This window comes from Coloeus monedula (assembly GCF_965178545.1).
Source record: "Coloeus monedula genome assembly, chromosome: Z".
Classification (NCBI taxonomy): Eukaryota; Metazoa; Chordata; class Aves; order Passeriformes; family Corvidae; genus Coloeus; species Coloeus monedula.
The window spans coordinates 52,334,299-52,406,088 of record NC_138822.1 but is presented as its reverse complement, the minus strand read 5'-3'; the positions used below and the strand labels follow the sequence as shown (position 1 = coordinate 52,406,088).

At 43.0% G+C, this 71,790-nt stretch overlaps 3 protein-coding genes across 4 annotated transcripts in view; 1 reads left to right on the top strand and 2 right to left on the bottom strand.

Annotated features, from left to right (window-relative positions):
* The window catches only part of KCMF1 (potassium channel modulatory factor 1), a 47,459-nt gene extending 41,118 nt beyond the window's left edge, over window positions 1–6,341 (bottom strand). The window contains exon 1 of one of the 2 annotated variants that reach the window (XM_082301081.1): window positions 5,982–6,341. In XM_082301081.1, coding sequence (XP_082157207.1) covers window positions 5,982–5,997 — 16 coding nt within the window. In that variant the 5' untranslated portion in view covers window positions 5,998–6,341. The remainder of the gene's footprint in view (window positions 1–5,981) is intronic. The other variant, XM_082301082.1, reaches the window with a different exon arrangement.
* An 11,271-nt stretch (window positions 6,342–17,612) lies between these two features.
* FNTA (farnesyltransferase, CAAX box, subunit alpha) lies at window positions 17,613–26,464 on the bottom strand. The gene is made up of 9 exons (XM_082301375.1): window positions 26,310–26,464; window positions 25,547–25,632; window positions 24,877–24,991; window positions 23,919–24,023; window positions 23,132–23,258; window positions 22,635–22,783; window positions 20,474–20,536; window positions 19,796–19,967; window positions 17,613–18,315 (listed from the first exon to the last, which is right to left on the bottom strand). Exons 1-9 carry the CDS (start codon window positions 26,450–26,452, stop codon window positions 18,184–18,186), a joined length of 1,092 nt encoding a protein of 363 aa, XP_082157501.1. The 5' UTR covers window positions 26,453–26,464; the 3' UTR covers window positions 17,613–18,183.
* A 16,181-nt stretch (window positions 26,465–42,645) lies between these two features.
* Window positions 42,646–51,247, top strand: FUT10 (fucosyltransferase 10; the record flags this gene model as incomplete). Its single annotated transcript, XM_082301558.1, has 4 exons — window positions 42,646–42,726; window positions 43,409–43,694; window positions 48,941–49,776; window positions 51,023–51,247. 4 exons carry the CDS (start codon window positions 42,646–42,648, stop codon window positions 51,245–51,247), a joined length of 1,428 nt encoding a protein of 475 aa, XP_082157684.1.
* Window positions 51,248–71,790: the final 20,543 nt, after the last annotated feature.

The following is a 71,790-nucleotide window of genomic DNA, read 5'->3' as shown; positions in this document are numbered from 1 at the left end:
AGCAAGATCTCCCTTCTCCTGAAATAAAGGGAAACCACAGCACGTAAAGAATAAAACTCCTAAGTCTGCTGAACTCAGTCACCCAATCTGAGATGCCAAAGGATGGAATTTTAAGAATCCTCGATTTTATACAGTTAAGTGTTTTTTCAAAGCTCACTGCTCAGTTAATACAGTTGGAGGTGTAAATGCTCAGGTCTCAAAATGCCAAACCAGGTCTTCATAAGGAACAAACGGCTACCAGCTACCTGTGAATTCTTGACAAAATAACTTACCTAGTAGTTCACATGAACTCTGCAACAGAAGACAGAACAGTTGATCCAGCTTTCCACAACAAAGCTCCACTGTCAACACCTTGACCATCCTTTTTTTCTATAATGTCTCTATCTGCTCATTTGCTGTGCACTCCCAAACACTGAGCAGTGGTCTAACATAGAGAACCCTCCTGCACACCCTAAAGAATGCAGGGTGGTATGGAGTAGATAATATGCAGCTGTGTACAAAATAAAGATACTCAAATGAGGTTGAATTATTGCTGTCTCTGGAATCTGTCTCTGGCACATCCCAACTCCTGAGCAACATTCTTCAAATATGCTGCTGTATCCAGCAGCTTCTTGAATGTATTAGCACTTTTTGTATTAGTCACTGCTTTGGTTTTGTATTTAACAATAACGGAAGTAACATAACAATGAAGATACAACAATGAACAGTGACACTAACAACTCTCCCTCAAATGTTATCAGTAATGTAAACATGCAGAAGTATTTGAAAAGCTTTATTCTTGTTATTTAACATGTACGAATTTTATTTGACCAGTACCACTCAAGCAATTTTCATGGCTCTATAAATTTCCCCTGAATCCCTTCTTGTTTAAATCAGCATTTGGAACAGAGCTTTTTCACCGTTTGTCTTCTCTCTTCACCCCCACACAATAATGTTAAAAGTATCACAGTTCTGTTCCAGTTTTCCTGCTTAAAATATAGGCTACAAGTCTTTCAACATTGATAACTTAAATCTAATCCTTTTCTCCCTTTTCCCATGATGGTGTCATTACTTTTTATAAAGACTTGAGAGGAAAAACAGTCTCCTTTTACAAACATTTTTTGGAGGACCTTGTTCAGACTCTGCAGGAACAGCAGCAGTTGGTTCACACAGTTTCCTAAACCACAGCCAAAATCCTTTTTTAAAACCTAGCTTTCATAAAGCCAGTAAGTATCATGCCAGTTAAAATATGAATTATGTTTCCAGCTCTTTTTATTATTAAATGATGATTCAGTTTCCTACTGAAATCAAACAACAGTTTAATAAAAAAGCAAATTACTGTGTTCAAATATTTCCAATCACATTTGCAGCTGTTTATATTTAACATTAACATTTTTTTGTGTCTAAACACAGCTCTCACTAGTCAAATTGTCACACTAACTAATTTTCAGATACTGCACTACATCTGTAATTAGATGTATTAATATGCTACCATAGAGTAAAACTAAGAAGAGTATGAAACACTTTGCATATACAGTTAAAAAATGCTTTGGCAGACTCAAATACTAGTACAAATTCAAAAAAACTCACTGTTTTATGTTACATGTACAACTTAATCTGGACTTAATTTCTACAAAACAGATCTCAGTGTCAGCAACATATGAAAGAATTTGTTATTATTCTGTATTGTGAAATAGCAGACTCCTTTGAAGGAGATGCAAGCAAAGTATCGGAAGTTGTAACAGCAAGTTGTAACTGGTCTCACAGACACATTTCATTACTACATGCCACACTTCACCAACAGCGTATCTTGAGTACTTTGTACGGAAAATATGTAGTCCTGTTAAGTGAATTAAAAGTTTTCCATGCAAAAATATATTAATTCTGCATTTTGTGGCAACTTTATAACTGACACTATATGAAGCATTAAGTTACACATCAACTGGCTGAGCATTGACGTGACAGAAGTTTGTAGTACCCTTCTGCAGCTCAAGTATGACACAGCTATTGCATCATTACAAAGGGCAGAAATTACTCTTTCTTTTAATGTTTTCAAAAAGTTTGTTTCAGATTAAGTTTTATGTTTTGTATTGTAACCATACAGAATACATCATCAGCCCAGACTCCCAATCTTTTCACTGTACAGCTAGAGGACTGGAGCTAACATTACCCTTATACTAATAGTTTTACAGTGGTTTGTATATATTCAACTGTAACTATGATTTCTTGAATTTCAAAGACGAAGTTATATGCAGTTCTTTTTTAAGATTTACTTATTTACCCTTCTACTACAAATAACCACTTGATTTCATATCTCTATGCAACACATTTATGCATACACAGAAAGAGAAGGAGCAGAGAGACACTGGCTCCCTCAGGTAAAAGGATCTTAAAGCCAGAGAAGAGTATTTGGAAAGGCCATGTGGTCCTGACAGTCACTGCTCTCCCTTCCTAGCCATCCATTTACAATTTACTTCACATGAGACCAGGATTAACTGCAGACCTTTGCTGATTCATAAGAAATGCTGACAAATGGGGACCAGCAAAAAAACCCCACCACTTGAATTGCTGACAGCTCTTTGAAGCTTAAAGACTGTGTCCTTTAGTGAGAATAAGAAAAGGATGGAACTGGGTCTGAGAGTGGGGTGCAGAGCATGAGAGATACAGAACTAAGTGATGCAGGTGATAGGGAACAGGGAGCCCTCTGGAGATGCCAGCTGTAGGGAATCTTAAGCCAGGCCAGTAATACTGTTGCAACCTAGTTCCACAAAACAAGTTGCAAAAATGGTCTTGTAATGATATTCCTGGAAGTTGCAATTCTCAATTTTTCTGCTGTCCTGGGTGGTGTCTATTGCCGAGTAAGAGAACCATTGCAAGACACATGTCCACAAAGAGACAATCTGTAATAAGCAAAATACCTTCTGGTAAACTTTCCAGGATGTAAAAGAATATTACCTACCTGTTCCTTGTAGGCTGCCAAATATTACACCACCACATATTTCTCCACAGAGGGGCTAACCCAGAGAAACACAGCGTATTGCTCCTATAAAGGGAACAACATGAAATCCAAGACCAGGGAATGACCTCACGTTGCATTCTACAAAACCAAAGGCAAAGAACAGCCAGCCTCTTAACACCCAATCACAGAACAAAAATGGTTTTGAAAAATTAGAGGAGCCTAGCAATAGCAAGAGACAAATACTTAACTGTTGATAGCATTATCAAGGAAGTCCCTTGAACACTGAATAAACACATCAAAAAAAGCAACAGTAATTTAAATTCTAGTTGGTGTCCATTTTCCAGGATTTGGGAGAAACAGGAGTCTAGAGCTCATATGTGAAACGAGAGCACACTGAAAAGGCAGGCTGTGGTGAAACCTTTTGTGAAAGATAACAAAATCTCCCTTTTAAAAAAACAACAATAAAACCAACTAACCAAAAAATCCCAAACAATTGTTTTGTACAGATTATTACACCAAAGAAGTAGTCGAGAAACCCCAGAGGAAAGTAAGCATAAATCTCCATCAGATGCTTTACAGCCTTACTTAAGTCCCAAGCCTTTACAATTTTAACTTCTCCAGCATCTACACATCCAGATACATACTTTTCCACCATAAAACTGGTACAGCATCCAGATTCTGTCAAGAAATATCAGTAAAGCTTGTTTGTAACTTTGTGTATGGACCATTTTAAAGGAAATACACATAAAAAAGAAATGACATAAACATGATTAAAGCTTGCTTCCCCCCTATACTGCAGTCTTCCAAGACAGCCATTCCCAAACTCATCATACTGGATCAAAAACTGTCAGCTCTGAATAAACTTGCACAGATCTGAAGCAAGAATTACCTTTCTTTTTGAGTATATAGTTTCTATGGATTTCCAGAGTTCTACCAAAATCAAGCCCCCAAAACATCTTCTCCATAAAGTTGGAAAACCATGCCTCCCATACTAATATGTGTTATTTTATCCCTGTAACTAAAGTTGCCTAAAAGAACACACCTAAAGTGTGAAGTAAGAGGAGAATCATTGAGAAATTAAGAGACAGACTAGCTTTTTTAAAAAAAAAAATCACAAGGATACAGTGGTAGATGTAATTTTTAATCTCACAGTGTTCTCATGGTTTTAGGAATGCCTTGTTTATTCACACACACCTGAGAAGTCTACACCCAGGATCCAGAATTACCAAAACTCACATTCGCTTACCAAGTAGGTAATTAATTAGGCAATTATCTCCTTTTTTTCTAACTAGGTGTGTCTAAATAGAACAATCACTGATGAATCTGCTTTGCAAAGAGAATATTAAGCCTGGTTTCATTAACAGTCACTCCTTCTAAAAATACCAACAAATATCAAAGACAGGAAATATAATTTTTCCTGCTACAAAGAACCTAACAACTAAAAGGAAAATTCATGCTATAATCTCCATAAGAAACATAGAAGAAAATGTACTTTCAAATTCTATTTTAACAAAAAGACAGGGCTGGGATGTCTTTTTAACACACATCACCACCTCTTACAATAGCCCATGCACTGATCACTGAAAACCACTAAAGAACAACACACGATTAAGACTTATCACTATGATAAAACTTCCATAATTTTGACCTATTCAAGTTCGAAAAGCCTATATTCCACTACTGTACTTTAAAGAGAGTATTATGGATACATGCATCACAGCAAATACTTACAGACTGCATAAGCCTACTACACCACCACCAATAACTTTGTGATCAATAATCATTTTATTTCAGTTAAAACTGCATCTTTAACCATAAAGAAATCAATCCATCTCTACCCTCCTGGAAAACATGAAGTGGGGGCGGGGGGAGGGAGAAAAAGCAGCAGTCCTACTAAGCTTCAACTTTAGCAAGCAAACAACAAAAAAAAGCTAGTGGATTTAGGGAAGAAAATTCTTTGACAGAGATGCACACGTACTTGCACAAACAAGAAGTCTGCAAAATACTGCGACACACACCAAAAATCCGTCACATATACAATACTGCCTAAAATCGAGCTACTAACTAGAAGCCAGCAGTATGAGCCACAAATATCGAATTCTCCTATAACGTTTCTGTCAAAAGGTTTTAAGATTACACAGAACAGAGAAAAGATAAATTAGATAAAATGGAGACAATACTGAATTAAGTTCCTAACATGGCAGAAAGTTACCTTTTCAGATGACAATCCCTGGTTTTACAGAATACTATTCCAAACACTTTACCCGCTGGTAAACAAGCACAGAAAAACCGAGCAACTTTCTCTACTGGTTTCACACTCGCATGTTCTTCCTGCACGAATTCCTTTCTTAGCCTCCATCTCTTCCTCCACCCTGCTTCTTCTGACTAACTACCCACTAAACTCCTCCACGGCGATAAACACAACGGGATCAGAGGCAAGCAGCACACAGAACACGTTTCTCCGGCGGCCTCAAAACATGCCACTACTACACCAGCACCGGCCTCCTCGGCCGCAAGGCAAAACCGAGGGAAAACGGGCAGATCCCGGGGCCGCCAGCACACAAGCCACCCCTCGGCAGGGCCAGGCAGGCTGCCCGCACACTTCTGTCCCGGGCCCCGCTCCCCCGGCACTCAGCGGGGCCCCGGGGCTCGGAGCCCGGCCGGACCTGCCGCGGCGGCGGCCGACACGTCGGCAGGGCCGCCCCGCGCCACCGCCCACCCACGGCGGCCGGGCCCTCCGGGGGCGCCGCACCTCGCTCCGCCCGTCCTTCGGGCGGAGAAGCGGGGCGGCCCGGCTCCCCCGCCGGCCGTACCTGCGGCCCCGGCCCCGCCCGGCGGAGGCCGCGCCGCGAACGGGCCGTACCGGCCTCCCCCGCTATGACACTGCAGAGCGCGGCCCGCCCGACGGGGCCTCTCCTTCCTTCCGCCGCCGGGCCCCGGGCCCCGCTCCCGGCGGCGCCATGATGATGATCGGCCCCCAAGGCCGCCGGGCCGGGCCCTGCCGCCGCCGCCGGGAGCGGCCTGGGCGCCCCGCGCCGCTCACCTTCATGTCGGGACATCCTAGTCCGGAGACGGCGGCCCAGGCCCGTCCCGGGGCTTCCGCGGGCAGCTCGGGCGCCGCTGCGGCCTCTCCCCCCGCCGCCGCCCCGGTGCGAGAGGAGAGGGTCCGGGGCTGGGCCGGGAAGGGGGCGAAAACACAAGAGGCGGCGAGGAGCCGGCCTCCCTCCTCCTCCTCCTTCTCCTCCTCCTCCTGCCTCCTCGCTCGCCCTGCGGGGGGCGGATCCGGCGGCAACGGCTTCCCGGGCGCCGTGACACGGTGACTCCGGGCCCCAACGGCCGCTGGCTCCGCCTCCCGCGCCGCTCCGCCCCTGCCGCACCAGCGACGGCGGCGGCCGCGCTGGAGCGTTCCCGGCCTCGGCCCCTGCCCCTTCCCCTTCCTCCTCCCGCCCCGGCCGCGCTGCTGGAGGAAGAGGAAACTCCCTGGCAGGGCGGCGGCCCTCCCGCGCGGGCTGCCGGGCCAGGGCGGGCTCCGCCCGGAGGAAGGAAGCGGCCGAGGTAACGGGACCTAGCACCGGCCTGACCGAAAGGACACGCATTAATCAGCTTTTTTAATGTTAAAGGAGCGGGCAAAAAGCGGCAGAGAACAGCTGGACGCATGCCCTGAGCCAGCGCTCCGTCACTTATCGCGTTACTCGTTCTGACAGATTTGGGGAGCTGCGACTCCAGACACAGGGCTGAAGTCTTTCCTTCGTGTTTTTTTTTTTGGTTTTTTTTCTTCTCCGTTCCGCCTTTGTCAGGCCTGCAGAGGACTGCTAGAAGTGTCCTTCAGTTAAACTCTAGCTCTGTAAAGAGGATGCCCACGGAGTGCCGTGTGTTGTCCCGCTCGTCAAGTCAAAACTCCTGGCCCTGCACAGGACAGCCCCATGAGTGACACCATGTGCCTGAGAACGTGTTCCAGTGCTTCTTGAACTCTGTCGGGCTTGGTGCTGTGACCACTTCCCTGGAAAGCCTGTTCCAGTGCCCAACCACCCTCTCTCTAGTGTCCAATATAAACCTCCTCCTCCCTCATGCAGTTCCTTCGGGTTTTGTCACAAATCATCGCAGATAAAGAGATCAGTGCTTGCCCTTTCTGTTCCCCTCACGAGGAAGTTGGAACTACAGTGAGGTCTCCCCTCAGTCTCCTCCAGGCTGAAGAGACCCAGGGACCTCAGCCACTTCTTATACAGCTTCCCCTCAAGGCCCTGTACTCCAGACAAGTGTCTTGGTCTGTCCACACCATGAGGACTTTTCATCCCATCATTGATGGCTTCCTGCCACTTCATGGAAGCAGGCCAGGCTTGGAACGAGTGAAAGACCTGCAACATGTTCCTTCCCAGGTGCAGATTCACAGGGCACATACATCATGCATTTTGCTTCTGTGTTGCCTTTTTTACTGTGACTTCCTGGCCTTTCCCTAGATTGCATCCATGATAATAGCACCATCTTTCTCACCTTCTCCCGTCTGCCTTCGTTTTCCTCTACCGTGCTTATGGAATTCCTTCATCTTTTCCCTTTGCCAATCCAACACCTTCATCTTCTCCACTGTTTTACACCACAGCTCCCATAAGTCTGCCCCAGCCCCACAATTCTTACATGTTTAAGTTGGTGAAATACCTTCTCAGTCTATTTCAAGGGCCATGAGGGCCCACACCAGAGCAGCCTACGTATCAAGATGCTGGGAAAGGCGGGACTGAACCAGAACACGTTGAAAGGAGGAAGTGCCAACCTCATTCCTGGCACCACCTCCCTCCCATGGCATTTGTTTTATACAGCCTCTGCTTGACACCTTACATGCATGTGAACCCTTTGTTCCTGGTACAAGGGTGTTCCTGGTTTCTGATGACCTGGTTCACTTCCAGCTTTCCTTTAGCCACTTGCAGTTTCATAAACGGTGCCTACTGAGAAGATAACCTGGATCTAAAAGTCTAAAATTCCAGTGGTTTGTGGGCATTTTCAGTGGCAGCAGGCAATACCTGTGAATTGGATATGGTGTAGGGGAAACTGGGGATCATTTTGACTGATGGGAGCCAATGACTTCACTGCTTGTGAAAGCAGGCAAAGAGTCAATGACCATGCAAGGAGGTTGTAAGAAGTACACCACAGATGACAAGAAACTGAAGAGCAACTTGCAGCTGTCATAATACTCACATACCAAACTAGGAAGGCAGTGTCTCTGAGATAGTTCTGGTGACAAAGCTATACCTGTCTTGCTAGCATTTCACAGCAACAGTGCACAGACTGGAGCAGTGAGTAACATGTGTCTTACTACTCTATTTTGTCACCAACAATTTTAAATGCAAATTGGCAATTGTTTCACCCAGATGCAAAATACAGACCATCAGTTGCTCCCTGTCAGTCCCTAGAAGAACAAGCTAGCTTGCAAGCTGGTAACTCAGCTGGCAAGAGATATTTAATTTCTGTGAGAGACTGTGGCTCCTCCTGAAGAAAACTTGTGTCACTCTGAGAGCTATGATGCTGTGCTGGGCTGTGCTAGGTTTTATCCTGTTCCAGAAGAGTGACCTTCCAAAGGAGCTTCTCGCCATGAAATAAAGACTTCATGCCAGGTATTTCAGGAAGATTCTGTCTTTAGTCATGGAAGTCCTTTATTCTAATAATCTTCTTTCTCCACACTTCAGTTAAAAACAGTCCAATAAACTTTCCTCTAATAAGCATTACTCAGATGGATATCCCTTGAGTGCACATTGTGCCTCTTCTGTGGCCTCTTCTCCATCTTTGTAGGCTTGAAGTCCAAAATTAAAACTGTAATCTTGTTATTATTTCCTGTTTTCTTGCCTTAAGGCCAGTATCTATACCCAAGAACACAGTATAGATAAAAACCTTGGAATTACGTTAGAATATGCCTGCATGTGCAGCAGTATGTGAAAGACACCTGCATTATATCATTCAGTGGGAATTTTGCTGATTGTTTCCTCTGCAAATACAGCAAGTACTGCAAATGTAACATGACCAGGCTCTCAGTGACGAGGATGTGGCAACTCTGTCTCTGTGTGCAAAGAGGTACATAACAGAATTTGAATGTCCTTTACAAGGTCATGGCCACCAGTAGAAAATACTATTTTCTTAGAATTATCTTGGTAATTAATAACCTATACTATCCTGGTTTTGAACAATACTGTTTCTCAAACCCACATGCTGTTATTCCACAGGCAGAATGAGAAAGAAAGATTTTAGTTAGGCTTATAAAGTTCTGGTGTGGATGAATCTTTCTGTTTCTATGGACGGAGCCTACCATGATTGGGTTTCTTATTCTTTCTCTCCTGTACACCAGAAGAGTTCATAGGTGATACTTCCTTTAAAGCCACGAGGAAAAAAGTTCAACATTAGTATCTTCCTGATGGATAAAAGCAAGCTGAGAAATAGAAATTTTCTTACCCAAAAGTCATTCAAGGTCAGAGCCAGACAAGGGATTAGAGACCCAGTTCTCACAGCTAATTAGGCCATTGAATAAGCCTCAGTGATAGACAGAAAAATTGATGAATTTTCCCAACATATAATAATAATATGGTAAAATTTGTGTTTGAAAGTCATAAAATCCTCTGAAATAGGGAAGAGATGGTTGTGTGGCCTCGTGTGGTTCCTTTCCCTGCCATTGTAAAAACGGTGTCTGGAAAAGACCAGGAGAAGTTTGACCACTGAACAGTGGTCACTGAACACTGAATTGAACTGTGATATCCTAGAGCAGAACTCCTGAGTGTTAAAACTCAGAGTGTTACATTAGGGGACACTTTAGTCCATTAATCTCCTCAGAATTTTTTACCCTTTTGTAAGGTACTGAAAGCCCGCTTGAGACTGTGTTTTTAACTTGTTTCAGTGCTATTTCTAACAGGCTTCATCCATTTGAGGAATGCTTTACTTTGTTTGAATATGTCATTACCAAGGCTGGGCAAACCACTATGTGCCACACTAGCTCCTTGCAGGTTTGGTGGTTCAGGGTCACGCTTGGAAGTGAAACACCACAGCGGTACAAAACTTAAATATATCAGTTGTGTGGTCATCAGTGGACACATATGGAACTGTGATGCATACATACTCAAATATTAAATTTGTACACTGGTACATCTCAGGGCCTTCCACTACACTTTCTTTTTTCCTGTTTTTCTACCTCCTCTTGCTCAGTAGTGGTTCAACATGATACAGAGTTGCTTACCAGCTGTGTTCAGTATGATATGTAAATAAAGCATTTAAAAATCAAACAGAGAAAGTCAGTCTTGCCGCTTTCTACTTTATGAGGAAAGACCTAAAATACCTTAACTTCTTCTTACCTTCTTCTGTTCTATTTTACATTCTATGCCAAGGATGCCTGGTTTGCCACCATAATGGACCAGAAAATACAGGACTTTGGGATTCCCATGATCGGATTCTAGATAGGAAATGGTATTTCTACATAAATACTTCTTGTGAACTGAATTCTTTCATGTTCCCAGGCCTGATTACGGTGTCTCACAATCCAGCTTGAAATGGCCAAAGCACTGAGGAGCTGCACAAGTGGAACTGTAGGAATCAGGAACATCAGACGGCTTTGCTTGGTAAGTCCCATTTGGAGCTTTTGCAATGGAATACAAGCATCTCGCTGGATGAGAGTTGACTTGAATTTTTAGCAGATTTTTTTTCCTCACATGGAAACCATATTTGGCTTTAGAGCTATACTGGGCTAAGCACAACTAAATATACTATAAAATGCTCATTGTCAGTTTAAACTTTTATTAGTAATACTCCTTTTGAATGCTGGACACCACTAGGATGTACAATGGAAATGGTATGCTGCTATGCCGGTACTTTACTGGCAACCAGCAGTTGCAAAAGCTGTTTCATTTTTTCAGACATGCTGTCCAAGAGTAAATGTCACATTTGTCTTCTTTCCTGATTTGTGGCATCCCCATATTCACCTGCACATACCCTGAAATCACTGCCACTCCAAAACCCTCTGTAACAGGTTTTGCATGATCCCAGAATCTTTTTGCGAGTCAGACAGGTGGTGTTAAGAGGTTAAGCTGATGGGTACTCGTACACAGCCAGACAAATGTGTGCAGGCACCGCACAGAATTCTAATATACTGCTGCTCTTTTCCTTCTATCAGCAAATGTATCTGAGCTTCAGCAAAATGAGGAATTGCCTTGTTTATCTCCTCCTTTTTAGAGTGTGCATTCAGAGGTTACCCCAGATTGGTCCTTCACTACTGAGAGCTTTCATCTTCTCCGCAGTCAGTTTTTGATGCTGGTTAAGATACCAGATGTTGATATAAAGTTTAAGGTGACCCAGCTAACTCCTCTTCAACTTTCTGGCCAAACCTTTGTGAAGAACTTGAGCCAAAACAAACACTGAAAATTCATCAAATCATTCTGTCCTCTTAAAAAAATACTTTAAACTGACCACATACTCCTGTAATGGCATGGTTCCAGCAGGCACACCATTCTTACAGGACCTAAAGTCACAGCACACTAGGAAATAGAAACAGTTTTTAAAAATTCTCCAAATTCCAGCTCTGCTCTCTGTTAGAAGAGGACAAAAAAAAAGCATTTATCTTTTCTTGAAATTGTTTTTACTGTTCCTTTGGAGGTTAGCACTGAACAAAACAATAATCCTCTACTTGATAACCATGAATGTTGCCATTTTGACTCCAGTCCATGTGAATGAATCAGAAACACAGTGTTCCAAGCACTGTTCCCGCAAGGAGGAGATATCAGGGATGTATCCTGTGTACTTACAAAGCTTTTTCTCTGTGAACAGGAGGAAGCATTTAAAACATTATCTGTTCATCACCATAAAAACTCCTCTGCTGCCCAGATGTGTTTTTTGCACATGTTTCTCAGAGTCATCCTGCAATACTGGTTCAGGCTATGAGCTAAGTTTTCGTTACCCTCTGGGTTTTTTCTGGCCTTTTCTTCTCTTCCTATCCCCTCTCTCTTTCAGAACAACACCTGCACTTACTCATAAGGAATTCCCTTATTCAAAGGGAATTCACATAATTGAGTGGTCCTATTTGACCTTTTTGAGTGCAGCTCTCTGCCTGTTCTTACAGGCACTGGATACTGACATACAGGATACAAGCTACTCTTCGCAAAACTTGGTGGTTAATCTTTGGATATGTAGGCCTCTGTTTCAGTGTAATTCAAGATTGGTTCCTTATGCCTAGACTTCTCAACTCGCCTGCTGAAATCATATGATGGGTGGGATGCTATGATGAGGTGATACAATGTCAGTCTCCAAAATTGGCCTAAGACTTGAGGTTGCAAGGGGCCTTCATGGCTGGCTCCTTTTTCATGAGGACCCTTGTGAGCAAGAGGTGCTCTAGAAGTCACTGCAAAATCTCATCAACTCCAGGACTATCCAGGCTAAGTGCCTGGGGAAGTGTTTGTCTGCACTGCTTGTGTCTGTTTTGCAAGCACGGTGCTGAGGAACAGAAAGCATGTGAAACTCCCACAGTATTAAAGAGACTACTAGCACTTGTTGGAGTGAGGGGGCATCTCTATGTACACCAGGAGTTTTCAAACATAAGAGGACATGTAATTTCTGCTGTAAAAAGCCTGTACTATAAAGTGACAGCTGTAATCTGGCATAATGGGATACAAAACCCAGGTTTATGTGGCCCTTGTCTTGGCCATGGCTGCCGAGTAGCAATCCTGCAGTAAAATGGGTTCTATCTCATCTTTCTCTTCTCCTCTCCCTAGAAATTTTAGCCTGCGTAGCTCGAAGAAGCATGTATCTACAGTGTATTAACAGTTAAAAAGAGAAATGAGAAAGTCAATACAGTTAACCTGGAGGGAAAACAATGCTCTTACTTGAAATGCACAAAATTGCTGTGTGTGCGCCAGGTGGCTCTGTCTGGTTCTGCAGCAGGCACCTATACTGAAATAATTTGCTGTAATATTCTTAGCTGTTGTTAGTGATGCATGACTAGTGATTTTGGCTTGTCCTTTCCCAATCATCCCTCATTTTCCCCTTTCTCCTGCAATGAAACAAGAGAAAATTTGAGCTCCAAATGGGACCTAGCTATGTCTGGGACACTGCTAAATGACAAACAGATCTCATTCAGCTCTTAGGGTTTTATTCAGACACGCCGTCTAGCAGTAAACTAGGTCTTGCCTAAGGCAAATCTCACATCTTTTCCCTCTGAATGTCAGAAGCCAAGCAGTTTTCTGTTCTCACTTTACAAGTTTTAAATTTTTCAGTTAAAGAATCATCTGAAAATTGATAATTTGAAGATACATTTCTAAAACCAGATGTTTCTGGTTTTCTGTTGCCCATGTGAATACTCAACACTCTCTCCTTTTATTGTAGCCTTCATCTCAATGCAGGATCTGTGCAGGTTGGACCTCAAACAAATTAGCAAGATGATTGGCAGTACCACTCAACTGGTATCAGAGTGCTGGAACAGTGCTCAGGAACCCTCCACACTAACCATGCACCTGCTCTGTAGGTACCTGCAAATAGTCATTTGGACTCATTTGGCATCAGAGAAACTGTTACTGCAAGAGGCAGCCAGAAAAGCCAGTGAGCACCATATGCTATTGTGTACAGGGAGCATGTGCTCTCACTGTCCTTTGGTAAAAATGGGAATAAAACTCATATTCATGGTGTGTCTGCAAACTAGAGCAGGGACAGATGTGTGGAAGCACATGCCACCTTCTTGTCCTGCTAAGCAGGCTTTGACAGAAGAGGGAGGACAGAGAATGTACATCAATGATACAAACACAGTTCCTGTTTTCCTTCTTCTGCTTCTGAAGTTTTTTCATAGCAGCACAAGCACTTATTCAGCTATTTCTGGATCTGTTGGAGAGATGACCTGGACAACAGTCAGGGCACATCAGAAAACCAATTAAGTAAATAACCAACTAGACCAATCCAAGGAAACCCAAACCCAAAAGAATGAGAAGCCCAAATACAGCAAGACCTCTTCTTCAGTGGCAAGATCATTACTCATGAGCATTACTGTGGTGGCAGCATTACACCTGTCACCTGACTGTTTCAGGTGTGAACAGAGGTACCAGAGCTAGCATAATGCCCATGGGAGGGGGTAATGGTAGCATGTCCTGGGAGCTCACTATGTGCACACACAGCAGCTGCACCTGAGTCACTCTGAGTGTTCAAGCTGGCTTGGCTTAAGTGACACGGGGCATCTCTTCATTCACTTAAAATCCCTGCATTGTGACAATCCCACAAGATTCAGTTTCAACAAACCAGTGCATGAGAAAGAGAAGTCTGTATTTGACCTTCTTTAGCAAAGTTTTCAGGCCTGCTTACCAGAAAGCAAGGAAACCACTTTCAGATCTGCAACAGCATGCTTGTTTTCCTCAGTTTGGCCCAAGTCCTCCTCTGAATTCCAAGAAGCAGGAGTAGGTCATCTTGTCCTTCAATCTGTATTCCCAGAAATAGCCAGAAATGGCCAGCATTTCATTACAGAGGGACGAGAGAAATTTATCGTAACAAGGCTGGCTCTAGGGGACCAAAACTTTCCAGCTTGTGAAGGTGTATGTGTGTAGCAGTCTGATTGGAGGCATGTCTCCAAAAGATGTACATGGGCCACACACCCCAAGTTCTGAGTGGTGGGGTTTAGTCACGGGGTTATTTTTAGAACACCAGGACTAAAGAGAGTCCCAATCTGTACAAGGTGTCCAGTGTCAGAGGAGACATAATTTCTGTTAGCGAGAAATTGCTCTCCAATTAACATCAACATGAAGATGACCATTTAGCCCCTCCCAGAATACTTGTGCTTGATGCTTGTGTGGCGCTATGTATTGAATTACCAAGCAGCTGCTCTTCCGTGTTTAATTAGCAGTTGTGAAATTAGTGATGTTGCACGGAGAAGGAGGTGGCACCGCTGCTTTTCCTGCACATCAGCGGCGCCGATGGGCTGGGGGTGCGTCTCACACTGTCATCTAGTGGCCGGTGTCCACCTTCTCGGCTGGGCAGCAGCAGCAGCAGCAGCAGGATACGGCAACGATTCTAATCCCCGAAGGCTGAAATCTTAGGCAGATTTGTATCTCAGTGTTTCTTCAGAGACAGTGATGGTGATGCACCTCGTGGAGCACAGTCCTAGCCCCAAGGAGGTTTAATCAGACAGCTGAGGTAGGCATCAAGGCATCCTGAGGTGGGGTCTCTAGCTAAATTTGGTGAAGCTTCTAGTAGCTCATCATGGCACATACTTAGAGAAACCTAAATAAGTGTGTGCACCCTCAGTTTTGGGTGTCCCATCTCTCTGTAAGTCCTTCATCATCATAGCACTGCATGAATTGGCAGCTAGCATTTGGATGGAAGTGTTTCATGTGTAGGGAGTGATTAGAAACCTCCCTACTTCCTTATTGGAGAATATTGCCTCTACAATAGGTCCAGCTGAATGGCATGCTCCTAATCTGCCTCAGCACAACCAGACAGCATCTGATAGAAGCACTTTGTGCTAGCAGAGGTGGTTTTGTACTGAATAGATTAGGAAGGATTTGCACACTGTTTTGTCAGTTGAGTTGCAAAGACAATAAGATGGAAGTCAGTAACAGCTTAGTAAGACACAGGGCTAGACCAAGGCAAGAACATCAGTCTCTGATAAAAGCAAGCATAGGATATGATTTCACACACTTAAATAATGTTCCATACTCCATTGAATGTTCCAGTTACACTGATTTACAAGGGAGAGTTGTATCAGTAGTTTTCCATTTAGGCACAGCTCTTTGGTAATAAAATTGTACACAAGAGTCACATCACTACACACAATGTAACAACAGTAAATTTTCTTTGTACAGGTGAACCCGTTTGGACAAATCACTGTGATGTTTGCCCTGACCGAAGGTAGTCAGTACCAATGCCTACAGGTTAAAGTCATGTCTAACTTCCTACTCTAAGACCCTTCTTTCTACAGGTCATACATTTTGTCAAGCTGCTTCTTCCACCAGAAAGATTTTGTCTTGGACACATTAAAATTCAAGGTTTGGTAGCTGCACTTGCTACCTGTCTGGGCAGCCATCATTTTTCCAGCTCTGACAGCTCAGTATTTTTGTGTATGGTTTACCAGCACAGAACTGAGGTGCCTTTGCAAGAGAATTTGAAATCTTCCTTGCAATCCAAATGACAGTAAACATAAACATTTGAAAGAAAAAAAGGAAAATTTCTGTTACAACAGAATGACTATTTTGTTGTTGTTGTTTGTGTTTAAGCTGAACTCCAGTATCCAGCACATTTTTTTCTTAGGATTTACATGATTTGTTCAGTTACATGTTTGTTCTATGTAAGACAAGGTATTTTTTCCATTAAAAATATGTATCTGGTTATTTTTAAGGTAAAGGGAGCTCAGAAGTGGTATTATCTTTCCACGTACCACTATGTTTGCATAACCAGTATAAAACCCTACCAACTTTGTTAGAATCTTACTGATTCCTTCTAGACATAATTTTCAAGAATGAGGCGGCCATAGGTTGACCATATTCCCAAAAAGGTTTTGTCAGAGGATTCCTACCTATTCTTGCCACTAGGAAGTCTATATGGCTTAAGCTAAGCTCTTCCCTCAGCCCAAAAGTGACTGAGATCCCATCCCAAAATATACCGTCCCTGTGGACACTCTTCATCAGTCTTATCTTGGGATGACTTATTCTTGCTGAAATTTATGCTAGTGTCTATAAAGAATACTCGTACTCCAAGTGTTCTCTGAATTTTGTGAAAGATACGGGAACGTATTAACACCATATGCAGAGGAAAAATTCTGTTCCCTCTTCATTGATGATGTTTACTTTAAGGATTGCATTTGACTGTTTCATCTTTCTGAGCTTTCTTGACTGATAGTGGCAAATAAATTACTTTGTCCTGAAGACCTTGAACACCCTGGCTGTTCACTACTCCATATTTAGTACAGTCGCAATTAGGAACAACTCATAGGGGTAGAAACACACTTTTTGCTTTGTACTACGGTTTCAAATGTGGTAAAAAAACCCCAAACATATCCAAAAAACCCCAACCCCCAAAAAAACGAAAACAGAAAAAACCCCCCAGGTAACATATCTCCAGAAGTTTGAAGTCCATGTCTGTTTTGAATGTTCATATGTCATTAAAAAAATGTTTACTGCTGAGAATGCAGCAAAACCACTACAAAATTACATAGCTTTTGTATATATGTGAGTTGTTTTAAATTTGAAGAGTGCATTGAATTAAAGAATTTCAAGTGTTAAAAAATAATCTCCACTATTGTTTAATCACAGTAACACCTTTTAATGTTTAGTGTCAGAAAAACTGCATATTATGGAATAAATACCAGCATTTGTTTGTTAACATCCCCTTATGATAATTTTCAATAAAATATTTCATATCAGACAAGCACTCTATAAGATCACAGCTTACAATAGGCATTTACTGAAAACAGGGTAGATGCATTTTTCTGGTGCAGGTATACACATCCCCCAGGATCCTCAAAGCATTTTTCCTGTCTGTGCAGGTAAGAATTCAGGGCTCCACAGAACATATCAAGTGTACTGAAAGTTTCTGGGGTAAGAATACTCCAGTGCAAAAAACATCTCAATGCAATAGAATCCAGTACATACAAGGGGATATTTTATCTCTATTAGCATCTGAAAAGAACAAACTATGCACTTACAAGGAGCAAAAGAAACACACTAAAAAAAAATCAGACAAATGCTCTAAGTTATCTATTTTTATTACAAAATTACACTTGGTGTTAGTTGCATACAACAGCATAGGCTGACAGTGTCACACAGCTGCTCCCACATAAGGCAACAGCTGCAGTGCCTACTTACACTAACCAGGTTACTTTATATCCCCTATAGCTAAGTTACCCTGCAGTCATTACTGCAGCATCTGATGAGACAGAGCTAGGAACCACAAGTGGGTAAGCCAGAAATGGTTTTAGTGCTTCACAGAATCATAGAGTAATTTACGTTGGAAAAAACCTCTATAAGATCAAGGCCAACTGTTAACTGAGCACTGCCAATATAGTAAGGTATAGCTTTATGTATTTTTAGTTAGGAACTAAAACCTTTACTCGGTACATTTCAATAATTAAGCCTTAATACATTTCTTGACTGAAACTAGAGGTATTACCAGTAGCAGCAGCAACCCAGGACTATACAGCAGTCTGCACTCCTCTTTCATTGCAATACCTACAACTGGACTTTAAACTTGTTGATGACCCTACTTAGTACAGCTTTAGAACAGCTTGAGAGCTTAACACTGTTTTCTTCCATCTTCAGTTACTGCTGTTTATCTGTCACTGTGCTGCTTTGTTCAGTGCCTGAACTGTGCTTGCTCTTAAGGGACCTTCCAATGTATCTCCAGTACTCTTTTCGGATGGTGTCTTTTTCTTTAGCCAGAATTTCACACAACTATGGAAGAAAAATGAGAAATTGGAGCATTATACCAAAAAGCTTATGGAATCCTTCACTATAAAATGCATACAACATATATTTCAGACAGTATTAGAAACACGTTTCTCTGCAACATTTGTTTTATTCGCAGGACTTGTAATTGTTCAATGACATCAAACTGATGACAATCCCAGTTGGTAGCCAACCAATCTGACACTGCACAAAAATCCCTCCAGCCCCATTTCAGGTGTAAGAGTTTCCCTCTGACTCATTTCCATGCCTACCACTCATCATCCATGCCAACCTTATTCAGCCTGTAGTAGAAGCACAGTATACTTCCTGAGAACCCTGAATGTCTTTTAGTCATCCAACAGGCTGCAAACCACTTCTCTTGAATCTTCAGTACTCTTGATGGACTGACAAGAGATATTTTATTTCTCTTTTCCCTCAGCAGACTGTCCCAAAAGGGTTCTCCACTCAAGTCAGTAACCTTCTCTCATGCTATGTTAAGTTGGTGCAAATACTTCAGGGTTTTTTTTTTGTTTTGATCTCGGTAAGCAGCACAGTAGAAGTCAACCTTACTTACAGGACAGGCTGTGTAAACTTTACACAGTATGAACACTGTCTACAAATGTTTTAGTAAATTCCCTTTCATTATGCAGATGACAGGGCCTTGCTCAGTGAAATGGAGTTAAGAAATTAGGAGCTTTGATGCCTAAATAGAGAAGTCAAAATCAGTGAAATAGTATAAAGGGGATATGAATCTAGGAGGTACAACTGCACTTATTTACAATCTGGTCCTGGAACACAATGGAAAAATGCTGAGAAAGAGCAACATTGGAACACAAAGACTCCAGGCAAAACTACAGCTCTAATTACATTGAGTTCCAGTCTGTGCCACAGTGAATGCAAAGTGTTCTTGTAAAAACTACACTACAAACTGCACCAAGGACCACCCAAGTATGAAGCTCTGGGAGATACACAACATTGCCAGAAGTAATTTATGCTTTGTAGGAAGTGGTGCCTGACATTTCTTACTGATACCCCCAGTGCCTGCTGGCCATAAGCTAATTCTGCCACCTTTCTTAGAAAGGGCTAAGAAGGGCCAAAGGAGCTCAATAGAGGTTTGGAAATGGATATTCTGAGAAAAATTCATTAACCTACAGAGAAGAGAGTGAGTTCATGCTAAAAGTTAACATCCAAAACTCTTCAGTTGTTCAAACATCATCTTATTTCTGCATGTGGTATTACAGACCTTTCTTCACTACCAAGTGAAGAAAACTTAAGAGTAATTTCATAACTGGCAAATTATTACTTATATTTAAATTCAGGAGATCCTTGTGATTGTCTGGATTTTGTGTTAAACTCTTCATAGACCTCTTGTGATTAACAAGTAACCTGCTCTGTTTATGAAAATCAATCCCATTTTGTCAAGCTATAAAACCAGACAGGAACAGACAGAATCCCTCAGAAGAAAAACCAAGCTCTCAAAACCTACCTCCAGTGCCTTGTTCAGTGTTTCTTCCTTGTTATCGCACTGGTTTTCTAGCATGTCTTCATATATGTCCACAAGAAAGGCAATCAGATAGGGTGAACTGTGACTGGGCTGTAAATTCAACAGTTCCTCCAGCAGATTTGGATACTTAGAAAGACCACGATCCTGTAGAATCCTAGAAGAGAGGTTAATAGGCTTGACACATGGCAGTGGGAAATCTGGTGTGAGTAACTGTGTTTTTGTTAGGATTCCTTTACTTGGAGATTAGTTTTGAAATCAGGCTGCAAATACAAGTAAGTCAGAAAGTAAGCAGCACACAGCACTAGTACAGCCTCATGTTGTAATAAGCTGGTATAGTTTTTGTTCAACTGAACATAAATTAGACTGAAAGCATGTTTGTTATTTCCTGTCTATGCTTTTTAACACAGTAGCATTACAAGTCAAGTTTTTAAAATCATGAGAAGTACCCATAGTCCTTCCACAAAACTACAGGGCCAGAAGCTTAGTGAAAATTTATGAAGAAATTAAGTTATAATATAATAACACCTTGTGATAGTATTTGCCTGCATGCTTAAGCACACTACATTAGAACACACAGCAACAAGTTATTTTCAATTAAGAAGTAGGCATCAGACACCTTCTACAGATATTCTTTTTGTCTCATGGAGAAATACACCTCACCCTTTTAAGTAGTTCCAAGCGCTCTCATTATGTGGCACTGCAGTGATCATCTCAAGAGTGTACCTGCAATAAGAAGATAACAGGTCATGAATGCAACCAATAACAATGCAGTTAGAAATTACCTGAATGTGCTCGGAAGATTCCAAATACATCTCTCTAGCCTAGACTTCACTCTTTTTGCAGATCATCTCAGCTCAGTAGATCAAAAATGGCTCAGAAGATAATCACCAGGCGTCTCAAAGAAGCAGACACTATGAAAACTATTTTAAGATTTAAGTGTTCAATTTGTTGGACTTCATACAATAATGAGTCAGTTCCCAAAATTATTAGCGGTAACACTGAGAAACAACGTAATACACTCCTGGTATGCTAAAGGAGTAACTTTTATCTTGATGCCCAGCAATGGCAAGGGGCTGAAAATGGCCAGAGTACCTGAGCTCTATTAATATGACTGCAAGCGGTATGTTCTGTACCTATTTGCAGAACGTTTTCCATGAGGCTGCACTCAAGCAAACCCACAGAAAGGCAGAGCTTGAGCTTTCAGCTCACATAGCCGTCTGCAGCACTTCTGTGAAAGTAACAGTGAGACAACTGCTATAAAAGCAAAGCAACAAAAGGCACCTCCCGTACAACCAAAAGGCCACATTTCATCTTCACAAAACAGATTTATCTTCTGGCTTTTCCCAGCATAACCAGCCATCTGATGATTTTCAGAGGCTGCAGACACTGATAAAAAGTTGTATCAGGAGTACTAAAAAAAAGTACCCACAATCCTAACTCTTTTAACATTCTGCAGTCACTATGACAAAGACCAAGTTTATCTACCAATAAGCAGTTCTATAATGACATCTGGGAAGTCTTAACCTTAGCCAGCCTGGTTCTTAAGATGGTATCCAATTATCTTGAGAAGATCAAGGGAGGATGCCCAGACTAAACTCTGGAGAGAAAAAGTTGAAGATATCCAAGTCTAAGTCATGGAAATGGTACAGATTCATTCATCTACAGGAAGGTTATGAACTGGAAGGGAAGTACAACTTCTAGAAGGTTGCAAAGGCAATCATGAAAGATGGTGAGTGCTGGGATCCTCTAGGAATAATGTACCAAAGGACTTATTCAGAGATTGAGTCTTTCTTCTGAAAAATAACTCTATAAAAATTGCAGTACCTTATTTTAATTGCTTCTTCACTTTTGATAAATACCTTCTCATAACCATCAACCCTAATCAGCAATCTGAGATGTGAACCATATGAAGAAGCTTCTTTTACCACCACGAGCAGTAAAATACATCTAGAAGCCCAGTTTGTCTTCAGTTACAAACCTGCAACCTAGAAGCAGTGAGCACAAAGCTCTTTTTCCTGAAAACCAGCCATCTCACAGAAGTAGTTCTCTTTGTGCCAACCACATACTCCTGAAAGCTCCTTTGTCTGTCCAGCTGCATAAAATTCCTCAAAAAAAGCAACTCCTCTTCCTACAATCTGTCTCCACATTACTGTATTGGGTTTGCATGGCCTGGTTTTTGGTAGTGGGGGAGGCTACAGGGGTGGGTTTTGTGAGAAGCTGCCAGAAGCTTCTTCCATGTCCATCAGAGCCAATCTCTGGTGGTTCCACAGATAGATGTGCCACTGGCCAAGGCTGGGCCTATTGGAAATGATGGTAACGCCTCATGGTAACATACTAAAGAAGAAAGAAAAACAAAGGTGGTGACCCAGTTTTATTTGTGGCCAGACAAGAGCAGAATGAGAACATGCGAGAGGAAAACTCCATAGACACCAAGGTCAGTGAAGAAGGAAGCGGGGGAGGTGCTGCAGGCACCAGGAACTGAAGAGGGCCTCTTTTCCCAAACTTTCTAGGGGTAGAATACTGATGAACAGCACAACAGTGTCACAGATTTTCTGCAGATTGTCCCACTATAACTAGTTCACCATAAACCCCAAAGTTTTGTTTGCACAATAAACAGCAGGTCAGGAAAACAGATGCATGATAGTAACTTGCCCAGGGTAAGCAGAGCTTGCTTCAGTCTAACACTTGATCTGCTAACCATGAGTGTTAGTCCCAGAAGTGAACAAAAACCAGGAAACAAAGCCCAGGGTGACGGTGAAAGTATTCCTTTGCCTTCATGTAATGGAGACTGTTTAACGTGAGCCTGAATAGCATTACTAACCGGACTTCTCTGTCTAGGACTGCTGGGTCATCATAGCCAGTGGTGTTGAAAATGACAAAGTGTCGTTGATTCCAAACTGAGTTGTTTCTCACATCTTCTCTCAAAAGCTGGTCTACATAGTCCAGTTCATTGTCCCATAGTTTGAACTCCTATAGAAAGAGAAGAGAGAGTATCACAATCAAAAGTTTTTATTTTTTTTAAATACTCCTCGTTATACATATTATTTTAAATTCTCCTCATTCCTAAGTTGCCTGAACATCAGATAGAGCATGTTTTGAAGAAATCAACACAAAGTTCAAAGAAAAGTAAGTACAGGTGCACTAGGAACATGCTACACTATGCAGTGGTACGCAAAGGTATTAGTTCAACATTAAATACACACACGTAACAGTTAGCAGACAACAATCCAATTTTTTGAACTCACTTCCTAAAAGGCAAGTTTATAGCTAACCTCTGACAGGTTATTTAAAGAATCAAGAGTTCTGTGGATACAATACCTGAATAACCCATTGTCTGTGTTGCCAGGCATGGTAATTTTTGGCATCTTGGTTAAGAATGTCAGCTATGAACTCAAGCTCTCTGGATGGATCCTGCAGCCACTCAACCAGCACCCGCCTGTGATGCCTAATGACAAGAAGAAAAGTCTAAATTTTTTTGGTGACTGTGTGGTGTGTATTAAAGCAGCTTATAACAACTGTACCACTTAGGAAAAAAACCCACTGGTTAAGTACTTCAAATTAAGCATAGCAGAACATTTCACTTGACTCTGAGAAACGTATGATGCGTATTTATATTATAAAAAATTCTAACCACACATACACAATGGCAAATCACCTCATTTTAGACAAGTAATGTTCACCTGAAACAATATACTTCCACACTCATGGTCAAAGTCTTCAGCAAAGTAAAATTTTCTAGTACTGCGTAATTTCTCTTGTAATAACAATACTGCTCTTTTGCTTATTCCCATTCATTTCGGAAAAAAACCCAACAACAGCCAGGCAAACTCCAAGACACAATAAAAGAAAAAATACTAACTTCTATTTGTTTTCTTGGCTGCCTTTTCACAAGTCTTTTTTTTTTTTTTTTTACCTGTCAGATTTATTTTGGCAGTTTAAAACTTAATTTTAACAAGAAAACAAGACCTGCTTAGCATGTCATAATCATATGCTTAGAAGTATCTGAAAGGAACTTTGACATGATGCAATTCCATTTAATTCCTCCATCATAACTGATAGCCAATTTATAAAAACATTAGGAATTGAAAAGAAAGCATGATTTTACCAGACTTGGTAGTTCTTTGGCTGATCTTCAATGATAGCTGTAATGTACTTAAGTTCCTCATGAAGATCCTTTCCCAAAGACTGCAGGAGGACTCTCCGGAAATGCCTGTATTTTTAAAAGTCAAGCATTTGAACACTGCAAAAGGACTTTCCTAAAATTCACAGAGAAGAACATAGGATCACCTTTGTTCACAATTCTTGTAAATGATATTGAGCTAAAAATAGTACAAAAAACCAAAACCTAATGCAAAATCATCAACCACATATCTAGTTCTGTTAAAGGGCATTCAATTACCGAAGAGTGGAGAATTAGAATATGACTGGTTACAACAGTACATTATCTAAGATAGTAGCAATCATGTTCAAATTAACCTGTACCCATGCTAGTTTTTTGTCATGGAAACTAAGACTTCTGTGCTTGAAACAATGTAACTTTCTGATTTTATGGAAATTAGTGGAATAAAGATGTCCAAGAGATACTTGTTAGCATTTGTGAGTTAAAAGGCCCTATTCTGAGTATCAGAAATTCACTGTTTATTTATTACCTAACTGAATGGTAACCTGAGAGATCTTTTAAAATGCACTATTTAGTAAATATACAAATTAGCTGCTGTCATGTTTTTATGCTTCTTCTTGAAGTCAACTGAGCGCATCTTCAGCATTTTGCCATGGCCACATTATCAGGTAAATGTTCTAATTTTAAACAGAAAAGTCCTTTTTGTAGCTAGCCCTGTCCTTGACTGATAATATCCTTAAAGACAAATGAATGAAAACCACTGAATCAAAGTGAGGCATGGGAAATACTGAACAAAGGCTTTCTTTGGAAGCTCACTGGAAATCTACGCTACTCTTCTGTGTAAATTCAAGTAGGCATGTCCTAATTCAACTAACAAAATAGTAAAGACTTAAAAGGTAGGCAGTCGAATGACCACAGAAATAATCCCAGAGTTATTACATACCATACTGTGTAGTTTGCAGCATTTAACTCAATGGCATCTGCTGTTAACTTGAAAGCTCTTTCGCTTCTCTCATCCCGCTGCAGAACAGCCCGGAAGTAATCATAGACATCTCGGACTAAATAGAAAATAGCATCTTAGCCAATGGCCTGAGTAGGGGATAAAGTTAATAATCTTTTGAAATTCCTTCCTGTTTTCTGTATTCTAAACATACCTCCGTGAAAGGATAGCTACCTATTGCTCTGACAACATTTGCAACTGAGACCTGTGCATGATATTAGCACACCAAAAAGCTGCACAAGTATGTTAGAAATACACCATCAGAATAATATCAAAAACAATCATAAAAGTTCTGTGCTGCTTACTCACACTGCTTCACCAGTTGCAGGAGCTTCACGTTTTGCTTCCACTTGTGGGCTGGAAATGCCTTGTGACATGAACCACACTGTCTGCTGTATTACCTCTTAAGCCATACGATTTTAAAGGAGAACCTTGGCTATTAATATCTCAGGTGAAGATTCAGATTCAGAAATGCTTGGTAAAAACACCACACACAAGCACCGTAACACAATTAATTAAATTAATTTCTTCACAGTATCACTCTAGAAAATGTTATCCAAAAAATGAAGTCTTGTTTCAACAATGGTAAGGGCAGAACATATTTAAGACTTACATTTTTCACTGTAGATGATCTGAACAACAGGATTTGGCCCATCATTTTGAGGTACAGGTTCAATATCGGCCCATTCCTTCCTGTCCCTGTAAATACATATTTTTGGTTTTTCAATGGTTCTGAAAAGCATAATATGCTACTCAAACCATGACATGCACAAACCTGTGTCCAGTACACATCCTTGCTCTGAACAGTCACTACAATTTTAGCTACATTATTGTCTGTACCACAGCATATAAACAGGTAAAAGTGTCCCCAACATAAGGAGGACATGGAAGTGTTGGAGCAAGTCCAGAGGAGAGCCACGACGTTGAAAAGAGGACTGGAGCACCTCCCTTACAAAGACATACTGAGAAAGGTGGGGCTGTCCACCCACCCCACTGGTGGCTGGGTGGAGACCTCAGAGCAGCCTTCCAGGATCTAAAAAGGGCCTACAGGGAAGCAGGAGAGGGATTTTCCGTCAGAAACTGTAATGATGGACAAGGAATAATGGGTATAAACTGAAAGAGGGGAAACTTAGGTTCGACATTAGGAAAAAATTCTTTTATTGTAAGGGTGGTGAGACCCTGGACCAGATCGCCCAGAGAAGCTGTGTATGCACCAGCTCTGGCAGTGCTCAAGGCCATGTTGGATAAAGCCCCGAGCAACCTGGTGAAGTGAAAGGTGTCCCTGCCCCTCCCACAAGCTCCCCACTCCTCCGGCCCCAGCTCCGCCGCTCCACGCCCCCACCCCCTGACGTGCCGCGACGCCGCCGCGGCCGTACCTGTACAGCACGTAGCCGTTATCTTCCCCGTCCTCCTCCTCCTCCAGCAGCTGCCCGAAGCCGCCCTCTGGCTCGCTGCCGCCGCCCTCCGCTTCCCCCTCCGCCTGCAACTCGGCCACCGCGGCCCTCCCGTCCGCCGCCATCGCTCCGCCGCCGCTTCCGGGGCCCGGCTGCACCACAGAGGCGGGGGCGGAGCGGCATCGCGGCTCGACAGCGCCGCCCCTGGGGCGGAGGGCGCAGCCCGCGGCGGGGCTGCGGGCACGGGGAGCTGCCTTCCCTCCGCCAGGGAAGCTCCCGCCGTGTCTCCACATTGGGAGTTTACACAGCGCAGGGAAAACACAAGTGGCGCCATTTTAGGTTCAAGCCACCTAACAGGTGTAAAAGGTGAAACTGGAGAAGGTTTTGAAACAGCCGCTGCTAACCAACGGGTGAAACTGGAGAAGGCAGCAGACCCAGCAGGAGCTGGGTGGGGTTAGCCTGGAGAAAAGGAGGCTCAGGGGTGACCTTAGTGCTTTTCAACTACCTGAAAGGAGACTGTAGCCACGTGGGAATCGGCCTCTTCTCCCAGGCAACCAGAGACGAGACAGAGTCTCAAACTGCACCAGCAGAGGTTCAGGGCGGACATCAGGAGGAGTTTCTTCACAGAAAAGGTGATTAGACATTGGAATGGACTACCCAGTGCAGACTGGACCGTGGTCCGGTTGACAAGGTGGTGTTCTGTCATAGGTTGGACTCGATGGATCTCAGAGATCTTTTCCAACCTAAATGATTCTGTGATCCCCTAATGTGGTGTTAGTCAGCAGGACAAAGTAGCTGAACTGAAGACAGGTGTTAGAGAACAGCTGATTCAGGGGTACGGGCTTGTAGTCTGGGGCATTTTGAGATGCATTAGCATGAAAAGGATTAAAGACAGATGGAGCATGTGCAGTAGCAAGGGCTGTGCCTAGATCTGCATCTATACTGTATTCACAGGGAGGAGGGGAAATCATTCTGTATGTGGTGGAAATCGTTGAAGTCTTTTGTCAGAATGAGGCCACCCTCAAGTTAGATTTTATAATTTAATTTAATTTATTAAGCGAACAGCCAAATTCCCTTATTCAAATTACTTGTCTGGGTCACAACGATTAGAGACACTTTAAACTAAATTAGTTATAAACCCCAGGTAAAGCACCCACAGCACTGAGCATTCCTTGGGCTCCTCCCAAGCAAGCACACACCTCTCCGGGCTGTGACACAGAGTTTTGTACCCCCATGGCCCCTCCCATCACTGCCCACTGTCCCTCCCCCGAGGTCCATGTAAGAGTGCGTTTAATTGGTTTAAGTTTAGGGATGATGTTTCGATGTACTCCATTGGCCCTGGTAAAGTCTCTTGTCCAATCGCTCGTCTGCTTCAGGGGTGTCAGTCTCTTGGTCCTCCCTCTTCAGGGTGATGTCATCAGGGTTTTGGCGGGAAAGTTCCTCATTAAAATTCAGCGTTGCTGTGGAGTTTGCTGGCAGGCCAACAGTTGGTTTCTAAACATAGCTCACTGGAAAGTTCCTCTGGACCTTCTCTCCTCTATTGAAGCACAGCTTAATTTATAGATAAGGTAAAAGAATATAATTTTATAACACATTTTAAACTTTTTAGGTCTAACTTGAGCATTTGACTAATGCTTAACTTCAATATGAACATTTGAACGGTGTAGCAATAGTACAACTTGGAAGGTTTAACTTTTATAATTCAGATTAATTGTTTAATTCTGCAATTTTAATTAATAACACGAACCAATTCCTATTATTCATTAATGCGAAAGCCAACTTTTCCAACTCTTATTTAGAACAACTCCCCCCTTTTTCCTTTTAGCCATGGTTAATTGGCTTTCGCATTAGAAAAAGGTTGATAACTCTTCTTGGATAGTGTTATGATGTCTGAAAAGATCATAAATTTGTTTTGGTTTTTCAGCAGTTTTTCTGTCCCTTTTCTTTTCTTTGACATTTAATATCTTTTGATCTGGTTTTCGGGGTGGAAGATTGGCTTGGAGGTCTTGAATTAAAGGCATGTTTTGAACAACAGAAGTTATTAATAATATAAAACAATGGATTAGATGGGGGAGAAAAATGAGGCCTAGTACTGAGAATCCAATAATAACTAATCCTTTTTTCCACCACTTGCCACTGAAAAGATTTTCCCGCCACTTGGCGGTAGTAATTGAATGCCATGTTTGGACAGGAACATGAACGATTTTCCAGATGTTCTTTGCTATATTTAATATGGTCTCCCCATGATCATCTATGTGCAGGCAACAATCTGAGCTGTTAAACTTACCACATACTCCACTTCTTCAGCTAGTAAGTAATCTAATGCAAGTCGGTTTTGATATACAGCAGTTCTAGTTTGACTTTGTCACATGCTTACTAATTCTAAAGCTGAAGAGGTTTGATTGGTAATTAGTTTGGTAAGTGCCTGTGGCCGTATTATTCTATTTAGCATATAGATGGGGGTTCTATACCCCCAACTTCCATCTTGGGCCCAAGTGGCAGGTCCATACGCTTCTAAAATTCGCTCAGGTGGCTATTCTTCCTAACCCCACCTTTGTGTTCCTCCAATGGCATATTTTTTTTGTTATTTTTAATTCATCGTAAAGGGGAATTCCCAGATTTTGTCCTGCTTCTTCTGATAGCAGGAAAAAGCCTGGTTGAACTGCTCCTAGGGTGCAACTTCCATGCCATCTTGGTGGTAATTTTGAATAGGCTTTTTGGCCATATATCCAGAATAGCTCACTTGGAGCTTCCCAGAAATTTGGCTGTATGTTAATTACAGAGGTCCAATATTTGGATATCTGGGGAAGAACAGTGTAAGGTTGACTTTGTTTCCCAACACTGGTATAATTATTCTGTTGGGTGTAGGATACAATTTTTTCCCTTTAACTTTTCTTGTGACCAATAGAGTTCTGGTTCTTCTGGAATCCACCATACCTCAGACCCATCTGTGACAATGTACCTTTTGCAAACAGTTTCTCCCACTTCTTCTGTAAACCTTTAACCTTTTCTCCAGATACATTTGTCACTGATAATTGCATTACTCAACTGCCATTCTTCCACTTCTGTTCTTGTTTGGGATGTAATGTAGTTTAATTTTATTAGGTCTAGAGGTCCAATACTAACACCTCGCCAAGGCCATGTCTCCAATTCTAGAGTTCCCCCACAAACCCAACAATTTGTCAGATTTAATTGTTTACTAATTCTCTCTGCTAAATCTATGAATAGGTTTTCCCCCGATGTTAGTGGACTTTCCTTTCTTTGTTTTTCTTTTTCATTTAATACTATCTCTTTTATTAAGTCAATATCATATGGTTTTCTTTTTGTTAAATCTTCTTTTCTAGTTATATATTGGAAATTAAAACAGACCCACTCCTCTTGAGATGGACACTCACCTCTCGATTTTTGAGTATAATTTCCTATGTTTTTGCCAATCAAATATTTAATACCTTGCTCCGAGCACGGTTTTAGGGCATTTAAATCATCACAGAAGGGATTCACATATGCGTGTGCTTGAAAATAGTGCTTAATCTTATAAGAATTTCCCTCACTCTGATACACTGTTTTGTAACACTTGTTACACCTGGTTTCTTCTGTTTGTGCAGAATGGAACCACAGGATCCAAAGAAGGAGTAGGGTCCATCTATTTGTGGGTGATCTTTCCCTCGCCATTTTTGCAGCAATATTGCTTGCAAAAGGCTTATTCCAAGGTACAGCATACTCTTTCCTATTTGACCCTTTCCTTTCTCCTACCTCTGGTCCTTCTTCAAGGTTTACCTTTTCTCTTTCCAGATTCGCTGTGTTCAGGTGTTGGAGACTCAGTCTTTTTGTTTCTTGTCCCTTCTTCTCCATTTTAATTGAATTGGAAAGGTCCATCTTTCTGGGTCTTTTTGCAAGAGATAACGCAATTATTAAGAAATGACTGTTATAAGGTATAAAGATTATTTTCAAATATGATAACTAGGTTAACAATTTTGACTAAGTAACAGGATAACGATGCAAACTAGATAACAGGTTAACCATATAAATTGACATTAACACAACTTGATTCAGAACAGTAGTTATAGAACAATTAGAAACAACTTATAATTACTTAGTTTTGTAATTAGTTACTATTAACGAGGGAAAGTATGGTTTAACTTGTAAAGTAGAGAGTTCTGATTTTCAGGTCAATAAGTTATCCTCAGATGATCACTTGGGAAGTCTGTTGTCTTTTTCGTCTTCTGGGGGTGGCACAGGTCCTTTTATTCGGTTAGAGTGTGTCCATCCCTTTTCAGATGTTCTCACTGCTGTCTCTGTTGTAATCTGCACCTGAAAAGGACCTTCCCAAGAAGGAGTCAGTGATTTGTCCTTTCAGCTTTTGATCAATACCAGTCTCCAGGTTCAATTTTATGGAGATTAAAATGTAAAGGATTGTGGGATAAAACCTCTTTCTCTTAAGTCTCTTAAGATTTTTGGCAATAATTTGTACATACTTTTGCGCACTGGTATTACCACATTCTTTAACATCAATTTCATGTTGAGTAGCCAAATAAGGTACACCGAACAACATCTCATAAGGAGACACACCCAAATCTGCTCTGGGCTGTGTCCTTATGCTTAAGAGTGCAAGAGGAAGATATTTAACCCACAACCATCGAGTTTCTAACATGAGTTTGGTCAATGTGGTTTTTATGGTTTGGTTCATACATTCCACTCTCCTGGAGCTCTGCGGGTGCCGTGGTGTATGCAGTTTCCAATTTATTCCCAACTGCTGCACCAATTGTTGCAATATTTGTGAGGTGAAATGCATTCCCTGGTCTGAATCAATATGGCTCACTACTCTGTAATGAGGAAAAATTTGCTCTAAGATGACCTTATTCACTGTGTGGGCTGTAGCACTGACAGTAGGGACAGCTTCCACCCAGTGTGTAAGGTGATCTATGATTACCAAAAGCTATTTCCATCTCTGAACTGGGGGCATTTCAGTGAAATCTATTTGTACACTTTGGAAAGGCCTAATTGCTAATTCATTTCCCCCAGGTGTTGTTTTCCTCATGACCTTTCAATTTACTTTTTGGCAAATTAAGACAATTTCAAGTAATTTGTTTGGCCAATTCATAGACACCTGGGCATCCGGAAGTTTGGAGGAAGTGGTCTACCAAAGCTTGAGAACCCCAATAGTTCGTTTGATGTATACTCGATAGAATTTCTTGGGTTAATTCCTTATTTAATATTTGGCGGCTGTCTGGGAGGAACGACTGGCCTTGAGAGTCTTCCTTTGCCCCCAGGGCTATCAATTTGTTTCTCATGTTCTTTAAATACGGGTGGTATTAATGTTTCTTCTTTTCCCAAGTTTAACTCCTTAATTTTGGTCTCCTTTCCTTCAAGGGCTGCATCCTTGGCTGCTAAATCAGCCTCTTGCTTCCATGTCCAGTCCTTTTCTATGTCCCCGTATGTGCACTATTCACATTTCTTTTGGTTGCTTGAGGGCTTCTAAGATTTTTAATGTTTTTTCTTTGTGTAGAATGTCTTTTCCCTTTGTATTTAGGATTCTTCTTTCTGCCCATATTTTTCCAAATGTGTGAGCTACACCATAGGCGTAGTGGGAATCGGTGTAAATAGTACCTATTTTTCTGGCTAGTCTTTGTAGAGCTCTTTCCAAGGCATATAATTCACATACCTGAGCTGACCAGGTGGCTGGTAATTTGCCTTTTTCAATTACAGGTAGTTGTTGACCATCTACAATAGAATAACTGGAATAACGCTTTCCTTCTACATACCTTGAGGATCCATCTATAAAGAGAATTTCTCCATCCTTAAGGGGATAGTCTAATAGGTCTTCTCTGACTTTGGTTTGTAAGTCAATTATAGTTACACAATCATGGATAATATCTTCTTGAGGAATTCCATAAAGGAATTGAGCGGGATTAATACTTGAACTGGTGATTAGCACTAGGTGTTCACTGCGCATGTTTCATATTTGATCATGCGGGGATCAGATAGCCACTCAGCTGCTCGCTGACTGAGAACTGTTTTAACAGAATGTGGTGTGTGCACTCTGAGTGTTCCTCCAAAAATAAGCTTCTGGCTTTCAGTGGCAAGGGTGTGGCTGCAGCTGCAATAGCTTGGATATGTATTGGCCATCCTCGCATTACCAGATCTAGTAATTTTGACAAATAGGCTACAGGTTTACGTACCCTACCCCACTCCTGGGCTAGGACTCTGTAAGAGATTCCTTTCTCCATGCTGACGTACAGGTTGAATGGTTTTTCTAGGGAAGGAAGGCTCAAGACAGGTGCTTTAGTTAATTTAGATTTTAGTTCTTTAAACTTCAAATCATTGTGTGTTGTCCAAATAAAAGGTTCTTTTTCTGTTAATTTCTCATATAAGAATTTAGCTGATTGTGTATAGTGATCAATCCAAGGTCTACAATAGCCAATTAGACCTAATAAAAATTGTCTAATTTCACGCTTTGTTCTCGGGGCTGGCAAATTTAAAATTCCTTCTATACTTTTTGGACTTAATCTCCTGGTTCCTTGTCCAGTTATATGACCTAAGTATTTTACTTCTGGCATAACAAATTGAAGTTTTGTTTTTGACACTCTTAACCCATTCTTCCCCAGAAAATTTACTAACTCGATGGTACCTGTTCATAATGTGGATCCCTGCTCTCCAGAGAGTAAGAGGTCATCCACATACTGCATTACCTATAGTCCTGGGGGTGGAGGAAGGGAGTGTAACAACTCTTCCAGAGCCTGACCGAAGAGAGTAGGTGATTCTGTGTATCCTTGGGGTAGCCTGGCCCAGCACAGTTGTTGTTTCCTTCCTGTATCTGGGTCCTTCCAGGTAAATGCAAAGATGTGCCTGTGATGAGAGTCTAGAGGACATGTCCAAAAGGCATCTTTAATATTGATAACACTAAACCATGAATTATTGGGAGATACCTCATTCAACAGAGTATACAGATTTTGAACCACGGGGTACTTAGCCTGGACCTTTTTATTAATTTCTCTAGGATCTTGTACTAGTCAATAAGTATTATCTGATTTTCTGATTGTTAGTATGGGAGTGTTGTATGAGGACTTACAGATCTCAAGAATTCCCTCCTGAATTAATTATTGTATCACAGGTTTTAATCCTTTCTTTCCATCCACAGAAAATGGGTATTGGGGAATTCGAACTGGTTTGCTGGTAGGTATTAAATCAATTTTTATAGGTGTGATGTTCATTTTTCCCTGATTTCCCGATTTTGCCCATACTATGGGGTTAATTTTCTGCACATCTTCCTGGGCCAAAATGAACATTTTAACTTTCATCTGGCTGTTGTTGGGAATTACTCCGATTTTAAGTGGTATTTGAAAATCCCTACCTAACATATTATTTCCAGCCTGGGGTAGAAACAGCACATCACCTTGTTCTTTTTGACCATTCCCAGCAATAGTAACCTGTGTAATTAAAGGTCCAGGGAAGGATTCCCCTTTTGTTCCAATTATTTTTATAACTTTTTTACTTAAATCACAGCCTTTAGGTTTTTTAGTGACACAGGTCTGTTCAGCTCCTGTGTCCTCCAAAAATTCTGTAAGTTCTTCCTGGGGGCCTGTTTGAAGCTTTACCAAGGGCTCTTGGAGATGCTCTTCACGCCCCAAGAAACAGAGCCCTTGGCATCCCTCTTCTTCTAGGGATTGCCCTTCTATTTGGTAAGCTTCTTGGTCTTTTATTCTTTTAAAACAGAACTTCTGGATATGTCCTTCTTTTTTGCAATAGAAACAGGTGGGTTTGCTAGACCTTTGACTAGAGGAGTTGCTTTTCATTTCTTCTTTTTCGATGGGCCGCTCCCCAGATGGTTTATTTTCCCCTTTTGTCACTGTCATCATTTGTTTTCATCTTTTCTTCATCTCATCTGACACATACCTTTTGGGCTTCTTTTAATAATTCATCTAATTCCCACTCTGGCCATCTTTCTAATTTTTCTGATTTTTTTCTTATGTCAGGCCAGGAGTGCCTGACAAAATGTGCTTCTAACATTGTTTGACCTACCACACTTTCTAATTCAATTTCAGAATAAAGTTGTATATTCTTCCTTAAGAGGGTTATCCATGCAGTTGAGGATTCATAGTTTTCTTGTTTGCCACAAAAGGCTTCTTTCATGTTGTTAACTTGAGGAACTGCCTCTTTTATTCCCCTAATTATTAATGTTCAATAATCTGCCATGCTTCTTCTTCCTCCTTCTGTATTAGGGTTCCAGTTAGGATCTATCAGTGGTAATTTTTGATCTCCAATGGGTCCTTGGTTATTTTCCCTATCCCAGATTTGAATACCAACAGTTTGAATAATTTGCCTCTCTTCAGGGGAGAAAAGGATTTGTATTATTGAATTTAATTCTCTCCAGGTAAAAATGTTAGGGCCCAAAATTTGATTGAATTGTTCTGAAAGTCCCAAGGGTCACTTAATAGATTTTCCATTTCTCTTTTGAACTCCCCTTACCTCCACAGATGTTAGAGGTACATTGACATAGCCAATGCCACCTTGTATTCCCCCCATTGGAACTTCTCTTAAGGGTAGAACTTTTGCATTAGACAGATCACAAGAACAGGAGGAACAGTCAGTTAATGTTAGATTCTTCTTTCTAGTAAAGAAGGCTGGGCCCTCCTGACCAGAGGGGTTTTCAGCTTTTTCTAAACTTTTATTTAAGGAACATGGCAGGCTATCATCACCAATTGAGGTTATTGCTTTAGGGGTATTTGAATTTGAAACTTCTATTGATGAAGTTTGATTTGGAGTTCCAGTAAGGCTTATTCCAGTTTCTATTGGATGTTCAGTGACAGGGGGAAGCACATCAAGAGGATCCCATTTTAACTGATTGTTTTTCTTTTTACTTGTTTCTGTCTTTTTTTCTAACACGTGACAAATTTTTGCATTTTCCTGTTTTTCTTGCTGCTAATATTTAAGCCAAATTTCAGCATAATCCTTTTCGTCTGAGCCAATTGGTGTTCAAAAATGAACATATGAGTATAAAGCTTGGCAAAGCCATGGTTCTGTAGACCCATGTCTAGGCCAATAAAGTCCATCCATTCTAATTTTTCTTTTTGGCCATTTAAGCATACAATATTGAACCATTTTATTTTGATCTTTTTCACATGTTAGAGGATTTCCTTCCCATTGAGTTAACATTATCCCTAAGGGACTGTCTGGGAAGATATTCTTTAGTTTTTATTAATTTCCTTTCTTACTGCTTAATTGCCCCATTTTATTTTCTCTAATGAGAAATGGGCAATTAAATGGATTATATAGGGAAACTAATTATGGGAATTCCAAAATGGCAACCTTGTGAGAACTACCAAAATGGCAGCCTCGTGGGAACCACCAAAATGGCGCCTACTACAAGAAGACCTCAAAGAGAAACCCAAAATGGCATTCCCACCAAACACCGACCACGAGAAGAGAAATTATTGTTCTAGTTAACTTACAAATTTTATACAGACGTAAGACCAACTCATTTGAAATAAATTTTATCTTAAACCAGCAAATAAATCACTGAAATTAGACTTGTTACTTTAATGTGTTTTAAAACAATAAAGGATACTTAAGGAACACCTTTTAGCACAAAAACTACCTTTAAATCACAAAAATAAGATACTAAAAGATACCAAAATGGTAACCTTGTACTTAAACTAGCAAAACAAAATAACAAGGAAATCCACCAACTGAAGTCTTCTGTAGCAACTGAGAAAATAAATGAACTTGCTAACAGTGACCACAAAATTACAATGAAAACACAATCACACATTAAGCCCTTCGCTCCCTTAACTCAAAGTATGTCCAACGATCCTTAAAAGACGTTCCTCAGCTCCATCTCTTGCCAAGCCTTCTCCCCAACACCACAGTTTCTGAACCCTATGATGCCTACGGGGCACAACCACAAGAAACGGTTTCCTAGTGGCCACTTAGGAACCCTAAATTGTACCTCCTCTCCCCCTGATGCTGCAACCACACTCGATCTGTTACCTTGTCTGCCCCACGGTAGTGATCCCTTGTGGTGGACACCACTGGAAAAGCTTGCTCCTTACACACAATCTCTCTGAGGATATAGCCTGCTACTACTCACACTCACTCACACAAGGCAAGCTTCGTTGGAGACTTCACCCCAGAATTAAATTTTGGCCCTAAAAAGGCTTTCTCTAACCTTTCTCCCCTAAAAATGGGAGAGACCTTATGGGGTTTTATGTTGGGTGGTCCCCTCTCAGCTGCTACTAAATCCACGGATTTTGAGGACAACAATCCAGGGAGAAGTTCTCAGAGCAGTTGCAATTGGACTGGGTACTCCTCTTTTAACAATTCCCTAAATCGTGGCCAAAAGTGTGGATCCTGGATGAGTTCCCCAAAAAGAGCTATCAGGAATGAGGCCACCCTCAAGTTAGATTTTATAATTTAATTTATTAAGTGAACAGGCCAAATTCCCTTATTCAAATTACTTGTCTGGGTCACAACGATTAGAGACACTTTAAGCTAAATTAGCTATAAACCCCAGGTAAAGCACCCACAGCACTGAGCATTCCTCGGGCTCCTCCCAAGCAAGCACACACCTCTCCGGGCTGTGACACAGAGTTTTGTACCCCCATGGCCCCTCCCATCACTGCCCACTGTCCCTCCCCCGAGGTCCCTGTAAGAGTGCGTTTAATTGGTTTAAGTTTAGGGATGATGTTTCGATGTACTCCATTGGCCCTGGTAAAGTCTCTTGTCCAATCGCTCGTCTGCTTCAGGGGTGTCAGTCTCTTGGTCCTCCCTCTTCAGGGTGATGTCATCAGGGTTTTGGCGGGAAAGTTCCTCATTAAAATTCAGCGTTGCTGTGGAGTTTGCTGGCAGGCCAACAGTTGGTTTCTAAACATAGCTCACTGGAAAGTTCCTCTGGACCTTCTCTCCTCTATTGAAGCACAACTTAATTTATAGATAAGTTAAAAGAATATAATTTTATAACACATTTTAAACTTTTTAGGTCTAACTTGAGCATTTGACTAATGCTTAACTTCAATATGAACATTTGAACGGTGTAGCAATAGTACAACTTGGAAGGTTTAACTTTTATAATTCAGATTAATTGTTTAATTCTGCAATTTTAATTAATAACACAAACTAATTAACTATTATTCATTAATGCGAAAGCCAACTTTTCCAACTTTTATTTATAACTTCTTTAATTCTGAGCTGCTCAAGTTGAAAGGGCTGTCGTGTGTGTCACATGTTTTACAGTGATTTTATGGAAAGAAGAATGGTGCCACAGTGACAACGAGGGAGTATAAATGCACAGCTGCAAATTGAGACACAAGACCCAGGACAAGGAAAAATCAGGCCCACAGGTGGTTCTTGTGTCACTGAGCAGCTTTGTCTCCTTTGGGAAGTCCCTTGAACTCTGTGTTTTCCTTGTCTCCCTGCCTTTCTTTCTGCCCTATTTTATTCTGAGGACTTCATTTGTTCCTGCCAGGATGTTCATACAGTGACTCATTGGAGTGCATAGTGGAGTTGCTGCTTCTGGGTGTTAAAGTAATATAGACTATACTAATATAATGGAGGATAAAACCCAGAGAAATCTACTGAAAGGTCACTTTGAATAACAGGACTGTGCAAATGACAGAAAGGAAATGGGCATATCCAGAGACAGAGAGGATACCCAACAGGACCTAAGTGAAAGAAAAAAATTCTAAAATGAAGAAGAATAAAAAGAGAGAGGAAGAACAAAGACATAAACAAAGTGTATTAAAAACAGATCAGAGGAAAATTGTACATATGAATGAGAGAAACCTCAAACACAGTAAATTGTGTTTTGTAAGAGAGCAGAAAGAAAAGCTGCTGTTCCTGACCCATGGAAAGAAAAGTTGCATTGCAAGTTTGTTAAGATTACCAACAGCTCTCCATGGACAGAGGGCACATGAGACACAGATCTTTAAGAAATCTGGTTTATTAGCTCTGCTGTTTGAACAACAATTGTGTTTTTTGGGGTTGTCTTCATCCAGAATTCGTACATGATGACCTGGCCCTGCCCTTGCTTATGCTGGTATCATCTTTACCAGCTATTTAACATGGATTACAGACAAGCCAGATCCTGCAATAAGAGCTTATTTCCTCAGAGTGGCATAACAGGACAAGAAACAAAAGTGAGCTTCTCTGATGGCAGCCACTGGATTGAGCTGGTCCAAGAACAGCTTGCTTATGGCATGGGATGGACAGCAGATACCACAGCCATCCCACTGCCCTCAGGACCCAGTTGTGCATTTTCAGTCTGAAACTGTGGGTTATTGGGTCTGTGGGCTGTATCTAAAGGTTTGAGGGACAGTAACTGAGAAAACTCAAGCCTGTGGAAGGAAGCTGAAGCATTTTACAATTAAATTTTGTCCTCATGAGAGCAACTTAGGAGTGTGCCAGCTGAGGAAATGTGAAAGCCAGGAATATAAATAAGTTTAAAATTACGGACTAGATCAAAACCCAGTGGGATCACAGAAGTCCTTCCATGAACTATACCAGGTTTCGGATCCATTTCCAACCACTCGATTTAATTTACTGAGCTACACCTCATTGTGCCATGCTAACTTCAGTCCTTGCAGCCTCTAGGCACTCTGAATTAGGCCTGCAAAAGCAGGATTCTGCCTTCACATGAACCTGCTTTGCAAAATAATACTTGGAGATTCTTGCTGTGTGCCTCATGACTTAAAGTGAGTGGACATCCTTCATGTTCCAGGTCGAATATCTGTAAACACACTTCAAAGATAATATTAAAACCCCACCTGAAAGCTTCTACATAAAAATACGACTCCAGCAGCTAGAACCTGTGTGAGGAAGCAACAAATAGGACATGACCTGGGATTAATCACTAAACAAAGACCTGGAGGATAAGTAAATCTGCATGTCCCAGCATTGCAGTGTCAGTTGCTAGTTTTCATATCAGGAGGAGACTGGTAGTTCAGAGAGACATCAGAGCTCTCTGGTGCAGTATGTACAGCAAGAGGTGGGTGTTGCTCCAAAGGGGCTACTGGAAAGAATAGCTGTAGTGGCAAGGGGACAGAGCCAGTGTGGCAAGGATCACGGACACTGCTGCAGAGGATTCAGGTTGCCTGGTGGGTACCCTTCTGATCCTCTCGGGAAGGCTGCAGGCATTATGCACTCAGAGTAAGGAGATGAGCTGTGTGCATAACATTTCTACAGTTTTTATCAGTCATGCGTTTCAGTTGAGGCACAGGTGTCTCCTCTGCCTCTTCTGGAATTCTTTCTCCCTCCACTCCCTCAGGTAAGCAGTCCCTTGCAACCACCCCTGCCTGCCACGTCTGGGTTAGAAACAGCAGATACCTCACTTTCAAGTGTTCGTGTATAAATTTAAGTACCTATGGAGAAGTGTATAGGTATCAGGTATTTCTGTGTTAATACAAATGTGTATGTATGCGATGGACGCATTACATACACGAGAATGGGTGGTTCGTAAGTCTGTATCAGGTGGGTAAGTACGGACTCTGAGCTAGCAGAACCTCAGGCTTTTGGAGTAAACATCTACAAAGAGCAAGACGTGCACAAAGTGTTTCCCAGCTTCAGGAAGCCCCGAGCGGGCAGACAGGACCGTTCCCTGGTCGGTACACACGGCCCTGCGGGGATGCCTCGGCAATGCTGGAAGCAAGGCATGGTCTCAGCTGCGGGATGCCTGCCGCAGCTCCGCGCCACAGGGACGAAGGATGAGCGCGGGCCGGCACTCCCAGCTCCTCGGGGCTTCCCAGCTGCCGTGACGCATTTCTTTTTCTGACTGCTCGCTGGCCTCATACAGACAATCTAAAGTCTCCGTCAGGATAGCACCGGCACTGTAGTAAAAAAACATAAAACCGCAAAGCGCGCTATTATGGAAACAGCTATAGGAATCGGTGTCAGGGGCGAATTTATTTTTGGGAATTGGGTGAGGTCTTGCAGTGAGGGTTTGCAGAAGAGGAGTCGGACGGGGTGGAACTGATGGCGCTCTCGGGCCGACTAGTCCTCCGCGTTCCCGGTGCAGGGCCTTGCAGACCCCGGGCAGAGCCGGGGCGGGCGGAGGGAGGCGCGGAGCCGCACCGCCCCCGCCGGTGCCCGCCCCCCCTCCGCGCTCCAAGTGGGTGCACTAACTGAAAGTTTAAAAAAAGCAGCAAAACACCCCAAACCCCCGCAGACCCGGCCGGAGGGGGACGGCGGCGGTGAGGCGGGAGCGACTTTCTCGGGGTGAGTACGGCGGCGGGCGCCCGGCCGGAGGATGCCCGACCCGCGGCGGGAGCAGGGCCGGGGCTGCGGGATGCGCAGAGCCTCGGGAAGGGAAGGGGCAGCGTTTCGGGGAGCAGACAAAACCCTAGCTGGGATGCTGAGCGCGGAGAATTGCGGCGAGACGGAGCTGGAAGGAGAGGCGGCGGGGAGAGCTGGCAGGAAGTTTGGAAGGATTTGCAGGGAGCTGCTGCTCCCGCAGGGCAGCCTGGGATGGTGATTTATCCTTGTTCCCTCAAGTCCTTAGGCTGGCCTCCGCTCAGCCTGACAGAGGTGGGAAAGCGTTGCAAGGTCATCCTTGCCAGTGGAGCTGGGACGGGACAGAGCCTTGCCTGGCCCAGTCCAAGTACACACAGCAGTGCTGGGCAGAAGTACTGCATGTTGGGCACCGCAGAGGCAAAAATGAAGCCACGACTCAGTGTGATACCTTGGGTCCATAGGTACAGCACAGCCGTGCTGTGGGCAGTTCCCCCTCCAGAACTATACCTAAAAATGTGACGATTACTACTACTCTTTTACCAGAGTAGGGGTTAGGGTGTTATTCAGTGGATCATCAGAGTCTTACTTTTTGCCAGGCACTGGCCTGGTAAGATATGGTGTTAAAAATACTGCCCATCTCCAGGTGTGCCACCACAGCAGTGGTCAGAATTCATCCCCTTCTCCTCCTGGTTCCCCTTGTTGGCTGTACTGCAGGAGGCACAGAAGGTGCAGAGGCTTTCTAGAAAATCCTGCCTGATCTGAGAAGTGCTTAACTGGCAGCCATAAACTGTCACACCCACACAGACCTTCAAAAGCAGCTGGCCTGTGCAGAGCAGAATTGCTCAGCGGGGTTTCATGTCAGCTTTTGCTAAAGAGGGCTTTCTGATGTTCGAAGGAAAGGGATGAACTCATGTGTCAGTGGAAGCAGAAACAGGATAATTTTTTTTCCTTTAGCTGTCAGCACCACTGTGATAGTACTGCAGCAGGCAGTAGGTTTGGGACCCATCCCTCTTTGTCAGGGCTTTAGAACTTTGGGATTAAGATGGGGGAAAGCTGGCAGGAAAACCAGCATAAATTTCATGGTCATATCTCTGAAAGAGAGGAGCTCTAAAATAGCAATTTATTAAACATTTTGTGCATGTGTTTCTGCTTTCTGAGCTTTCAGAACACCCACATTTTCAAACTTCACTTCTGTGTGTGGAGTGCTACAGTCCTGTCTTTCTACCATCCTTTATTTTTATTTTGCAAGATGTGGCAGGAATTTTACAACTTCTCCTGTTGCCAGGAGTTGGGATTTTTATACAGAAACATCCATCATGCAAGAAAACAGTACGTTTTGTCTGAAAGCTAAAAAAAGCATTGGAGAAGGAAAAGTTATTTGAAGAGAGGCAAAGCAGCACAGGTGCAGATTACTTGGAAGGGGGAACTTGTTAAATTTAACTGGGTTTAGGTGTGGACAGAGTTTGTGTGTGTGTTGTATGGTTGCTTTCTCTATGCATTGGACATAGAGCATATTCCATGAGCATGCTTAATGCTTACAAACAGAAGTCCCAGAAGACTGAAGTATGTAACTCCCAAGGCCAGGTAGCTGTGTGCCTTCTCCAGGAGCATTTTCAGAGATTGCCCAGGGAAGGAAAATCTTTCATTGCTCCCCTATCTGTGAGTCTGCTGGATAGCAGCACAGCTTGACATCTGAAACTCATGAAAACGGCTGCCCTTCCCACACAGTTCTGAGCCAGGGCCATCAGCATTCCTTACACTGACTGCAAGGATGAGAGGATGTCCAGGATGACTACAGGGAGAGAGTAGGTGCCTGGGGCTTTGTGAGCAAGAGTGCTGTCTTGTGCAGGCTGCTTTCTGGACACCTGGCTGAAAATATGGCTCTGGCACCTACAGAAGGCTATGGGTAGACATGAAGCTAACCATTGAGCTTTGAAGGAGCTGTCTGTGTTGATGCTCTACTCTTTTTCAGCAGCAGTCACCATGAAGAGCAATAAGGATAAAGTGGGAAAGCCCAGCAGTGAAGAGTGAAGACTTTAGACAAGCTGACCTTCCCAGTGCCTAGATGTAACTGCTCTGGCAGGCCTGGTAGTGCAGCATGATTAGGATGAGGAGGAAGATACTGTGGACATCTTGCTTCTGCTTTGCAGCTGCGTTTTTCCTTGTTCTGACACTCCAGGTAGAGGGGCAAGGGGGTGGGGTATGCATGGGATTGCTGTCAAACCAGGACACAGTTCTGTCAGAGGAGAGAGGTGACAGGCATTTTCCATACCAGTCTGTGCTTTACCAGGAGTTACTCTTGTTAGCAGCATTGGCCTTGTGGTGATAGCTGACTCTGGAAGTGACGTAACGCAGAGAATACCTTTCTTGTATACCTCCTTGGCCCGTGGAGGAATGGCCGTGGCAACATACCATGCCATGTTCTGTTGCCTCTATCCAGCATTGCCTCCTCTTTTCATGTGTTTGAACTCATTAGGCAGGTGGGCAAGGCTGGACCCACAGAGACATGAAAACTGCATGGTTTTTTTATCAGCTAATTTTCAGAAGAAACCTGGCTACTGAAGGGCTGTTCTCTGTCCGGTGCATTTTCCAGGAAGAAAGCAGAAGTTGTATTGTTAAGTCACATGTGATGTGGTCATTTATCGGTATAGAAATATATTTCCTGCCTTCTCCTTACAATTTCAAATTAAATAGTTTGCTGTTCTGAAATAAGATGACCTGATGTCTACAGTCAGTGAAATGCATCCAATTTAATTGACAGAAACTTAACATACAGACTTAGTGAAATGCTTAAATTCTGGTTTGTAAGCAGATGCTAATGACTGTGACATGTTGTGATGTGTATATTTATTTCCCTGAAGGTTATCACCGAACTGGGCAATTCAGAGAATAAGGTGTCAGTAATCTCCAGTTTACACAGCAGCCCATTAAAGCCTGGGGAGAGACATGCTTTTCAGTTTAAGAAGCAGGAACTTCACAGCAGCTTCAAGACGGAGTCTGATGTAAATCACTGTCCTGTCCTGCTCTGGTGGTCTCCCCTGACTGGAGAGACAGGGAGATTCAGTCAGTGCGGGGAGGATGTTTGCTTCTTTACTATCAACAAGACCTACCAGCACAATCAGATGACAAGAGCATTTCTGTTCTATGGTAAGAATCTATTTGTTCTTAAAGAAGTAGCCTTTCCTTCTGCTTAGTTCTTTCCCTATAGAGAGTAAATATTCTAGGTGGCAACGACTTAGAACAGGAAATTTATGCAGCTCATTGAGCTAAACTTTGCCTGGTGCTGAATACCATTACAAGTGCTCTGTAAAAGTACTCTGAAAAGTGACCATGCACTTCTGTGGTATGACTGATGCCTTGTCTCATGCTGCTTTTCAGTCACATGTACTCCCTGTTCATGGGAGAAAAGACAATTTCGTGTCATTGCCAAGGCATTTAAAGACAGTCTGAGATCAAGCCAACTTTTTCCAGTGTTCTGACTTGTCACTCCTAGCAGAGGTTCTGCAAGGCCTTTGTTGCACTTCTGCAAGTCTTTTGTCTAAAAATAATGCCCTCTCTGGCAACATGGCAATTCCCCTGCCTCATGTGCCAAGAAATTGCTAGCAGACTCTAAACGGAAAGTAGTGAAAGAAACCTATTGATTTTTCACAGGGAGCGGCAGCTAGTGCAACCTTGTGAGCTGCTCTGGCTCTGCCAGAAACTTCCCATTACTGTAAAGTCAGTCTACAGAACATGAAAGATACATCATTTAAAAGTAGACCTTACTTCATTAACTTTGTTCTTTCTCCTCACACAGTTGTTTTTGAAAGAAAACTTGAGTTTTAGGTGGAAAAATAAATTCAAATGCTTTTCTCTAACGTACGTTCAGATCTTTTGTCTGGAAATAAAACAAAATAAATCAGGATACCAAATCTCATTCGCTCAATATGAATCCAGGTGAACTGGAAATATTGGAAAGAAGGGCATTTAACTTGGTTGTTAGCAGTGAACCAAAAACTTCTCATCACTAATCTTTTTAGATCTCCAAGTAGGTCAGCTTTGTCGATTGATAATATAGTGGTTAAGCATGAAAGTGAAGGAGTAACAGCAAAGGAATGAGAAGCTGACCCAATTAAAGACAAAGAAAGCTGGATTGCATCACAGGGAAGCTGTAAAGTCTGGTGATTTTGGTCTCTGGTAGTAATTTCATTTGTCTGTTTCAGCATTAGAAGGACTGTTACTCTTCATTTTTAGCAGGCTTCCAGACATACTTTGCTCTCATATTTTTAAAATACTGTTTATACTGGGCATAACACTCTGCCTGTAGTGTTTTTTTGTTTTTTTTTTTTTCCTTCTGGTGATGCTGGTTATGAACTTTGTAAAGACAAGTGTCAAAATATGCCAAATTTTTACTTATTTTTAAACCACAGTAAATGATCTCACAGTGCCAAAACAGAGAGAGCGAGTTTTTCTCTCATTCTGTCTTTCTTTCCCTCTCTCCCCCCTGCCTTGATGCACAGAGCTGTGAATCTGCAAAAAGGTATATTATACTTTTACAAAATTTCCCTCTAAAACAGCCTGCTGAGTGAAAACTTGAATATCTGAATTCCCATGGTAAGGCTGGATCAGAGCTCAGTTTCACCTTCCAAAGAAAATGCATTAATTTCCCCTAGTACTTGGTCAGTAAGCTAGTCAAGAGGAGAATGATCCAAAGATTAAGAAAAGGACTGTGCAAAAATATAGGGTGTAGATGTTCTCCAGCACAACTGCTTTGTTAGGAACACCAACTTTTCTACAGCTTGTTCCAACTCACTGTCCTGGCCTGGAGAGCCCCTCAGTGTGGGTGATAACTTTGTCAAGTGTTGCTGTCTCCACTTGCTAGACTTTGTCTCTACTTTTGGGAGGGATTCCCAGCTCCACCCTTCCAGTGTCACATAATTCATAGAGTGTAGTATTTAGCATGGGCTGCCAATGTGACTGAGTCAGCATGAGTTGGATCTGTCAGAGCCTCAGGGGTGTTGTTCCTGAGAGGGAAGGATATCCAGCTGTTCCATACTGGAGCACCAAGTCCTTGGAGTACGGCTTCTGAATGAAAATGTCTTCTAAAATGCATAACTACTTCTAGCAGTGTATATCTTTCTCTTCTGCATATCTAAGATTTCCAGATTAATAGTTGGAAAGTGAAATCACTCATGATTCCAGCCTTGTGCTTTTTTTTATTCCCTCATATGCTTCCTTATTTCCTTCATTTCATGCAGTAGGGGGCATGCTGATGTTATCTTCCTTTTAATCCTTTTTGTCTTCTTGCTGGACTGAGACTGATTAGGTGTTGTATTAAAGTCAGTCATTCTGATTCCCTCTGATCTGTACTGTGTTGAGTTTTGGGCCCCTCATTTCAAGAAAGACATTGAGGTGCTGGAGCATGTCCAGAGAAGGCCATTGAAGCTGGGGAAGGGCCTGGAGAAGGAGTCCCATGAGGCTGGGAGTGTTTAGCCTGGAGAAGAGGAGGCTCAGGGGTGACCTTATCACGCTCTACAACTCCCTGAGAAGAGGCTGTAGCCGGGTGGGTGGGTGTTGGCATCTCTCCCAGGCAACCAGTGACAGGAGGAGAGGACACAGCCTCAAGCTGCACCAGGGAAGGTTCAGGCTGGCCATCAGGAGAAATTTTTTCATGGAAGGAGTTGTTAAACATTGGAATGGATTGCCCAGGGAGATAGTGGAGTCACCATCCCTGGAGGTGTTCAAGAAACACCTGATCATGGCGCTAAGTGCCATGGTCTAGTTGATAATGTGATGATTGGTCAAAGGTTGGACTTGATGATCTTGGAGGTCTTTTCCAAACTAAAAGATTCTGTGATTTTATAGTGCATTTTTCTTTAAGTTTCTCTTTGCCCAACTTAACTGTCTCCTAGTTTTACATGTTGCCTTTTTGTCTTTCTCTCATTCTTGCCTGTGTTTCCACCCCCTTTTCCCTGCAATACTACCTGAAAGAGGGAGTACCCTTGCAAGAGACTGAGCTGCAGTGCTATGATTTTGATCCGCAGCATTTCATTAATGTTGGTATGCACTGTTACTTCTCTTCTTGGCATCACCTAGAACAGAGTGTTTTCAAACCCAGGTAGACTTTTATGAATTTCTCCATGAGAATTTGATTAACTTTCAGTTTTTGTCACACATCAAAAACAAGATAACACATCAAAAACAGAATAAGCAAATAGCATTTTTCATTGAGTGGCACAACCTTTCATCCTTTTAGTGTTAAGGACTTAGGACCTGCATAGCAAACAGAAAGTCCATGTTTAGTGGCCTTAAAAAACCCCACCTGATGCACCTGAAGGATTAGGAGATTTTTGTATTACTGACAGCTAACTTCTATCTCCACTGCAGTAGTGACATCTTATATTGGTTTTATAAGGTCATCCTTGGAGTCATTTTGGCAGGCTCATACAGCTGCGAGGATCACTGGACATTTCTTAAAATCTTCCTTGTGTTTTAGTTTTTTTCATCAGTATTCTTTGTAAGACTTTTGCTAGCACTCCCTTTTTGCTGTCGGTGGTTTGAGGTCAGGAGTAGAATGGAGAATGAAAAGTTAAAAGTATGACTGAGATGGTGTTATGACTCTCCTCTGAGGGAGGGTAGCTGAGGTTCCTGTTAATAGATCCCTTGGATGACTTAGAGTGAAACAACACTGAATGACTGGTGTGTATATATAAGCCAGGTTTATTTCAAAACAACTTAATTGCAGTGGCAAGGACGTATGTGGCTCTTTTGATTCTTTCCTATAAAAGTATAAAAATCCCACAAAGAAAATATGTAAGGAAAAGAAAAAGAGAATGAAGGGATAACAGTAGATAGTGGAGAGGAAGGATACCACCTCTGATGGATTCAGTGATGACTCTCAATCATTGCAATTTTGATGTCCAAGATAGGAGTGATGGTTGCAGTCTTGATTTGTTGGGGTAGGGTCCTGCAAAACAAAGAGTGTGCTGGGTTATATACATTTAAATTGGCATGGAAACACCTAGATCCCTTGCCAGGGTGGGAACTCTGAGCGATGCAACAGTATGAGACGTGCAGTCTTCTGATGGAGAGTTCCTGGTAAGAGTTAGGGTGCTTGGGGTTGTTTGTGGCCCATAGCCCCCTGTAGAGATATGGCCACTGTTTGACCCTGCTGCTTGTGACTGTGCATCTGCGTCTTATGGTGAAAGAGGGAAACTGGCACTGAGAAGGCATTACCCCCACCTCCATGGAATCTGCTGCTTACTGGCCATTCCCCTTAGTTGGTTTGAACTCAGCTTGTTTAAGACTTATGTTCCCAATTGTCCTAGATGCAACCAGCCATGGAGTTTGCTATACAAAGGTTAGGTTGCCACAGATGGTAGTTTGTCTAAAGATGAGAATTTGTGATGTTTTCTAAACCAGCTCTTCAGTGTTAGTTTCAATTTTTGAACCTCTCTTGCTTGACAGCATCGGTTAAAAGTTTTGTGTATTCATTGCCTTTACTTAAGTGGAAAACTGTTATGGTTGTAAGACAGTGAGGAAGAACCTTGACAGAAACTGGGCAACTTTGCATTTAATCTGCAGTAAGGCTGGTCATACGAGTGTAGTGCAGTAGTACTGAAGGTTGACTGAGGGCTGCATTAATGAGCTGGTATTTTCAACTTAGTTTTGCACAGACCAGCCTTTGAGAAAAGTCATCTAGGTTTGTCCTAAGGCTTCTACCAGCTTTCCCAATTTCTGCGGTTGACTGTTCTTAGAGTTTAGACATGGTTGTTCTTCTTCAGCTGACATTACTTTGAAGAGCTGTCTTCTGCCAGAAGCTATTTCTTTATGTATCTGGTAGGCAGCTATGATACATCATCTCTTAATTTTCTCTTTGATAAGTTAATAGTTTGGCTTCCTAAGTCTCTACAGTACAATGTCTTTTCAAGACTTGAAGTAATTATTTTTTTCTCCTTAATCCTGTCCAGTATTTCAGCATCCTTTTAGTTGTTTTATTGCTAGAACCAAGTTGAGTTCTGCAGTAACCATTTTCCTTGCATCGCCATCTGTTCCCCTGTTTAGAGAACCAGGGGATTATTAAACATCTTACTAGTTTCATTCCAGTGCATTAAAATACAAAATTCCTAGTGATCCTTTGAAATGAGAGGCCTTTAAACTAATATGACAGGAAAGGAAACCACTTCTGATATTAACTACTGATACCACTTCTCTAGATTATTCTGCTGTGGAAGACAGTTTTATCTGTCATTAGGCTCTTGTGCCTTTCCATGAATTGTGCTTTTTGAAATAACTGCCTTATAGTGTCAGAAATGTGATGGTTGTATGGCTGATACTAAATAGACTTCTGTGTCATTGTAGTTAGTGTCACATGACAGATAAGAGCAGGACGACCACTGTTTGCTTTTGTCTAGGTACTGACTTCAGTATAGACAGCTTACCCCTCCCTCGTAAAGACTATCATGACTGGGCCCTTTTTCATGAAGAGTCACCAAAAAACAACTACAAACTCTTCCACGAAGCAACCATCACCTTATTCAACCACACTGCAACATTTAGCCGCCATTCTCACCTGCCACTGACCACTCAGTACCTTGAGGGTGTAGAGGTCCTGAAGTCATTGAGGTTCATGATCCCACTGCAGATGAAAAACAGCCTGAGGAAAAGGCTTGCACCGGTGGTGTATGTGCAGTCTGACTGCAACCCCCCTTCTGACCGGGACAGCTATGTGCGTGAGCTGATGTGCCACATTGAAGTAGACTCTTACGGGGAATGTTTGCATAACAGAGACCTTCCTCAGCATCTCAGAAACCCAGGTGCCATGGATGATGGGAACTTTCTAAAAATACTGGCACAGTACAAGTTCATTCTTGCTTTTGAAAATGCTGTTTGTGAAGATTACATCACTGAAAAACTCTGGCGGCCTCTGAAGTTGGGAGTGGTGCCAGTGTACTTTGGGTCTCCCAGCATTGTAGACTGGCTTCCTAGTAACAAGAGTGCAATCCTGGTATCCAGTTTTTCACACCCTCGGGATCTGGCCCACTATATCAAAACACTGGACACAAATGATGAAGAATATGAGTCCTACCTACAATGGAAACTGAGAGGGGACATTTCCAACCCGAGACTTCTTAGAGCAATGAAGGAACGCAAGTGGGGAGTGCAAGATATCACCCAGGACAATTACATTGACACCTTTGAGTGCATGGTTTGTAACAGAGTGTGGGAAAACATCAGACGGAGAGAAAAGGTATGTGTGAATTTGTGATTGTGTCTCAGAGAGGCTTTAAAATGGCACTAGGGTCAGGTTTGTCCCAGGAAGTTTGGTTACCAGATTTCTGGCCGTCTGACAGCACGGTATTCCAGTGCCATTGGGTTGTGCATCCTCATGTAAACAGGTGTTGGCAGAAGCTGCAGGTGCACAACCAGAGCATGTGTTCCTCATAGCGCTGCTGTGTGAGAACATGACATTGACCACTGAGCTGGTGGTCATTTTCAGCCAAAGGCTCGAGTTGTTCAGGGAGGAGGTTTTTTTCATGCTGCAGAAAGTAGCCTGACTTTTTGACCTGGAACATTTGGAAACAGGTTGCCCAGAAAGGTTGTGGGATTTCTGTCCTTGGAGGTGTTTTAAGACTAAGCTCAATTTTGCCCTAGTCAATTAGATATGATTACACCTGTTTGGAAGAGGGAACTGGCCTAGAGATCCCTGTCTTCAGGTTTGTCTTAAGCACTCTATGACTGTCAGGTTCTGTGGGTACATTCAAACCTGTAGTGACAACATGCCATTGCCTGTGGCCACATTTGGTGACTAAACACTGAAACCATTTTTAAGCCAGGCTGTGTGTTTGTGAGAGGTATTTTAGCTGATCACAAACTGAGCAGTACACTAAGTGGTAAGCCAGTAGAAGGGAGATGGAGAAAACCTCTGAAGTTATTAAGGTGAGCTTAAGTGTTGAGAATTATAAACTGGCAAGCATTACTCTTAACCAAATTTTGCTGTTTGAGTCTTGTTCAAATCTGGACATATGTCCTCTCTTTGAGTTAGGAATGCAACCATGGAAAGGTATAGAATAGGTTAGATACAGATAGTCCTTCTCTGTGCTTCTGTGGCTCTAGTCAATGAAATTATAAAGACCAGTTTGCTCTCCTGGCCAGATTCATGGTTTGTTTTTTTCCCTTAGGAAAAAACATCCCAGTAAGTATGTGTGTATTTAAGATGAAAACAGAATATAATGATGAAAATATAACTCCTTGCCTTGTAATTTCATTTTTTGTGGGCTGGTGCTGCTCATTTGCAGCCAAACCTTATCTGAGACTCAGCATGACTGATCTTGTCCCAGACACTTAGGGGAGGCCTTCCACAGGGACATGGTAGAGCCTGCATCGTGAAGAAAAGTGTAACTGATGCGATTTGATAGTTTACTAATGGCATAGCACTTTTCTTCTCTGTTTTCTTGGGTCCCTGAATAACCCCTTTTATTTGTCTCCATTGCCAGGGATGGCTGCCCCAGAAGTGGGAGGCTCAGGTTAATCATCTGAGCTGCCCCAAACCAGAGGCGTTCTGGTTCTCATCCTCAAACCCTGGCTGGATTTCTCTCCAAAAGATGTGGATACCAAGCTTCGAGCAATCCAAGAAAGAAGCCTGGGCACTGAGGCACCTGGTGGAAAGGAACAAGAACTTTACAGCTGAAGAATTTTGGATGCTTGTATTCAAAGAATAAACACAACAACCTGTAAAACAGAGTTGAGCTCCTCAGAGGAGTTCTGTGGAGTTTTCTTTTGTAGGTGACCTTATAATTTAGGATTAGTAGCCATGGAAAATAGACCCCTAAGACTGAATTTAGTATGTTCAGTGCTCATGGGGCACTAAGAAACGCTAAACAATAAAATCATTCTGCCAGGTAATATATGCACATATATACGCATATATTTATATCTTGAATGATTTCTATTAATTGTCATTTGTTCAAATGTTTGAACATTAAGACCCTGATTTTCAGGGTTCTCAAAGCCCAGATTTAAGCACACAGCTAATTACCCTGAAGCAGATGGCTCTCCCTCCATCTTTAGATACATACCTGCTTGGTCTCAAGACCCCTTTTTCCCTAGTCCAGGACCCTCCTTTGCTATATTGATAGCCACAAGGTGCAAAGCAGCTGACACCATTGCACAGGTACAGCTTCTGTGCTGCTTTGGAGGTAGATTAAAAACTTGGGACCGTGTGCCTGGCTAGCTGTTTATTATGAATTTTCCTGGCATCAGCAGATTTAGCCGGGACTTGGTGGGCTTTGTGTCCTGACATTGAGTGCCAGTGTAAAGTATGTTAGTGGTTGGAATGAGGAAGCACCATCTGTTAGTGTACAGGGACAGATTGAATGAAAAACGTGTTGGCTCAGATTTACCCACTATCTTTTGCTAAAAATAAGCAAGCTCATGAGTATCTCTACTCCCCAGAATCAGGGTTGTCTTTGATCTGACTTATCTTCTTGCCTTTCTGATGATGTATTTGTATTCTGATGATAGTACTTGTGTCAGGTATAAACATGAAATTACATGATTAAAAGGGCAGGGATAACACATTGGTGCTGAAGTCTTCAGTAGGCCCAAGGACAAGCAGGCAAACATCCTTCCTGTTTTAACACACAAAACCTCAAATCTTAATCTCACAAAGAATAAAACTTGGTGATCTTAGTCATCACTTGCCAAAGGACACCCCTTTGCCTGGTATTTAGACTGTTGCAGTTTTCTTCCCAAGTTCTTTCAGCCTCGGTCTGTGGAGAAGTCAACTTCCACAGGATCTGCAAAACGGCACTGACTGTGTGGAGCGATTCAGATGGGGGACAGTCATTCATACACATGCCCACATATGGTGACACAGGCAAATGGAACTATGAATACAGGGTTCTTCACATTGCCAGAAAGGCAGATTTTCACCTGTGTGATCATTTCCATGCAATTGTTCCTCACACCAGGCTAATTGAAAATTTCTGTCAAAGACCTGGCTGTTTTATGAAGGGGTAGGCACATAGTGGCAATGGGGAAGGATGTGAAAATAGCATTTGCACCAAGAAATTCTGTGGCAAAATGTACTTACCTTGGAAAAGTTTCCTCACCAGAAATTTTCTCAATGAATAGCTGGTGAGTTTTTTATTACTTTTAAATCTGTCAAAGGAAAGATAAGTTTTGTAGCCATGAACAATATAGCATTGGTCATTAGTATCAGTCTTTGTTTCTATGAGAATATATTTCATTTCAGTTAAGAAAAATATTCCCACTGAAATTTCTCACCAATAGTGTTTTGCCAGTGTGACACACAGTGTCTGTTGGGCATGTCCTAAACACTTACCCCAGTGGTCTGCAGTGCAAATGACTAGGCTCCACAAATGAAGCTCTTCAGGAAAGTGACATTAACACTGGACTTAGAGGCTTTCCTAGATCAAGACTGAAAGCTGAACATAAATACCAAAATATTTGCAAAGGGAACTGCTGAATGCCCATCTGTTGCCATGAATCTCTAAGTCACCTCCCAGGATGATAAAGAAACATGAAGGACTAACTACTTTTTGTTGTTGTTGTTGTTGGTTTTTTTTTTTTTTTTTGTTATGTTCTGCCGTCTCCTTTGCCAAAAATATCAAGCTATGTTGTTTAACAAGGAACTGCACAACTGAATGTTTTTTTCTTTGTTTTCATGATGGAATCTGCCAGATCCTGAGGATCCTGAGCAGTCTGGTCGATAGATTTATCCAAAGATATGACATATTTATCTCAGTTTTTACTATTTTATTATCTTTAATTTTAATTTGGTGGGGTGTGAGGGACAGAAAGGCTGAAGTAAGTGGTTTATGACCCGCATTCTGAAATTTCAAGTGGTCAGCAGCCCATGTTTCTGAAGAGGTAATGTGTTCATACTGTGCTATACAGAGTAGAAAAATGAGTCTCCAGAGCAGTTGCCTAAAGGGGTACTGTGGTTTAATTGTCAGTCCTCTCACAGTGCATTTTTTTTACAGAATATAAACTCTTGGGTCCCACAGTCTAATTCAATGCAACCTCCATTTGGCCTCTTCATTTTTTAATCACCTTCTAGAATAAGTTCTTCCTGTGCTGGGTGGAGGGTTTGTGAACATCACTGTGGAGATTTATGGCAAGAATTTGTGCAGGCTCATCAGGTGTTAAGAGGGACTGACCACTGTGAATTCTACGTTGATCTCTTCTCTCCCCCTACTGCTCTGAGAAGGAATAAGCAGAATTTTTTTTTAGCAGATTTGCTAGCCTTCCTGCCATGTACAGATTTGTAATTCTAGCCAACAGTTTGACAGATACAGATGATAAAGTCCTTACTTTTTTTTTGTTTCTTTTTGCCTTAGAAAGACAATAGCAGGACAGTTGAGAAAAACTGTACTTCCAACAAGAGATGATTCTGGAGAATAAGTGCATGCTTCCCAACCTTTTACACAGTAGTAACAATCTGTCCTGATTTCCCCTGTCAAAGACAGTTCCTCCTGGGCTTGCATTTATTCCACTGAACCCATGCCCATCAGCTACCCCTGGAGTCACAAATATTTGTGGCCTCTGAGCCCGTAGTGACTTTTGCATTTGAAGTACAAAACTTCAAGACCAGAGTGCCCCTTCAGAAGATGCCAGCGTTCAGCTTGGAGGTGTCTCAGAAATCTGCAGCATCTCCCTGGTGGGACTGGGAAAGCCTGGGGAAGGAGGTTACCCTGGATGTCAGCCTTGGAAATGGTCTTTCTCCTTTTCTCTGAGGAAAATTAGGACGGGAGCACAGACAAGAGAGACAAGATTGCTTTTAACCTTCCTACTACTCTCTCTTGTCCTTTCTACATCCAGCCTCTGCCTTCTACCAGCTCTCTGATATACCTGTACCTCCTGCCCTCCGTGACATCTTGTGTAGGGAAAAAAAACGCAAGTGTTTTCACTGCAAATATTTGCTCACATTTCTCCATTTTCACTGTCTCAGAGGCCTGAACCTCCAACTTGTCTTTTTTGGGTTATGGCTGCCTGTGCTTGAGGCAAGCTCTGGCTTGGTGCAGTGATATCTGGAATCAGGCTGCAGGGAAACAGCTAAGGTGAGCATGAGAAGGAGCTGGGAGAAGCCTCACGTGGGGCCTCCTGTGTCACGCCTTTTGAGGTCCCAAGTCCCTGTCTGGGCTGTGCTGTGCCATGCTTGTGCCTGTTTCCAGTTCTTCTGTCTCAGTCTTCATCTGTTTTGTCCCCATGGACCTGCTGGGCAATTGCTGGGCTGTCACTGACCCTGCCCTCCACCACAGCCCTGCTCTGTGTGTCCTGCCTGTAGTGCAACATCCCCTGCACCCCAGTGTAGATACTGCCCATTTGGCTCTACTCCCAGTAGACTTTTTCTGCCCCAGCCCAGGGCCCTTCCAGAAGCTACTGCTAATGGGGAAAGTCCCTTGGAACGCCTGGTCCTGCCATCATGAAGCTTCCTCCAACTTCCTAAGGGTTGCTTCACCTCTCAGTGAGGTTGTCCACAGCAGATGCCCCCATGCCACCCCTTGTGTTGCACCACCCCCTGACCATTATCCATGAACCCATAACAGTGCATCCCCTGTCTCATGGCAGAATGCTGTGCAGCTGGGCTGTCCCTTGCCTACAGTGTTCTGCCTCCTCCATGCCTTCTAGCAGCACTCTAGTGATGGGGCTCTCTTGCTGCATTGCTTTGATTCAGAATTGAGGTTTAAAATTTCTTTTCTCCTCTGAACTCTGGTCATTTGACCTGCTTTTCCCATATTGGTTCATTTTTGCATATTTGTTTCCTCTTCAAAAATCTCCTTAACTTTGGAAGCGCCTGGTTGGGTGGGGGTGTTAACACAGCAGATCATATGAGATTGCTGTGCTCGGAATACATTAAAGGCACAATGGAGTATTTGCCCTTGAAAATGAACAGCAAGCCGAAGACTGAAAAAGTGATTAAAAAACAGAAGGGGGACTTTAACTGTATTCATTTCAGTGCAAGGCAAACCTCGATCTTATGCTGTGGGCGCACAACTGTGCATTGTGGTCTTCAGAGGTCAAATCCCAGCTTTCCTCCCTCGTGCAGCATTTACAGAGGAACAAAGCCAAATCTTGCTTGTGGCAGGCATTAAAGAAAAGCAAAGATCTCGATGCCGGTAGTGCGCATTGCAGAGCATATGATGCTCTGTTTTGTCAGCAGCATGGTGTCAGCCTGACATGAAATACAATGAGGGTGGCTGTGTGTTTCTGTAGAAAAGAGTGTCGCTGCTGTGTATGCATGAGGTGATGGTGGGGAGGACTCATATGACTGACACTGTAGTGCCATGCTGCACAGCTCTGTGGGGACTGTTCACAAACTAGACCAGGCTCTCTCTGCATAATTAATCCAAAGAGAGAGCTTGTGAACTATCCTTCTCAGGTGCACTTTCTGCAGAGCATGAAGGATGGAAGGCTAGGCAGTGTGGGGTGGTACGGACATGTGCTGCTGTGTCCTGCTGGCTGACATTCCCCCTAAGTGTTCTTAAACCACTGTTATTGAAGCCTCATGTGCAGACCTTGTTTTAAGTTAGTCTTCTAAACTCAGGGTTAATGAATTAATTATTAAAAACCTACAGCCATTTGCTGATGTCTTTACTGTCTGACCTTGGAAGCAGATAGGGTGTAGAGACGTTATTTTGCATCAGATCAATCAAATATCTTGAAATCAATCTTGTTTAATATATGTACATATATTCTGCAGGAAAAAACTGACCTGAGGATTGCTTAAGGTTGCAAAGCAAAGCAGAATGAAAAACATTTGTATTACTGGTCTTTTTAAACCCAGGATTTTTCCCCTGGAACATTAAGTTGGGGCGCCATCAAGTCCATGAAAGCCAGTTCATTTTGCTTTCCCAGTTCCATACCAAAACTAAACACACACACCAAGTTAGTTACGTTCTCCTTCAACTTCCTTTCATTTGCTGTCTATCCTGAGCCTGGAGTGAGGTGAGATGCACAATCAAAAGAGACTTAAGCCAGAAGTTTTATCCTTCAGCCCAGATGCGGAACAAGAGTGTGGGAAGAGCCTGCATGTTCCTTTCTGATGGTTTTCAACAGAGAACAACATTTCTGGGCTCTGGGTCCCCTGGGTTTGCAGAAATGTGTTTGCATGACTCCCTGGCCTGGGAGGAGTGTGGGGGCAGTACACTCAGAGAACTGAAACATGCTGCATACAGCATGTTTGGGGAAGCCTGAGTGTTGGGGAAGATGAAACAGGAAAGCCTTATAAATATGATTGCCTGACAAAAGATTTTGGGAATATGAAAACTATAAGCGACATCGAAATGAAAGCCACCTTTGAGATACCAAATCTTAGTTACTGAACAAATGGAAAACAATGGTATGGCCGACTGAAGGTAATCCCCTCTTGATTGAACAATACCCTCTGCTTGCAGGCAGGTCCAAGGGTCAGAGCAGACCCTACTAGCTCAGCAGAAGGGGTCCAAAGAGTAGTTTTTAGAAGTTAAGATGTAACACTCCATGGTAATATAAGAACTCTTATAGGCTGTATGTAAATGCTATAGGATTTGTATCTTGTATTAGATTGGTTAGTGACAATTAGAATATTCAGTACAGAAGATGATTTATTGTATTGTAACCAGGACTTCAGACACTCTTACTACGCTCTCTCGTACTACACTCTTACTAGACTCTCTTACTATAGACTCTTACTACACTCTTACTATACTCTACACACATTCTCTTTCACTACTTCTTCACCCTCATTCCTCTCTCTCCCCCTCTCTCTCTTTGCTTACCCGCTTACTCTCTTGCTCTCTTGGGCCTGCTCAGAGCTGCCAGCTGCAGCTCTAAGCAGTGCCCCTGTACCCACGCCCTTTGCAATAAACCGCATGTTCCAAGATCTGACTTCAGAGATCTCTCGGCTCCGTCCGTCTACGCCCGGTCCAGACCGAACCCCCTTGCACCTACACCTGAGGAAAGCCATTTGTATTTGATGGATTTTGCTGCAAGCTCCAGGACAGCTTGGGAGCTCTGTCAGTCTCCTTTTCAATGCTGTATTTTGTCAGCAGAGAAGCCATCTCCTTCTGGCCCACCAATATGTGTCTGCTGGGTGATGGGGTGTCCTCAGGCCTCTAGTGGATACTGGTTGTGGCAGTCCTTGGAGCAGCTGGAGATGCAGCAGCTTGAGATGCAGCAGCTGGAGAGACATTGCATCAGTTATTACTGGTCCAGGGTCATGAGGCTTGGAAGGTAATTGTATGTTTTTTCCCTTTTGTTGGCAACCTTTCTGAATATTTTGCTGTGCACATTTTGCCATTCTGGGTATTTCTTTAGGCTGGGTAGGCCTCAGAAGATGGTTTTTTTATATGGATGAGAAATAAATGGTCTTGTACTGGACTCCAGTAAGAGACATTGGTGTGTTGATAAAGACACTGTACAAACTGTATGCAAGAACTGTGATGAAACCAAGAGTCTTGGCAGTCACAGGCTCGCTATAGATTTGTTATCCCCAGAATCATGTGTGCCTCTAGTAACTGTGCCACAAAACTCTCACTTTGCATAAATTAAACTTTCCGTGGAATGTAAATTATTAATGCACTAAAATGTACTGCTAAAAGTTGTTTGCATTGGAAGCTATTACTCCCTCTTCCTGACATATAGATTTGGTTGTTTACCATTTTCCCAGAGTCAGCAAAAATACATCCTTTCTCTCCATGCCATGTGTTTTGTACAAAGACCGCAGAAACCCAATATGATTAATTCCAGGGGTGAGAGCAGTACACACAAAACCCCAGTAATAATGGAATTAGATTTAGACTCTGGCCCCCTTCATTCCCCCGAAATACTTAATCTAGAATTAAAGAAAAATGTTTCTCTGGTCTGAGCGGTCAGAATTGGACAGTCTGGTCTGATGACTAAAATCAAAGCCCACAGTCAAAATGTGACCAGGAATCCAGGCAGTAGGCAGCGGCCACAGGGACATCTTGACTGTGAGTCACTCAGAGGGTAGTGTGACAGAAGGACTGCACTTTTACAGAATCACAGAACCAGTAAGCTTAAAAAGATCTCTGAGTTCATGAAGTCTGACCTATGACCAAACACCACCCTGTCAACCAGACCATGGCACCAAGTGCCACATCCAGTCTTGGCTTAAACACCTCCATGGATGGTGACTCCACCACCTCCCTGGGAAGCCCATCCTAATGTTGATTCACCCTTCCTGTGAAGAACTTCATCCTATCTCCAACCTGAAACTCTTTTGGTTCAGCTTGAGGCTGTGTCTTCAAACCTTAGTTCGGTTGACCAGCCTTGCGCCAGTTTCAAATAAATCTCTGCCACAGAGAATCAGGCTCCAGACCCTTGAGGTGTTGAAGCAAGGGGAGCAGGTGTGCAAGACAGCTTTGCTGGGACCATTGCCACTGAGGGAGGGTTCCTCTCCGTTCTCAGTAGTGCTCGTTTGTTGCTGGGCTCCCCTCTTTCAAAGTAGGAAGCAAATGCTTGAAATATCACCTGGGGCAGCCAGAACAGGGCCAAAGGAAAGGGGGTCCCTGCCCCCTTGCTGTGGGACATTTTAGTTGATAGCCCCACTCCTGGCTCCTCCTCAGCCTCCTGCAGAAGACCAATGTGTCCAACAGGATGCTACTTCTGGTGGATAGGAAATGCCATTATATAGATGACCTAAACCTAATTTTAGGGTGTGAAAGCAGCAAATAGATGCAAGAACTTTAGAACAAAATGTCACCTTTTTGAGGCTTGCTCAGCTTAGAGATGATGGAAGATGATGTCTACATGATTTGCTATTATTATTGGGTTTTTAAGAATCCTTGTTTAAGACGACAATTGGACTTTTCCTGCTGCTGTGGGAAGAGCTCTCAAAACTCACCAGGCATGGTGGAAATTGCTGCTACTCCATCCCCACACTGAGTGGGAGGCTGTGTACACACTATTCCCACCTCTGTATATAGTGTTGCTTTCTTTGCACAAATACAAAACTCAGTTTTGCTGTTGTGACCCAGGTGTGTCATCTGCTCTAGGATTGCTAATCGACACTGATTAAAACTTCATCCAAAAGCACCAGTAACCTGGTGACAGAGAACCAGCCATGAAGGAAACATGAGTCACTGGATCCTCTTTATACTGCTAGGGCATTGCAAAGGGGCTTATACTAAGTGTAATGTAATGTAATCCTACTCAGGAGTTGTTGTACATCATCAGAATAGCATAAATGTAAATCCAGGGTAAGGGCTTAACACTTGAAACAGAGCCCACAATGTGGGAGCTGGTGAGAGCACCAGGACACAGAAGACTGTAGATAATGCAAATGTTGGGTGGCATCGTGGGAAAATGGTGGTGATGGTGACTACAGAGCCAACCAGTTTTGTCAGGCAGGGTTATGAAGGTGTATCTGTGACCACATGCTGCAGCTGTTCCAGCATCCCCTTTCCCACCTGTCCAAAAGGCATGCCTCCTACCTGACATCAGGGCTCTAAAGCAAAAAAAAAATAGTTTTATGGCCCAGAAACCAGCTCAAGAGGTGGTGGTGAGCACTACCAGAGCATCATCAGCAGCAGTCATTTGAGTGCTGTAGAAAGCTGCAAGGCTATAGAAATATTTCTACTTGTGGAGAATCAGATACAGCTCTTCTAAAGCCAGACTAAAATGTGTGTGTGAATCCTTGTCTGTTCAGCCTTCTAGGCTGTGTTTTGCCTTTGAAGTCCACTCCAGCATCAATGGAGAGCAGCCAGAGGCTGTACTGTGCCTGCACTGTACCTTTTCACCAGCTGCTATTTGAAAGTACTCATACCTGTACTGTGGGCAAAGCCATCAGAAAGATGTTTCTCATTTCTATGGAGGTGGTCAGCTTCCTGGTGGCTTTTTCTCTGCCCATAACTGAATATACTGCTAAGATGCCAGAGGACATTATCCTTGTCAGCATTTCTTTCCAGGCTCTTTGCAGACTCAGACAGTTGTCCTGCTGGAGTATCCTTTGCTAGGGACGTCTTTTGAAAAGAGGCTAACTAATTTGACACCTGAAATGGAATCATCTGAATACTCTGCCGCTTTAAAGTCCGGTTTTGAGAAACTGACTTCTTCAGCAAGGGGACCAAATATTAGATTTCATCTGCAGATGTGTTCGCTGATATGTCCTACTGTCCTCAGAGGAAGCTCTGAGATCTGGCCTGACATGGGCTGGATGGCAACTGTAGTGCATGAAGGGTATCTAGCGTGGATGGGTGGAGATGGCCTCATTTGGGGAGATGGGGGGGGTCTGTCCTTTGGTCTGTGACAGGTACCAGGGACAGCTGTGGGCACCCAAAATGTTGTACTGTGCATCAACATCCCAATGTCCCAGACAGCAGCAGGACTGACTGTAAAGTTGTCCCAGACACACAGTAGCAGAGGGGGCAGGATAACCTTGAGAGACGGGACTGACTCAGCCCTGCGGATGCATTTCACGGTCAATACATCCTGTGTCGATTAGCCTGAATTCACATCCATGATGCCTCACCCAACCGCATCCTCAGAATCGATATCAATATTTAACAACACCCATCCCCCGCTGTCCCCCGCCCGCCTTCCCCCAGCTGCCTGAGCAGCAAAAAACCTCCCGGCAAATCCCGGCGGGTGAGGAGCGCACCCACCCGTGCTGCTGGCGGGGGGTGCCTGCGCCGCGGGTGTAGGTGGCCTGCGGGGCCACCAGGTGCCACTGCAGGGCAGGCACCGTCCCTCTGCAGGGCACCGCTGTCCCCGCGCAGGGCGGACGCCGCTGTCCCGCTGCTGCCGCGTGCCCCGCGGTTGGTCCTCTTGGTGCTGTTGGCCGCTTCGGTAGCTCGCACCCTTCTCGAAAAGAGAGAACCTCCCGTAAAGCAATGGATGAGCTCTGCTTCTTACTCACCTGAAAAGAGAGAGGAACCAGCCCTCGCTTGGGTGGTATCTCAGCTGAGAACTTGGGCAGGAAAATTAAAATACATGGTCCTTCATATGAGAAACATCTGACACAGTCAGTTGTGGTTCCTGCCCTGTCAGCCCGGGGAATCCTTCATGATTCCTTGCATAAAACACAAATGTTCTCCAGTCAGCTTTGAAGTAGGCACTCAAAGCACTATTTATTTTCCCATGACATGTAGTCATGGGAATGATGTGCCCAAATACTTGTGAGGACAAGAAGTGAGTTGAGCGCTCAGACTTCTGGAAGAAGCAAGCCCAGGCAAGTGTGAGCACAAGTGAGTGGCTTTTAGTATGCTGTGTTTATGGACTGCTGTTTCTTCACAATCCTCTTTGTACAATGAAGGCAAAACCTGCCATTGTATTAGATTCAGGAAAGCATGAATTGTTAGCTCATGAACCATTTCATGGTTTATTTATAAATTCACATGAAACGGTGTGTTATTTAAGTATTATTATAAAAGACAGATGTGAAGAATGTTACCATTTCATAACAGCACTCCTGTAACTGACTGTAGTCATGAGAAGATTTCCATGGCATGAGCCTTCCATTGATGCGGATGCCTCTGCCACAACACAGTGAGACCTAACACTGAACTTCAGACTGGGTTCAGAAGATGGTTCTCCCTTCAGGACAGATTTGTGGAGAGATGCTGATGCTCCTCTGCTCTGCTCTGTACAATGAATTGTGATCTGCTTTTGTGATCACCTGATGCTGCTGTATCTCTTGGATCCAGGACAGTGCTCTGTGACAGTATAAATAGCCCATATGGCCTTTAGGCTGTGCCAGGAAGCTTTTTGAGGCACATGGAGGGTATGTGGTGTCGGCAGTCTACTGTCCTGTCTGTGATGTACACCTACTCTGCATTGCCTAGCACAACAGAGGTCTGAGTTTAACAGCACTTGTGGCATGCAAAATCTTATGAGTGTGGCCCTCCCCTTACCATCCTAAAAAGCATTATGCTCCAAGAGATAGCAACTAATGGAAATATTCCCTTTCCGTCCACTGCAGATTCTTTGGGATGCAAGCAGAGTAAGCTAGCTGCAAAATGACAACATCAGTGACAGCAACAAAGCACAAAAGGAGGAAAATGAAAACACTAAATCCACACAACCCTGTAACACATCCCATTGCGAGAGGACATATTTACAAGCATCCGGACTTACTCCTAGGCAGTTGTTATCTGCACTTTACAGACCATTTTAATAATACCCCGTCAGTAGTTTTACATTAGTAATACTAAATTAATATCAACCTGTATATAATATTACAGTTTATTTACACAAATTAAGAAAATGTGCAAGTGCTGTTTTGGAAGCATTTAATGTTATGTGACTTTTCTTCTCTTTTCACAAGTAGAATCCACAGGTCATTATTAATGTTCTCATATTCAGATTAGTATTCCACCCAGGATCAAACTGAAAAGTGACTGACCCTTATTCAGCATTTCCGAAGTTTAATTTGCAGTTAAAGTACTTCCTACAGCAGCAGACAGTATTATGCCATTAAATCAGTCAGGTCTGGCCCGTCTTCCCTGACAACTGCAGGGGGTTCTGTTCCTGCATGGTGTGTCCTGGTTGGTGACAAAACCCTTGGTTTTGCCTTCCCACAATCAATTCAGTCATTGAGTCTGGGAGTTGCTTGTCTGCTATTGTCACCTCCACAGTTCTCACTGGCATCACCCTTCTGCCCCACCGCTGTGTGTCTGCCTCCATGCACGTGATGAAGAAGCCTGCTGTGTACCAGGGATTCTTCATATGGTTTTTCTTACTTGTCACCTAGAAGCAGTAAAACCCCAGTATAATGGACCCTTGGCACGTGAAAGAAAATGCCAGAAGCTGCATGATAAAACACAACTAACGAATGGACCATTAGAGATTACTAAAGGAAAAAGTGTTTTAGTAAAAAATTTGCCATTTCCCTCTCATTTGGTTTCTGACAGGCATATATAAAATCATTCAAAAGAATTACCTAAGATGAAGCACTCTTTACAGTGTTTATGAATATCTTCTCAGGAGAGCACTGTATTCAAATAAACAGGGTTGGGGAGGGGAAGGGCTTCTTGCAATGGCCCCTCAAGGCCCAGGGCAATATTGCACTAAGATAAAAATTCCTATAGGTTTGGTAACATGCCTAGAGACATAGGCAGTGTGTGGCCATGGGAGAGCCTCTGCAGTCATTCCCACTTCCATGGAGAGGCAGGTTCTGTTGCTGTGTTGTAGCTGGGCCTGGGTCCCCAGATGGGCAGATTGTGTTGTGCTGTAAGCTGACTCTCTGTGCCCAGGTGTTGTGGTACTCAAACTCAGGCAGAGAGGGTCAAGATAAGTTTGACTGCTTAAGTGGCTGTTGGAGAAAGCGAGTCTGCTTTCTCCCCAGCTCACAAGGAACTGTCAGCATTTGCTCAGACAAAAGGTGTGCAAAGTGGTGACGACATGATCTGAGAGGCAGTTGTCATCTCCTGCTACACCAGGGACCTGCTGGGTAACTCTGGAAGGAACAAGGCTGCACAGGGAATCTTCTGCCACAAGTCTATCTGGACCGATATGTTTGGTCTTGTTTGGTCTGAGCACCATGAAACAGCAACCTGAAAAGCAAGGTTGAGTGGGAGGACACTTCACATGGACACAGATCCTAAAAGAAAACTGGGCAAAATATGAACTTCATCTGCATTTGCTTGATAAACATCTTTACATCTTTTTGCTCTGGGCAATCTCTGTTCTGCTTGCCATGATTTTTACTGTAGGTGGCACTCCTTATGACAAAAAAAGCTATGAATCTGTGATAATAACAGAACAAATAGAAGAAAATGGAATTAAATGGTAAAAAGGGGGATGGGAAAGCAGGATTAAACTTTCCACACTGCCCCTCTCTTCAAGGCGACCCCTGTTGATGAATAGCTGAGCATTTCTGATGGAGAATTTAGATGTGTCAGTTTAACAAGGAGAGTCTTGATAAGAGGGGAAATTAATTTATCATGAATATTTAAAGCATGTTATTGTTTAATCATGATTTAAATAAAAAAGCAGAGAGCTTCAATTTAAATTATTGCTTACATTTTGCTGTGTGTGGGCTTTCAGATTTTTTTTCTCAAAGAAAGTCTGATTCTCATTTGCAGATAAAATCCAACATAGCCTTTGGCTGAGCTAGGGATACACTCAGGACCCACAGCTATTCTTCACTCATTTGCAAGGTTTAACATGTTTATTCAGATTAAAAGTTTTACTTTCTTTATGATTCTGGAGGCTGATGAAGACACGTTTGCTCTTCCTAGTTAGTGGTTCTTGTGAGCTTGATTAAACTTCTGGAAGAGAACTGGGATTCAGTTAGCCTCCAAACAGCATTTTAGCTAGGGTTTTGTGTGTGTGAAGAAAGGTACCTCTTTTAGTATTTTTACTTTCATATTTTCATAGAGTGAATAATGCAAAAGGGAAGGTTTATCAAAACATGTCCAACATTTAAGACTAAGTGATTTATTAAACAAAAGTAATATGATCCTTAGCCAGTTATTTGAATTTAGCTCCTGGTCAGAATGACCTTCAAGATTTTAACAGTAATAAATCTCATTTTACGTCTTGTTTACATTCATAGATTAGAAGAGGAAAATTAAACTTTTCTGCCCTTCCTTTTACCTTCCAGTTCTCAGCTCTGAACAGACAAATAAGTGATCCTGAATTAGGAAAATATTCTCTCTGTGCTTTTGGAAGTGACTGCTCTCCCAAACTGACATCACCTTTCCAAAACACCCTTTTCCCCAGGGCACAGTTAAGGATTTCCACTGTCTCAGTGTTCCCTTTTCTCTTCAAACATCAGCTCTAGTTTTTTAAACTATACTACATAATTTGACATAAAGAAAAATTACTTTTATTTTCATGTACATAAATGAAAAAAAGGTAAGTCCATTTATTTTCCACCTTCTGGTAAAGAGAAGGAAGGACTGGTGTTCCCTGCAAATGAGCTCTCCCAGAGAGGCGCATATGTTTTTCCTTTGAGCCCTTGTGAGACCACAGCGATAACCAGCTGCTGCCCTCGTGGCAGAAGGGAAGCAGCCTGCAGTGGTGACGGTGGCATGTAACAGGGAGGCAGCCTGGCCATGAGGAGCCCTCTGTGCTGTCACCCCTGACAGTGCTGGACACGCTTCGGGTGAAGCGATCCCGATAAAAGGCAAAGCTAAAGGATAGGCTCCAAGTCATCAAAATCATCTGACTGCATGTGTGCTGGACTTGAGAACTGCTGCAGGACAAGTGATTTCCACGGCACACAGGTGATTTCCATGGCAGACATGGCCGCAGCACCATGGCAGGGACAGTGGTGATGGCCCTCTGAAGCCCTGGCATTCATTGCACTGCCCACAAGTAATATGCCTTCCTGTGCTTTTCTGGCAGAGATTGCACCTTCCTGGCCCAAACCTTAATGAAAATCTGAAACCTTAGTGTGAAATGGGAAGCAGTACTGACTGCTGACCATGACCTATTTCTGGGCTGATGGATGAGGAGCTCGTAATCCAGCTCAGTACTGCCACAACATGTGAGCCAATGTCCCAGCTCCTGGGGTCACAAGGTAATAATAGAACACCCAGCGTTCTTCTGTTCATTTCTCTTTTTAAGTGAAGGTTTCGAGAATATCCAGTTGGAGAGGAAACCTAACCTGCCCTGTGGTATGGCCTTTCCTTCTCCCAGGCAGAGAGAGCACACGCATTGCATTCTGAGAAAAGCAATGCGTTATTTTCAGCAGTTAGGCTGAGAAAAACAATTTCTTCACTTCCTTTAACAGAAACATGTAGCTTAACTTCAGCTGAGGGTCATGTGTAGAACGTATAGGAAGCTTTTCACCAGTACTTCACTGCAGCAGCAATAACTGCTTTTAAATTTTAGTGCTCATATTAAAAGAATGTCAGACTGTAGCAGAAAATGTTTATCTGGTGCCCAATGACTTAAGTATTCCCTTTTAAAAATGTGGATTATGAAATATGAGTTTGTCAAAAGGAAGAAAGAGAAAGCTAGTACAGAGAATCATAGAATCATAGAATGACTTGGGTTGGAATTAAGCTTAATTAATCTAGTTCCAACCCCCCCTGCTATGGGCACGGACACCTTTCACTAGACCAGGTTGCTCAGAGCCCTATCTAGCCTGGCCTTGAGACACTTACAGGGATGAGGCATCCACAACCTCTGTAGGAAACCCGTTTCAGTGTGTCGCCACCCTTAAAGAATTTCTTCCCAATCTGTAATTTAAATGTACTCTCTTTCAGTTTAAAGCCATTCCCTCTTGTTTCGTCACTACATGCCTTTGTAAATAGTCTCTCTCCGTCTTTCTTGCAGGCTCTCTTCAGGTACTGGAAGACCATAATTTGTTCACCCCTAAGTCTTCTCTTTTCCAGGCTGAATCTCAATTCTCTCAGCCTTTCCTCATGGCAGAGGTTCTGCATCCCCTAATCATCTTGGTAACTTCCTCTCCACTCACTCCAACAGGTCCCTGTCCTTCCTGTGCTGGGACCCCAGAGCTGGATGCAGTGTTTCAGGTGGGGTCTCACCAGAGCAGAGCAGAGGGGCAGAATCCCCTCCCTCCCCTGCTGCCCACGCTGCTTTGGATGCAGCCCAGGGCACGTTTGGCTCTCTGGGCTGTGAGTGCCCATGGCTGGGTCATGTCCAGTCTCTCACCCACCAGCACCCCCAGGGCCTTCTCCCCAGAGCTGCTCGCAATCCCTTCATCCTCCAGCCTGTGTTGGTACCAGACGTTGCCATAGGCCGGGTATAACACCTTGCACTTGTTAAAAATGGTGAGATTCTCATGGGCTCCGCTCATCTACAGTCATGAAAAAGGATGTAGCGACCCAGACAGAGCTCCCTAAAAAACACACAGCTGTCCAGGCTTCAGGCTGTAGGGAATACCTAAGCTTTTCACTGGATTGTAGCAGAGACAGCAGTTGTGTCAGATGTGATCATATGGACAACCTGTTCAGCCTGATAGCAGAGCTGCAAGATGAGGTAGAAAGGTTAAGGAGTATTAGAGCACCAGAAAGGGCAATAGACTGGTGGAACCAAGCTCTGGCCCCCATGAGACAGGAGCAGCCACCAGAAATAATGCAAGATCAAGGGAATCCTATGTCCATCCTCCAGCAAGAAAGTAGTAGTTGTAAAGAAAGGAGCGAATGGAGGGTAGTCCATGCTTGGGGTGCAAGCAAAATCGTTCTTCACCCACCTCATTCCCCCACTGAGGTGCCTCTGCACAAAAATGATGAGCCATTTTACATGAAAGACCAGCCAAAGGGTGAAGAGGATGAAAGTCTGTTAACACCAGAGGTGTCACCACAATTAGAAATATGTACTTCTCCGTACTAAAAACAACTCCCAAGAAGAAGAAAACATGGGTTATAGTTGTAGGCAGTTCCCTTCCAAGGGGGACAATATGCTGACTGGGCCCAACCCCTAGGGGTGTCTGATGACTGTCTGGGGCCTGGGTTAAGGACATCAGCAGGAAACTTCCTAGCCTGGTGAGGCCCCCAGAGTACTACTGGAGGAGGGCATCTCACTTACCACAAGAGCTTATCTGTTGTTTGTTTATGGGTCAGATAACTCAAACAGGACAAACTGTCTTGTAGTGAGTTATTTTAGTGCTGTGGTCTGGCATCTCCCAACTGCCAATAAACATCTTACTGTCGACGTGAGATCTGGAAGATAATCTGGATTTCTGACTGATAGACACTTCCCTTTATGGTTATAAAAGCGACACCAAACTTTCACAAAGCAGAAATCTTCTATATATTTCGCTGGAAATGTGTGGAGTTTCTCCCATGAGTAGGGATGCTTACTTCACAGTTACTCCCCAGTAACTGTGAAGTGAAAGGAATTTGTGTACATTATTGTCATTACAGTGGTAAGTTACATTTGACTCCTAATCAATACTATTTCTTTTGCTGGCTTTAATATAGGTACCTTGATATAGTGCACTGTTTTATGTAGTGCTGTAATCTACTAGTAGTTAGTTTTATACTTTGCAGTAAGTAACTCTGATTAAGTTCTTTCATCTGTCATCTCTTGTCTGTTCAATAAAAAATTCATTTTTTTAATAGACCTGATCTGCCAGTCTTAAAACTTGTGGGCCAGAGTAATTTCTTACATTTAAACTGCTGCCAAAAATCTGTGGCTAAGGGGCTTGTCTGAAGCTCCCACTTGTCCTGTGACAACTATCCAAATTGAGCTCCTCCCAAGTGAGCGATGGACACCAGGTGGGGCTCTTGAGACCTTAGAGTAACTGAATAAACTGCTGCAAACCAGGTACTGTAGAGACCAATCATTCCTTTTCCAGGGTGTATGGACACGTGTTTTTAGCAAAAATGTTACAGCAATAAAATACCAGATTACTTATTTCTCAACAGTAATACCTTAGGACTTGCAAGTAAATGCTGCTGCTTGCACTAGCTGATTTGCACTTGCCTAGCTGTTTCTGTTCAGCTCCCCTCTGCCTCTCTGATGACTTGTAACTGGTAGCTCTGTAACTTTGCAGTCATTGTTGGGTCAGTCTGTGCCTCTTGCAAGACTGTGTAGAACCACAGACAGCCTTCCTTCATGTAAGAGAGTCAGAAGCTGCTTAGCATGAAAATCTGGTTTAAATTTAGTGAAAGAAAAGGACTAAGTAAGCTTTCCATCAACAAACCAGAAAAAAACCAAAACAGCAGAAATAAAGAAAAAGCAACCCAGCTTTAGATTATGTTAAGGAGAAAGGTCTCTACTCCTTTCCTGTGCCAGTACCTTAAGAAGTGTGAGGATAAAGCAGATCAGTTTCATCAGCAGATCAGAAATATTGATGCAATTCCTTTGCTTTCCTGGGAGTAGTCTTCCTTGCTGTTTATCCATGATTGCCCCTTCTTCTGCCAGCTCTCCTGTGTCCCTACAGCATTAACGGCTGAAGGACTTTTTCTCCATAACCCCTGGGGTTCCTTAGCTACACTGTGCAGCATGTGCAGCTCAGCCAGCTTTCTGGAGATGCAATTTCCTCCTGTAGCTTATTGTGAGAGTATAAGGAGGAACTCACAGAAATAAATGCAAGCGACGGACTTGGTATTTAGGTGTGTTATTTCAGAAACTACCTCCACTCAGTCCCTGTTTTTCAAGAGCCTTGAGGGTCCCACCAGCACCCTGTGTTCTTTAAAACAGAAAAATTGAGCTAGGCCTTGCTCCGCTGCCTGACCCCATTCAGATCACAGAGTTCTCCTAAGGTTTGTTAGAAATCCTGTTAAAATGATCCATGATGTTAAGAGCTATGGCGCTAAAGAGGCCAGCAGTCATTTATCTGGGAGCCTTCACATAGTGTAGAAGTGTTCAAAGTGCCCTTCAAGCTGCTGTCACAAAGGTGTCAGACACCATGGCCTACAGCATGCTTGAAGAAATCCAGGCCATCTGCTTGGACATGCAAAGCGCTGAATGGAAAGAGTATCTTTGAGGCCAGACCTCCATTGTCAGGGCCAGATCAAGAATAATCAGGAGGTTCCTGGGCACCTGGGCCATCACTAACACCCATTGATCATAGGGCAGACCCCTTTGAAGCACTGCAGTGGGCCTCACCTGTGAAGCATTGTTTCTCTAAGCTACTTCTGCCTTGGGAGGTGAACTTTACTACTTAAGTGCTGAAACTGGAGACTGGAGGCTGTGACCTCTCTGGTAGCACTGCCTGCAATCCTGTCTTGTGTGAGGCCGAGGAGCCAGGAGAGAAATTCAGACCCTCAAATTTTGGTAGGTCATGGTATAAGAAGTAGGTGGTAAGAATCCAGGACACCCTTCTGGAGAAGAGGAACCCATGCAGAAAGGATTGGCTGTTCCTCATCTTAATGGAACTTTTCTGCTGGCAGAGGGAATGAGAAAAGTTGTAGAGGAGTATGTCATCTCTGAGCTGGGAGAAAGCACTTTGTTCAGATTGGCATGGCCTACAAGGTGGATTTGACTAACACTTGGTGTGTCTAAGTGTCAGTAGAGAAATAGAGAGCACAGTCACACTGAAAAATAGGTCACCTTCAATTCCAGCTGCTTGGTGTGTGCCAGGAGACAGAGCAAGAATAAATTTTACAACTGCAAGTCTGTATCAATGCCAGGAGCCTGAAAGCCTGAGAAGTGTTGGGCTCCATGGTTAATAAGATACTAACAAGTTCCTATGACCAGATGGCATTCACTGCAGAACTGAGTGGGAGAACTGAGTGGGAGCTCAGGTGTCAACCCACTGATCTGCTGCCTGAGGTGCATAAACTGTCATTGCAAACAGCAAGTGTGTCAGCTGGCTGCTGGAACTTCCAAACAATGGATGACTTACACTCCATCTTGAGAAGATGATAGAAGTCTACGGTCAAGAAAAAAATCACAGAGCACATGACTAAACACAGTGTACTGAGAAAAAACCAGCATGGTTTTGTAAAGCGGTGTGCTACCCCATTTGTTTGGTGGGTCTTCATGGAAGGTCCTCCAGAAACAAGTGCTGGTACCACTTTATTCAGCATGTCCATCAAAATGCTGGAAAATTATGTGAATGGGAAAATTTAATGCATTTTGAGCAGACAATGCAGGTCTTGTCTCTTGTCTCCAAGAAAGCATGATGGATACAGAGAATGGAAAGAAAAGAGCAATTAAATGTCTGGAGATGAAAAAGTTACTTTCAAAGGACACTAAAAAGGTAGGAGCTATTGGTCTGGGACTGAACCGAAGGATATGAGACAGGCACATGCAAAATAAGTAAAGAGGAGCACAAGCTTACTGCAACACTGGATCCAAGGGGGATGGTTTAAAACAGGAAAGAAACTGCTTCTATACAGAGGGGAAGGGAATTTTTGGAACTTGCTGGCATAGGAGGTTGTGACAGCAGACTGTCTCACCAAGAACTGGAGAAACTCAAGTAAGGGAGTGGGCTTGTGCTTTGTGCTGATGTAGCATTTCCTACTGCCACAGCTGGAGACAGGGTATTAGCCAAAAGGACTATTGCCCAGCAGCAGTAGAGTATTTTTTTGGCTCTCTTAACCATGTCTGTTCACTCCTGATCCCACGTGTTTTCTCCAACAGCTTACTCCTCCTTTAGGAGGCTCCTTTTAGGAGCTGTGTGACAGACAGTGTCAGATGGGATGGAGAGAGACACCTGTATTGGAAAAGATCCTGTCTGGTCCCTAGCTGGATGAGGTGTCTCCCATGTGGCTCTGTAGCTTTTCCAGCCCCGGCTTAGCGGTGGGCACTGTGGACATGGATAGGTGTGGTGTGGGCATCCCAAAGCACGTGTGCCCTGCAGCACTGGAACAAAGCCTGTGGGGCAAGGTGCGTGAGCATGCGCCAGCTGCTCCCACCCAGCCCATGGGAC

Bases quoted from the DNA above. Each gene is read 5' to 3' on its own strand.
- FNTA (XM_082301375.1), bottom strand. From the start codon at position 26,452: ATGGCGGCGGACGGGAGGGCCGCGGTGGCCGAGTTGCAGGCGGAGGGG. The intron at 24,024-24,876 runs GTATGTAATAAC...TTAAAAATACAG, and splicing joins GCTGCAAACTACACAGTATG to GCATTTCCGGAGAGTCCTCC. The intron at 22,784-23,131 runs GTATTGTATCCA...CTCTTTCTATAG, and splicing joins ACAGACAATGGGTTATTCAG to GAGTTCAAACTATGGGACAA.